The sequence below is a fragment of the Mercenaria mercenaria genome, chromosome 12 (genome assembly GCF_021730395.1).
Source record: "Mercenaria mercenaria strain notata chromosome 12, MADL_Memer_1, whole genome shotgun sequence".
NCBI lineage: Eukaryota > Metazoa > Mollusca > Bivalvia > Venerida > Veneridae > Mercenaria > Mercenaria mercenaria.
Genome location: NC_069372.1, coordinates 71,266,391 through 71,338,479, shown reverse-complemented (window position 1 = coordinate 71,338,479; position 72,089 = coordinate 71,266,391). Strand labels below are relative to the sequence as shown.

Genomic DNA, 72,089 nt, shown 5'->3' with positions numbered 1-72,089 from the left:
GGCCCTTGAATTCTCTAAAAACTGCGAATTTAGCCTTGTCCGCTCTCTAAGTCAAACAGTTTTCATCCAATCTTCATCAAACTTGCTGACAGTGTTCTTGGACATATCTCGGCCAAGTTTGATAACCACCCAAATGGCCCCAGGCACTCTTGGATTATAGCCCTTAAATTACTCGAAATCTGTGAAATTAGCCTTGTCCATTCAAACAGTTTTGATCCGATTGTCAATTTCATCCTACGTGGAACCTCAGAAATACCTTGATTCCTTCTTACTCTTTTTTTTGGTTAATTATAAGGCATACAACATCAACATTATTACCTTTATGATACGCAACTGAATATTTAAACGGGCATATTTTGTGACAGTCTGGCACTCTTGTTAGGATTAACTTCCCTTTGTGATTACTATAAATACATAATAATTCTATTTATAGCCCACGCTCTAATAAACGCCCAGTCCCGACTTTTTGTAAAAAAAACCAGCCTTTTTTTAGAAAAAAATCAAAATTACGATGTTATCTAATAAGCGCCCATCCTTTGAATCTTAGAAAATAATCCTACCTTTTATCAGTTAAACAGCGAGTTTTCTTATTTCCCTTCTAAGGTAAGATCATACATCACTTTTCCTGTCTTTAATTCCAAATATTTTACATGAACAAGGTATTTCGACGCCCCCTCCTTGCACAAACAATAGCACTATCACTGTGTTCGTTTTCAGGTTCTAATATGCATGTCAGTATAATTTCGAAAGGATGATTGTTTTTAACTTTTTATGAACATGATAACCTTTTATGGCTGCTTTAACTGAAACTAACACACATGCCACCATATCATATGTACATGTAATGTGTATTCACCCAGGTAAGCATATGCTAATGCAAAGGCGCATGCTTTTTGTAATAACGTCACGTCTGGCATTTCGAGACAGGGGTCCTGAAAGGGAAATTTAATCAATATTGGATTCAAGGTGCTTTGATCTAAAACAATAGGGTGTTGTTTAAATTTGCTTGAAATTGACAGAATCACAAACAAAAATACTGAATACTATATTCATGACAGAATAAATTAAATTTAATCATGTATTTTGTGATTTTAGCTTGGCCGGTTATAGCACTGATCTAGTACAGCCGTTATCAATTTTGTACGACTATCACATCATTACTTTCTAATAGTCACCGATATGTTCGAAAATAAATATTACATCAAGATTTTGAATGTTTGCTGGTGATTTGTCTCTAATATTCACCCATCCCTAAGTTTTGAGTCGACCGTGTTTCTAATAAACGCCCGGGCTATAAATAGAATTATTACGGTAACTTAACACCATAACACCTGCAGACGAGCAATGGCACCCGTAGGCGGTTCTCTTGTTTCTAGATGAGGTTATTAAATCTCAGTAACAAACAAGGCTATGAAGATTGTTCAAATTTTGCCCCTAGGGTGAAAAGAGGCCCCTTATTTTATTTTGAGAATTCTGTGGAAGTAAATTTGCCGCATAACAACAACCAAAATTATAGGATTGACATTTTGATACTTAGTTCATCTGCAAATACCAGATTAGGATTTTAATCAAGGCATTCCTAAAAATTTCAACATCCTTATAAAAACATCAAGATATAATGAAATTTAGCAGTTTTTTTCAAATTGACTCTTTCACCTGCCAAATATATAGAGCAATTTTACAAGATTCAAAATGAGTACCATTTTATACTTTCTAGTAACTAATAAAATTTAAATCTGGGACCTTTGTTATCAAGTGGTTGACATCCCTTGCTTGAGTAGCCTTTCACCTCTGTAAGCTTAGGCCCAGCTCAGGTTATTATAAGCTTGAGCCCAGCTCAAATTATTTTATGATAAGCTGTCTAGCTGGATGATTGCCATTGTGCAAAATAGTTTAGTGTACATGTACCTTGGTTCTTCTTATAGGCCACCATTTCCTCCTCTGCATCACAATAAAAGCTACACCACAAAAAAAGCTAGAAGGTCACCATATGTCCAACAAAACTAACATACAAATTTCAGACTAACAGCATTGATGAATACAGGCCCAAGTTGTCATACATAGCAGATCAGTGTCATCTTTTGTATTCTCTTTAGCCAATGATAAGGTTTCTACCTGCCATAACATAAGCAAATTAACCTGAAAATTCAGAAAGCAAGAATTTTATTTTTCTGTAAGTGATTTTTTCCCCCAAATATTGTCAGAAACTTGTTTCATCTGCAAATGGTAATATTATATACACATATATATGTGTTTATCAATTTCAGGTCATGACCCTTTATTCGAAGAGCCGGAGTATGAAGAACAGTGGGTGTTTACTCTGGCTCAGCATCTGTTTTCTAAACTGTCAGTTGATGAAGCGTACATGGTTGATTCAGCTCCTAACTTTAGATTACAAGAAGACCTTGGAGTTTGTCCTTGTAAAGAGAAAGACCCATTGATTGGAAAAATAGGAGATACTTCCTTTGGTAGGTTAAGTATTTTCTTCATTTAAATAGGACTAATTTGATAACATGACAGTGTGGTGGGGGGTTATAGGAATGGTCTTCGTTCGTCCTTCTGTCCTTCCGTCCGTCTGTCCGTAACACTTTCGTGTCCGCTCCATATCTCCTAAACCCCTTGAAGGATTTTCATGAAACTTGGGTCAAATGATCACCTCATCAAGACAATTTGCAGAACCCATGAGTCAGCCTTGTCTGCTCAAGGTCAAGGTCACAACTCAAGGTCAAAGGTTTGAGCCTTCCATTTTGTGTTCGCTCTATATCTCCTTAGCCCCTTGAAGGAATTTTATAAAACTTGGTTCAAATGATCACCTCATCAAGACGATGTGAAGAACCCATTAATCAGCCATGCCGGCTCCTGATCAAGGTCACAAGTTAGGGTCAAAGGTTTGAGCCTTCCATTTTGTGTCCGCTCTATATCTCCTAAACCCTTTGAAGGATTTTCATCAAACTTGGGTCAAATGATCACCTTATCAAGGCAATGTGCAGAACTCATGAGTCAGCCATGCCAGCTCAATGTCAAGGTCACAACTGAAGGTCAAAGGTTTGAGCCTTCCATTTTTTGTCTGCTCTGTATCTCTTAATTCCCTTGAAGGATTCATTTGAAACTTGGGTCGAATGATCACCTCATCAAGGCGATGTGCAGAACTCATGAGTCAGCCATGCTGGCTCAAGGTCAAGATCACAGCTCAAGGTCAAAGGTCTGAGCCTTCCATTTTGTGTCCACTCTGTATCTCTTAAACCCCTTGAAGAAATTTTATTAAACTTGGGTCAAATGATCACCTAATCAAAAGATGTGCAGAACTTGAGTCAGCCATGCCGGCTCAAGGTCAAGGTCATAACTTAGGGTCAAAGGTTTGAGCCTTCATTTTGTGTCCACTTTGTATCTCCTAAACCCCTTGAAGGATTTTCATCAAACATGGGTCAAATGATCACCTCATCAAAAGATGTGCAGAACTAATGAGTCAGCCATGTCAACTTGAGGTCAAGGTCACAACTCTGGCTGAAAGGTTTGAGCTCTGTATCTCCTAAACCCCTTTAAGGATTTTTATGAAACTTGGGTCAAATGATCACCTCTTCAAGACATTGTGCAGAATTCATGAGTCAGCCATGTCAGTTCAAGGTCAGGGTCACAGCTAAAGGTCAAAGGTTTACCCTTTCACTATCCATAGCAGTGGCGGGGGATTTGGCTGTCTTTCAGACTGCCTTGTAAAGAATTGATTTCCATACTGATACAGAACTCTGGTTGCCATGGCAACCAAAAGGAAACCCTTTAAAAATCTTCTTGTCCTAAACCACAGTAGCTAGGGCTTTGATATTTAGTATGTGGCAGCATCTAATGGAAACCTTGCCAAAATGATTTTTTGTATAAAATGTTGGTTTAGCTTAAAACTTTGTTATCTGATAAAGGAAACTAGTTCACAGAAAATTTTATAGAGGCCACATTTTTACCTGATTTACATTAAACGTAGTCGGAATGTTTTCTTATTGAATTTGGTGTCAAACAAGTTTCTTTGTCATCAGATATAAGAGTTAGGTCAGGTGAGTGATACAAGTCCTTAATGTATCTCTTGTTAATTACCTTTGTATGGCAAATATCATAAATTATATGTTACATATTTTCATCCTACTCTAAACTCTGTGTTCCTTTTTCAGGTTTGGAGGCCGGATGGCATGGGAAGGCTGACATTATAATGCAACATGTTCCTATCACTGTGATAAGAGAGAGAAAACAATATGTTACATCTGAAGATCTGTCATCATCCTCTGGAGAAGCAAACGAGAGCTTTTCAGAAAAAGACTTAACTCAGCTGAGGGCTCAGACAATTTTATTTTCATTTTTGCAGCATAAACTGAACAAAGATCTGTTGAAAAATTGTTTGATACCTGGGATAGGAATGAATGCAAAGGAATTAGTGATTTTCTTTTATGACTGTGAAAATGATGTGTTGCTGTCTTCGAAGACATTGCAGCTGTTTCGTGGAAAAGAACTCTCTCTTTCAGTTGTTTTGTTTCTCTGGCTTACTCTAAATTACAGACATTTCTGTTCTGGAGTTGCTGAAGGCATGAAAGGTTTTAAATCAACATTTTTCAGTAAGGCTGAAAACTACTTAAAAGATTACTACAGTGATGTAACACTATCTCTGCACATGCCATTTAAAAAACAAGAGACAGAATTTGGTTGGTCAGATAATTATGGAATAGAATTTGCAGTAAGAGAACCTTGTGTAGATTACATTGAACTGCCTAATTAATGAGATCTGATCCAACAAATAACTTGAGTGTATACTCCAAGAAAAGTCATGTTTTAGCTAACATATGTGTAGAAGGACCAGTGAGCTTTGTGTTCTGTCCTAATATTTGCACCATGTTATGGGTTTGGTTGATAAAAAAGAATTCTGGTATAATTGTTTCTTGATTGTCAGCATTATTGTTGTTTAAGGCTTTTGTCAGCTCACAAAAGTTCTGGGTGAGCTATTAGTTTAGTGGATGGTCTGGCATTCGTGGTCAGCATTTCCACTTATACATCTCCTCTGAAAATACTAGCCAGAATTACACCAAACTTGTACATCTTCTCCTTTGAAAATACTAGCCAGAATCACACCAAACTTATACATCTTCTCCTCTGAAAATACTAGCCAGAATTACACCAAACTTATACATCTTCTCCTTTGAAAATACTAGCCAGAATTACACCAAACTTATACATCTTCTCCTCGGAAAATCTTAGCCAGAATTACACCAAACTTATACATCTTCTCCTCGGAAAATACTGGCCAGAATTACACCAAACTTATACATCTTCTCCTCTGAAAATACTAGCCAGAATTACACCAAACTTATACATCTTCTCCTCGGAAAATACTGGCCAGAATTACACCAAACTTATACATCTTCTCCTCGGAAAATACTAGCCAGAATTACACCAAACTTATACATCTTCTCGGAAAATACTGGCCAGAATTACACCAAACTTATACATCTTCTCCTCGGAAAATACTAGCCAGAATACACCAAACTTATACATCTTACTCCTCGGAAAATACTGGCCAGAATTCACAAACTTATAATCTTTCCTCGAAAAATACTGGCCAAATGACACCAAATTATACATCTTCTCCTTTGAAAATACTAGCCAAATCACACCAAACTTATACATCTTTCCTCGGAAATCTTAGCCAAATTACACCAAACTTATACATCTTCTCCTCGAAAATCTTAGCCAGAATTTAAAACCAAACTTATTACATCTTCTCCTCGAAAATATGGCAAATGAATTACACCAAACTTATACATTCTTCTCCTCGGAAAATACTGGCCAGTAATACCCCAAACTTATACATCTTCTCCTCGGAAAATCTTAGCCAGAATTACACCAAACTTATACATCTTTCCTCGGAAAATCTTAGCCAGATTACACCAAACTTATACATCTTCTCCTCGGAAAATATGCCAGAATTACACCAAATTTATACATCTCCTCTTAAAAATACTGGCCAGAATTACACCAAACTTATACATCTCCTATGAAAATACTGGCCAGAATTACACCAAACTTATACATCTCCTATGAAAATACTGGCAAGAATTACACCAAACTTATACATCTTCTCCTCTGAAAATACTGGCCAGAATTACACCAAACTTGTACCTCTTCTCCTCTGAAAATGTTAAATAAATCTTTCTCTTAAACTGCTAGCCAGAACAACACTAAATTTATACATCTTCTCCTCTGAAAATACTAGCCAGAATTACACCAAAATTATACATCTTCTCCTCTGAAAATACTAGCCAGAATTACTTATACATCTCCTCCCTGAAATACTGGCCAGAATCACACCAAACTATACATCTTTCTCGAAAAAACTGGCCGAATTACAACCAAACTTTAATATCTTCCCTTGAAAAAACTGGCCGAATTACACCAACTTATAACTTTTCTCCTCTGAAAAACTGGCCGGAATTTACACCAAACTTATATATCTTCTCCTCTGAAAATACTGGCCAGAATTACACCAAACTTACACATTTTCTCCTCTGAAAAAACTGGCCAGAATCACACCAAACTTATACATTTTCTCCTCTGAAAAAACTGGCCAGAATCACACCAAACTTATACATTTTCTCCTCTGAAAATACTAGCCAGAATTACACCAAACTTATACCTCTTCTCCTCTGAAAATACTAGCCAGAATTACACCAAACTTATACATTTTCTCCTCTGAAAAAACTGGCCGGAATTACACCAAACTTATACATTTTCTCCTCTGAAAAAACTGGCCAGAATTACACCAAACTTATACATCTTCTCCTCTGAAAAAACTGGCCGGAATTACACCAAACTTATACATCTTCTCCTCTGAAAATACTGGCCAGAATTACACCAAACTTACACATTTTCTCCTCTGAAAAAACTGGCCGGAATTACACCAAACTTATACATCTTCTCCTCTGAAAATACTGGCCAGAATTACACCAAACTTACACATTTTCTCCTCTGAAAAAACTGGCCAGAATCACACCAAACTTATACATTTTCTCCTCTGAAAAAACTGGCCAGAATCACACCAAACTTATACATTTTCTCCTCTGAAAATACTAGCCAGAATTACACCAAACTTATACATCTTCTCCTTTGAAAATACTAGCCAGAATTACACCAAACTTATACATTTTCTCCTCTGAAAAAACTGGCCAGAATCACACCAAACTTATACATTTTCTCCTCTGAAAATACTAGCCAGAATTACACCAAACTTATACATCTTCTCCTTTGAAAATACTAGCCAGAATTACACCAAACTTATACATCTTCTCCTTTGAAAATACTAGCCAGAATTACACCAAACTTATACATTTTCTCCTCTGAAAAAACTGGCCAGAATCACACCAAACTTATACATTTTCTCCTCTGAAAATACTAGCCAGAATTACACCAAACTTATACCTCTTCTCCTCTGAAAATACTAGCCAGAATTACACCAAACTTATACATCTTCTCCTCTGAAAAAACTGGCCAGAATCACACCAAACTTATACATTTTCTCCTCTGAAAATACTAGCCAGAATTACACCAAACTTATACATTTTCTCCTCTGAAAATACTAGCCAGAATTACACCAAACTTATACATCTTCTCCTCTGAAAAAACTGGCCAGAATTACACCAAACTTATACATCTTCTCCTCTGAAAAAACTGGCCAGAATCACACCAAACTTATACATTTTCTCCTCTGAAAATACTAGCCAGAATCACACCAAACTTATACATTTTCTCCTCTGAAAAAACTGGCCAGAATCACACCAAACTTATACATTTTCTCCTCTGAAAATACTAGCCAGAATTACACCAAACTTATACCTCTTCTCCTCTGAAAATACTGACCAGAATTACACCAAACTTACACATTTTCTCCTCTGAAAATACTAGCCAGAATTACACCAAACTTGTACCACTTCTCCTCTGAAAATACTGGCCAGAATTTCACCAAACTTGTACCTCTTCTCCTCTGAAGCTACTCGCCAGAATTACACCAAACTTACATTTAACCTATACATCTTCTCCTTTGAAACTGCTTGCAAGAATTACACCTAACCAGTGAATTATAGCATCCCTATATGGTCTTTCCTCATTTCCACTAAATCCATTAAGGTCTACAAGAGAATTTGGAGATTTGCAATTACATAGATCAGAACATTAGCACAAATCATACAGTATTAACAATGTAAAATAATTTTAACAAATGAAATAGATTAGACAGACATTTAAATAAAGTAACAAAATTTCTACTGCACAGGTGAAATTTCATATATTGCAAGTTCAGCATTCTTAAAAGCAAAAGTGATAAATAAGAGCATAACTACTTAATAGCAATATATAGGCTAAGAGCATATTTTCATATTGAAATGGAAAACTTGGGTAATATAAATATGATCTATGGTTGCATGGATAACCCATTAATCCCAAAAGCTTATTTCTAATGGGATCCAGGTCATGATCATCTGAAGGACAAATTACAGCAAGACACATTTGTAAAATTTCTGCCTGATATTCAAGCAGTTCAAAAGAATGTTTTAAAGGTTATTATATGTTATGCTCTGCCTGTCGTTCTATGGGGTTCAAACAAACAATCTGAACAAACTTGAGAGAAAACTTTAGAGAGATTCTGTAGGCCAAGTTTGGGGCAAATCTTTCTAGTGTGTTATGGGAAGTTGATTAAAAAGTTCATCTATATTTAGCTCTGGAGGCCCCTAAAAGGGCTAAGCAGAACCATTTGAAAACATGACTTGCCACAGGAGCTAGCGTGCTCAGCTTCTTTGATACTTGATTATGAAACAGTGTGCATTTAAATAAGCTGGAACTATCACTAGAATGTTTAATGACTCCAATGAGGATGACGATATTGGACAATAATTTAAGTCTGTGTCAGGTGTATTTAGTAATAACAGAGATAGAGTGAAAGTGTATCAATGCATTGAAGGGAAAGGCAACGTTGTTCTTATCTTAATTTCGTCAGCTGGGATTTCTTAAATCATTTAAAGAAGTGAAAGAATTTTCAAAATTGAAGTAAAAATGAGAAAGTTATGAACATTTAAATATTTGGTCAAATTGGCGGCCATGTTGTTTCCATGGCAACAAAAATCAAAATGGCAGATTTACTAAAGTTTTAGGTACACATTTGAACTGTATTTACTTATTTTTGTAAAGTAATTTCTCTACTTTTTCAAGCTACAATGAAAGAATTATTATGTTTTACACCTTACACTAAAAAAACATATGAAAATTAATCTATTTAAAAGGTTATTTGCTAAATAGAGAATTAAGCAGTGTGTAAATGACGTCATAAACATACCATGATCAGCCATTTTCTTAAATTTTAAACTGCAATTTAAAATTTCAATAGTGGTTCGATTTTTAAAATTCTTTCAGTGTTATGAAAGGCTTGAGGATGGCTTTCATATAGATTTAACTTATTGTCAGGCTTACCCTTTAACTTAGTATGAAAAGAACATAATTCATTAAATATTTCTGCATGAGTTATGCACCATGTGTCATATCATGTGACTAATATTGTGGAACAACTATTTTAAGTTTGAATTAAATCCATGTAGTAATAACTGAGGTAGAACAAAAGTGCATCACAACTTCAGCCTGAAACTAGAGCTTGTTTTTCACAAAAACATATCTCTACCATTGGTATAGGAGAAGTAGCACAGACAACATAGAAATTTGACAAACCAAGGGTCATATCTCTACTGAAAATTATTAAAATAGAATATGCCTATGATATACACTACGCTTCACACTGATCGCTTGTGAGGTTTGGTAGATTTCAGCCCAATAGTGTAACTGAAGTAGTGTAAAACAGTGTAAAATACATCAAATCAAGGGCCATAACTCTAAACCATTTTTATACGCCTATTTTGTGATGGTGCATGTGTCTGTCCATTTGTCACATTTTGTGTCCGCATAACATTGTAGTCATTATCAGTATTTACTTTAAACTTGGCATATAGGTAGATGGTGATGAGACAATGTGCAGAGCACTTGAACTAGCTCTAGGTCAAAGGTCAAGGTCACAGATTCAGCTAAAAGGTCAAAACTTTCCATCATATTTTGTGTTGGGAGTATAACTTCATAACCATGCACGTGGCCGAGTGGTTAGAGTCGTTGACTTCAAACCATTTGCCCCTCATCGATGTGGGTTCGAAACCTCATTTGGGGCGTAGAATTCTTCACGTGAGGAAGCCATCCAGCTGGCTTACGGAAGGTCGGTGGTTCTACCCAGGTGCCCGCTCGTGATGAAATAGTGCACGGAGGGGCGCCTGGGGTCTTCCTCCACCATTAAAGCTGGAAAGTCGCCATATGACCTAAAATTGTGTCGGTGCGACGTTAAACCCAACAAAATAAAATAAATAAATCATAACCATGCAAGGTATTTACTTCAAACTTTGCATGTAGGTAGGTGGCAATGTGCAGAGCACATATGCTGAGTCTGTAGATTAAAGTAAAAAAAAATCAGCTTAAAGGTAAAATCTACCCATCATATTTTGTGTCGGAAGCATAACTTATTAACCATTCGTGGTATTTACTTCAAACTTTGGATGTAGGTAAGTGGTAAAGATGTCTAGAATCATCCACCCTCTGTTGTTCCTAAACTTTGCAGTTGCAATACAAATTAGCTTTCATATAGGTTGCCCAGTTTTTATAGCCCAATAGATCAAAATGATTTAGCATAACATAACACTTTTTAACATATCTGTCGTCTGACAAATTAAGCAATATTATCCAAAATTGCATACATCTTTTGGAGGAGTAGATATATAAAGGATATTTTCCACAATCGCTAAACACTGAAGCATTACACTATTTCAAGGGAGTGTTGCAAAATATTTACTTAAAACAAATGTAGCACAGACAGTCCATACAGTCCATTTTTAGCTCACCTGAGCAATGCTCAGGTGAGTTATTGTGATCGCCCGATGTCCAGCATCTGTCTGTAGTCTGTCAACATTTAGCTTGTGTATGCGATAGAGGCTGTAATTTTCAACTGATCTTCATGAAATTTTGTCAGAATGATTACCTTGATGAAATCTAGGCTAAGTTTGAAAATGGGTCATCTGGGGTCAAAAATTAGGTCAAATAAAAGAGGCTGCATTTTTCAACTGATCTTCATGAAATTTTGTCAAAATGATTATTTAGATGAAATCTAGACCATGTTCTAAACTGGGTCATCTGGGGTCAAAAACTAGGTCACTAGGTCAAATCAAAGAAAAACCTTGTGTATGCGATAGAGGCTGTATTTTTCAATTGATCTTCATGAATTTTGGTCGGAATGATTGCCTTGATAAAATCTAGGTCAAGTTCATAGATGGGTCATCCAGAGTCAAAAACTAGGTCACTATGTCAAATCAAAGAAAAACCTTGTGTATGCAATAGAAGCTGCATTTTACACCGGATCGTTGTGAAATTTAGTCAGAATGTTTGTCTATATGAAATCTAGTTGGAGTTTGAATATGGGTTATGCATTTTACACTGGATATTTGTAAAGTTTAGTCAAAATGATTGCCTTGATGAAATTTAGGTCAAGTTAGAATATGGGGTCATCTGTGGTCAAAAACTAGGTCACTAGGTCAAATCAGAGAAAAACCTTGTATGTGCAATAGAGAATGTATTTTTCAATTGATCTTCATGAAATTTGGTCAGAATGATAGCCTTGATGAAGTTAAGGTCAAGTTTGAATATGGATCATCTGGGGTCAAAAACTAGGTCGCTAGGACAAATCAAAGAAAAACGTTTTGTATGCGATAGAGGCTGTATTTTTCATTGAGGTTGATGAAATTTAGTCAGAATGATTGCTTTGATCAAATCTAGGTCAAATTCGAATGTAGGTCATCTTGGCTCAAAAACTAGGTCACTAGGTCAAATTGAAGAAATTACTTGTTTACACTTAAGATACCACAATTTTGGTCCAATCTTAATGAAAATTGGTCAGAATATCTTGGCCCTCTTGTTACTGTATCCTATAATTCAGCCCCATATAATAAGACTGGTTAATTTACATCATTTTTTTGCAAAATGTCCTGTACGACATAGGCATTAAACCACTTATACTTCTCAATTTTCTTGGCTTACATGAATTGTTCTCAGCCATTTTGTATAAAGACAGTTTACTTGTAAACATCATACGAACATAATTATGAAAATGCATTAACTGTCTCTATTTCTTTGTTATAATAAAACCATTTCTCCTGCTGCCACAACTGACCACCATTTTAACAAGAGCTGCCCGTAAGACAGCCAAGCACGACTATTCGAAATATTGTCACAGAAGCAGGAAATTATTACCCAAAATGTTAAATATCAAAAGAGTTTTAAGTTCGAAAGGGGACATAATTTGACCAAAATGCATATCAGAGTTATGGGACTTGATGCTATCAACTAGTTTTATAACCCCGAAGAAACATGTTAAGTTTCAATTCAATATCTGCATTAGTTTTGGAAATAGTAACTTGCATGTAAACTTTAACCAGAATTTTCTAAGTCCAAAAGGGGGCATAATCTGCTCAAAATAGATGTTCAGAGTTATGGAACTTGACCCAGTGAGGTTTGTAATTGACCTTGGAAAAGAATAAATAAGTTTCAAAGCCATATGCCTTTTGGTAATAGCTGTATGTACTGGCACGCAAAACTTTAACCAGAATTTTCTAAGTCCATAAGGGGGCTTAATTTGCCCAAAATACAAGTCAGAGTTATGGGACTTGATTCTATCAACTAGTTTTATAACCCCAAGGACACATGTGAAGTTTCAATTTAATATCTGCATTAGTTTTGGACATAGTAACTTGCATGTAAAACTTAAACCAGGGTTTTCTAAGTCCAAAAGGGGGCATAATTTGGCCAAAATACATGTAAGAGTTATGGGACTTGACCCAGTGAGGTAGGTAATTGATCTAGAAAAAGAAAAAATAAGTTTCCAATCTATATGCCTTTTAGTAATAGCTGTATGTACTTGCACGCAAAACTTTAACCAGAATTTTCTAAGTCCAAAAGGGGGCATAATTTGGCCAAAATGAAGGTCAGAGTTATGGGACTTGGTGCTATCGGCTAGTTTTATAACCCCAAAGACACATGTGAAGTTTCAATTCAATATCTGCATTAGTATTGGAGATAGTAACTTGCATGTAAAACTTTAACCAGGATTTTCTAAGTCCAAAAGGGGGCATAATTTGGCCAAAATACATGTCAGAGTTATGGGACTTGACCCAGTGAGGTAGGTAATTGATCTAGAAAAAGAAAAAATAAATTTCCAATCTATATGCCTTTTAGTAATAGCTGTATGTACTTGCACGCAAAACTTTAACCAGAATTTTCTAAGTCCAAAAAGGGGCATAATTTGGTCAAAATGAAGGTCAGAGTTATGGGGCTTGGTGCTATCAACTAGTTTTATAACCCCGAAGACACGTGAAGTTTCAATTCAATATCTGCATTAGTTTTGGAGATAGTAACTTGCATGTAAAACTTTAACCAGAATTTTCTAAGTCCAAAAGGGGGCATAATTTGCTCAAAATACATGTTAGAGTTATGGAACTTGACCCAGTGAGGTTGGTAATTGACCTAGAAAAAGAATAAATAAGTTTCAAAGCTATATGCCTTTAAATGATAGCTGTATGTACTTGCATGCAAAAACTTAACCAAAGTGTGACGCCGACGCCGACGCCAGGGTGAGTAGAATAGCTAGACTATTCTTCGAATAGTCGAGCTAAAAACTACAACTTTTGTTTTTGTAACATTTACCGGTACATTCAATCTCCATTCTAAACAGTAAGCATGCGCACTTTGATATCAGTCTGTATGTCTAATAGTACCTGAGACTAATGCAAAATCATCTGCAAATAACAGACTATAATTATATTTCAGTAAAAATCAGGTGTTAACTGTATACCTGATTTTATAGAAATATATAGTCTATTATTTGCAGATGATGTTGCATTAGTCTCAGGAACTATTAGAGGTTGAATTACATGTCCAATTTCTTTTCCTATATCTACATCTTGTCAAGGTCTTGCTGCAAGGACTGATAATCTGAGAATGCGATTATATTAAGGAAGACAGCAGTATCATTGCCAGTCAATGACATAAGAAAAACCTTGGGAACAATGGATTGGACAGGTACTTCGGTTAGACAATCACTGTCTTGAATGAAAATATGGCTTCTGCCAGTCAGGAAGAAGAGTGTCCAATTGAGTATTAGAGAAGGGGCTCCATAGACTAAAACAGTGTTTCTACTTTTTATTCTATTTAAAAATGTTCACTGAAGTCCAAAATATTAGGTGAGTTTGTTTGCAAGAGGCAATGTTGCTGACAATGTATGTGAATTTAGTCTCTCTAAACCCATATAAAAGAAATAGAAAGAACATTTTTGGTTATTCAAATATCAGCAGGACAAAAGTTTCTTGTCCCATTGCCCAGTTTGGTTAACCATACACATCTGGAAGAAGTAGAAGAGCTTTTTAGCTTTTTCCATGTTTGACAGTCCCTCATGCTCACTACGGAGCATTGAAAATACTGCCTTACCAACCATGGGTTGTGCAGCTGCAAATAAGAGGACTGTTTACAGTAGATATTAAGAAATGATTGCTCAGATTTAGGCTCAGCTGTGTCACTTACTTCTTGAAGAAGTAGGAAAGTTTTTTTTTCATGTTTCACAGTCCCTCATGCTCACTAACGATCATTGAAAATGCTCCCATACCAACCACAGGGTGTGCAACTGCAATTAAAGTTGACTAAGAATTGTTTATACCAGATAAGAAATGACTGCTCAGTGTTACAGGTGCAGGTCAAAACGTACCTAAATCAAAATGTATTTACATGAGAAAAGTCAGTAATTTGTATCCACATTCAAATATAATATACAATGTATCCTGTTTAGTAGTAATTACTGATTCTATTGTTTAAGGTATCAATTTAACAGTATGGCATTTTTTCAATAGTCACATAAAAGATCAAAATAGAATACTACTTCAAAGCAATAAGAATCGCACATGTTGAAATTTTCATGACATGAAAAAAATCGACACTCCAGTGAAATGCTGTTACCTCATAGAAAACAGCGTATTGATAGTTTTGACGGTTTCATTTTGGGTACATTTTGGTGTGGGTATGTTAATCCTGTTGTTGATGGAATATGGTATTATGAGTCATACGAGGATGTCGGCAGTTATATCTTATTTAGTTTGCCTTGCTGATTGTTTATTAGAAACCTAAATTACTTAATCCCCGTGTCTCACACTCAGTACTTCTCTAACTCCTACTTCCCAAGGACCATCTGACTCTAGAACTCCCTACCAACTTACGTCAAATCTAGCCCCAGTCTCAGTATCTTTAGAGAGAGGCTAGCAGTGGTCAATGTAATTGCATTGCTTCTGTCCTATTTTAACTGTAGCATACTGTCTTTTTTTGTCTTTTTTTTAGGGTCACAGCATAAAAGAACACATTACAATACATTAATATCACAGACATGTCATTCATAAAACATACTTTCTAAAAAGAAATCTCAATTCTTTACATTAAATAGCACAGTATCACAATTTGCATACTTTTAATAAGATAATACCAAAAGTCATTACTAAAAATTACATGTGTTAGGGACCTATGGATAACCCATTAATTTAAGCTAAGAGCTTATTTCCAATGGGGTCCATTTTACACATTAAATGATGTAGGACAAGATTCAAGGGGGTCAAGACTTAGGTGGAAAACGGAATTATTAAAAGTATGCTTAAAAAATAATATCACAGACACAGGTATTCCAACAGAGATCAATAGTATACAAAATCACTGTTACATTCTGCTACTAGATTTTTTATTAGATGCTCTTTGACCCTAGATTTGTACCTCTGAAAACTTTCAATTGTTTTAATGTTACTAGGTAAGGAATTCCAGTCCTTTATACCGCTGTAATAAAAAGTCTGTTTACTTATACTGTTGACACTAGGTACAGTAAAATTACATTCACTAGATCTTGTATTATGTTTTATACTGTCGCACTTTTGTACAAAATTATCATTTAAATAAGGTGGACATTTGTTGTGAAATATTCTATACATGTGACTTAATCTTAGTTGTGTAACTCTATTTCTAACATTCAACATGTTCAATTCAACAAAATCTTCACTTGTAATAGACTCTCTAGGAGAGTAACCTTTAATAAATCTAATAACCTTGTTTTGCATAATCTGTAGCTTGTTTTTTAAACCTTTGTTTAGGCCTTCATACCAGGATGAACAAGAGTAGTCAAAGTGACACTGTATTAACGCCGAGCATAAAATCTTTCTTGTATTAAAGTCTAAGCATCTACCCTGTCTGTATAAAAATTTTAATTTTGTATTGACTTTGGATACAATATTCTGAACAATGGTTTCCCCTGATAAATTGTTGTCAATAAATAAACCTAGGTATTTTACTTGAGCTGAGCCCTTTATTGTATGACCATTACAGCTAATACCTGATTGAGTTTGTTTGCTAAGTTTACGTTTGGGACCAAAAAGAATATATTCAGTTTTCCCTAAATGTAATGATAACTTATTATCTACCAGCCATTCTGAACAACTTCCTAGCACTAGACCAAGTTTAGTTGATATGATTTCAGGGTCCTTATGGCTATACAAAATCGTGCTATCATCAGCATATAAAATCAGTTTACAATCGTTATCAATGCATGCTTGTTACCATGTCATTAACATAACATAAAAAAAGAAGAGGTCCTAGTATACTACCTTGAGGAACTCCGCATGTCACAGCATTTGCATTAGAAAAACTTTTACCTACACTAACAACCTGTTTTCTATTTGACAAGTATGATTTAAACCAAGATATTGATCTGACTCCCATAAGTTCCAGTTTACCAAACAGAATATTATGATCAACTGTGTCAAACGCCTTTTGCTGGTCCAACATGACCATACCAGTAAAGAGACCTTTGGAAGTATTAATTTTAATTGAATCCAACAAATGAATAAGACAGCTATCAGTTGAATATGACTTTCTAAAACCTGACTGAAAATCATACATGATATTATATGACACTAAAAAAGATTCCAATTGAACATATACTGCTCTTTCTAAAATTTTTGATACAATACTTAAAATACTAACGGGCCTATAATTTCCAACATCTAGTGTACTATTTTTCTTGTGCAGTGGTTTAACTCTAGCTTCTTTAAAATCATCAGGAACAACTCCCTCTGATATTGACAGATTTATAATATATGTAATAGGAATTTTTAAAACTCTTAACATTTGTAACATATCATTTCTTTAACAACTGTTTCTCTGACAGCGCCGCTCAGTGATAGTCGGAAATCGACGGTTGGGTGAAAGATGTAGATGTAGATGTAAATGGCAAATTTGGAACATTGAATGTATGGTTTAAGGAGCGGCCTGTGGAGTTTCCACTTTTTCTATTTAAGGTCCTGGTTAAGCGCAAATATGTCTCTTTTTATGGCAGAAGACCGCCATTGACTAGCGTTTCACTCTTATTTTCATAACTTTCATGAAAAGTAGGTGTAGTTTGCCAGAAACAAAGACTGATTCGAATTAGTGACCTTTACCCGGTTGTTCTGCATTTAGTAGTCATATACCTGAAAGTAAGAGTAACCCGCCCTTGCATATTTTACAAATGGCGGCGTCTGTAGCAACGAGGCTCTTACAAAATCAATAAGAAATTTTTGGGGCCGTTGAAGTGTCGACCGATACACCATAATCAAAAGTCATACTGACACGGTTTTCTTTTTCCTGCGGAGTATCGGACATAGTCTTTTCCATCCGGATGTGTTTTTACACATCTTATCCATTAGGATAGATCTTTTTCAGCATTTGTCGGGTCACGGGGTACGAAAAATATTTGCATTCTTGTCAGTGATAAACTGTGTAGCCGTATAACAATTGCTAGTTAGAAATTTTAAATTTGTTATTATTTATTGATATATTTTTGTCTTTGACTTGAAGAAAATAACTGTACAGTTTGTAAGAAAGATTGATTTGGTCATAGACTTAGCCCTCATTTGTCTTAGGCAGTTGTTTCTGTTTCCGGTAACATGCTAAGAAAAGGAAGTGGCTATTCTTACGGTCCCGTAGGAATAGCCTTGCAGGCTATTCTTACGGCTCTCCTGTAAGAATAGTGAAAAGCCCGCAGGTGGTTATTCCTACTGCAGTTTTGTATTGCAATACATCGTACTGAAGTCATTCAACTTATATATTTTCAACCAAAGAAGTATAAAATACACAGAATGGCAACTGGCTGTAATCTCGCGTGAGCTCGTGTCAGAGCGTGATTCGGCATTATCTTACTAAAAACAAACATCGGCGAGCATGGAGTTACAATTTGTACCTTTAAAACTACATTAAAAATACATGTTAGCTTCTAAAACAAAATTAGTTTAATGTGAAATGGTCTTAAGACACGAAGTACACGTTTTTTTGGCCATCGAAAGAAACGTGGTCATACGGTGATAATTATTTTACCGATGAATAATTGCTTTCGCATACAAAATGGCGCGTGGAGAAAGCGCCACTTCCGGTAAACGAGGTCTCGTTTTTTTGTCACGGGAGGTTGGCGAGATTTGCTCTATATGCCTTTCAAGTTGCCAATCTATTTATTTTTATAGCTTTTTGTTTCAACTGATTTCGGAAATGACATGTAATCACATTTGGTCATTTTTGATACAAATCAAGTGTCAGATCTGAATTGATGCAAACATGTCAAGCTGATGTGTGACAAATGTCAAGTATAAAACTAAATTAAAGGGCAATTAACATGTTTAGAGTTGTGAGAGATTTGTACTGTTGTGATAAATTTACAGGTATTATACACGAAACATAGAGCAATAAATCTCTAACTGGTTTAGTTGAAAACACTGTCAATATTTTTTAGTGTTTCAATGTTATAACCTATGTATTTACATCTACATCTGTACAACCAACAATCGTTTTCCGATTTATTTAGAAGACAAATTTCAGTTAAATAAGTATTTTACACTTACGATAAATTCGTTGTATTAAAATTGTTTGTTTACGACCAGATGGAAGTAATAAAATGTGTTATACTATGGGAAATCACTTACCTTTTTTGTCTTCTCTGGATTTCCTTACCGGAAAAGTAAAGAAGTTGGGTACGATGTGTAACACAAAACTGACGTAGGAATAACTACCTGTGGTTATGGGACCGTAAGAATAGCTACTTCCTAAAAAAAATTGGGTTAAGTAGGTCGGTAATTTTTGTGTGAAAAAAGTTGGAAAAAAAATTCTCCAAGGCCATATCAACATTTAAGGTTGGGCCAAACATTTAGGGTAGGCAGTGGCTAGGGTAGTCTAAATAATGAGACCTCGGGTAGACCGGTTTTACATTCTGATATTTTACATTGTCTACTTAAAGGTCTCAACCAGAAACAGTTAAAACTGTGGTAGAAACAGTGATCAGTTGAAATTACAAATTTATCAGTAGTCCCGGAATTTTTTTTAGCCCCAACAGCTTACCTGTTGTTTTAAATCATAAATAGTAAATAAAAAAGTAAGAACAGGACATATTTATCAAGAATTTCTGTTTTAAAAAAATTTAAACCTCTAACGGTTCAATTGTCTTCATGTAATTGCGGTCGAAGGCGTGACCAATGAAAACTCTTCAAGGAGTAATGTGTTTACTTGTATCGGCCATTTTCCAATATGTAGGATACGCTTGTTAAACCTCTGAATTTTTTTAACTGCCATAGTTTGAATTTAAGGAATCTAGATAATATATTCATCACTGGAAAGGAAAAATTAAACGCTTTCTATGTATATAATTCTTTATTTTATCCATTGCTGTATTTTAACGCAATTCTTGCCCAAAAGATTTCATTTTTTAGCTCGACTATTCGAAGAATAGGGGAGCTATCCTACTCGCCCGGGCGTCGGCATTAGCGTGAGCGTGAGCGTCACACAGATGTTAAAGTTTGCGTACCACTCCAAATATTTTCAAAGTCCATTGAGATATTGCTTTCATATTTTGCATACTTGTTTACCATCATGACTCCAGTCTGTTAAAAGGAGGAGGCGACTCTGTCAAGCATTTTAACTGAATTATGGCCCCTTTTTGACTTGGAATAAATGTTAACGTTTGCGTACCACCCCAAATATTTTCAAAGTCCATTGAGATATTGCTTTCATATTTTGCATAGTTGTTTACCATCATGACCCCAGTCTGTAAAAAGGAGGAGCAACTCTATCAAGCATTTTGACTGAATTATGGCCCCTTTTCGACTTAGAATAAATGTTAAAGTTTGTGTACCACCCCAAATATTTTCAAAATCCATTGAGATATTGCTTTCATATTTTGCATACTTGTTAACCATCATGACCTCAGTCTGTAAAAAGGAGGACCTAACTCTATCAAGCATTTTGACTGAATTATGGCCCCTTTTCGACTTAGAATAAATGTCAAAGTTTGCGTACCACCCCAAATATTTTCGAAGTCCATTGAGATATTGCTTTCATATTTTGCATACTTGTTAACCATCATGACCACAGTCTGTAAAAAGGAGGAGGCAACTCTATCAAGCATTTTGACTGAATTATAGCCCCTTTTCGACTTAGAATATGCTTATTGTAATGTTAAAGTTTTACTCATTGCTTATATTATACTATCAAGCACTGAGAATAGTCGAGCGCGCTGTCCACTGACAGCTCTTGTTACCTTTTCTGGTTTGTACTCGGATGGGGGATGTCGGCCAGTCAAAAAAATATAACGATATTCAACTTTTGAATACAATTATTTGGACTATGGCTAGGGGTCCAGTAAGTTGACCTCTAGACAACCCGTACAGGGCTAGATGGAGGTCCGGTAATCAATATGAATACTGATAATACTGGTACTTACAAAGAGGAGATTAAATTTATCTTTAAAGATGGGAGATGATTTCAAATGTGGGCATTTCTACTGAATGTTCCCCGGCCTCGTAGATTGTACACAGGCAGAAGTGTTGAGACTTAGCTTATTTTTTGTCACAGTTACAGTAATATACTGTATAATGTTTGCTTTGTTACTGTTGCAACGGTAATGGTTAACCCAGTCTGTGCATGCTTAACACTTCAGACTTGACTTTTACACATCTAGAGCAGCTACATTTTTAAAGTTTATTAGCTGTTCCATTTGATTTCTGTTTTTGTCTTTTATTTAATTTCAAATACAGTTTCCTTTGTATTTTCAGTTTTTTCTCCTTTATGCTAATTCGAAACGTGAAAATCATGTGGGACTTATAGAAGAATGTTAAAACAAGGTGTGGTCCAAGAGAAAATCTCAGATCTCACTTCCATGAATCAACTGCCACCACTCGGGTAATTTACTTGATTGTATAGGTCAACAAATTAGACACTAGTGTTTTTCTTGTAAAGTTTTAATGAAATGTTCTTATGTCTGGTTCTTAGAATGAACCTTACTTTTTTTATTCAAAGTGATAGTAACTGTTGCTCATTAGAAAACAAATCTTGTCACTGACAGATTACTTTTGCTTCACGTGGGAAGAAAGATAAAAAATGATGCATTACAGTATCACAAAATGTAATTTCCTTGTTTTAGTGTTTAAGCTGGACATTCTCTTGAATTACTGAAATAAAGAACCCGTTAAAAAATTACTTAGAGTAACATAATGAACATAATTATAATCATGCAATTAGATAGTTTTTTTGTTGAATTAATCAGTAAGTACCACTTTTCAGGACGTTGCCGCAATGGTCACGAGTGAACACATTAAACAGAGGGGGATACCCCAAACCATTCACCAAGGACAAGTTATTGGTATGCATGTATATTTATCTTTACTATCATTATGTCTCCCACCACACAGTGGTGTGGGAGACATATTGATTAACTCCAGTCTGTATGTCTGTCTGTCTGTGTGTGTGTGTGCCTGTCACAAAGCTTGTCCGCACTCTTAAGACGAACATTTCTCATCCGATTTTCACCAAACTTGAACAAAAAGGTGTTTTACCATAAAACCTCGGCCAGGTTCAATAACTAGCCAAATCAGTTTAGGCTTATTGGAGTTATGGCCCTTGAACTTCCAAAAATCGGCCTTTTTACTCTTGTCCATACTCTCAGTCGAACATTTCTCATCCGATCTTCACCAAACTTGAACAAAATGTGTTTGACCATGAGACCTCGGCCAAGTTCGATAACTAGCCAAATCGGTCCAGGCATTTTGGAGTTATGGCCCATGAATTACCGCAAGATCAGCCTTTTTATTCTTGTCCGCACTCTAAGTCAAACATTTCTTATCCGATCTTCACCAAACTTGAACAAAATATGTTTGACTATGAGACCTCGGCCAAGTTCAATAACTAGCCAAATCGGTCCAGGCATTTTGGAGTTCCGGCCCTTGAATTACTGAAAAATCAGCGTTTTTACTCTTGTCCGCTCTCCAAGTCGAACATTTCTCATCCGATCTTCAACAAACTTGAACAAAATGTGTTTGACCATAAGACCTCAGCCAAGTTTGATAACTAGCCAAATCCGCCAAGGCACTTTTGAATTATGGCCCTTGAATTACTGATTGGATCCACTCGTCCAGACCATCTAATTGGATCCACTTGTCTAAACCATCTAGAGAAACTAGACATTTTTCATAGGGGCAGTTGTGGGAGACATGATGCGCTTTTCTCAAAAGCATCTCTAGTTTTGTTATAAATTATATCTATATTTTGTTCTAAGAAAGTGAATGTTAATTTTGACAATATAATTATAGACTTACATTTGGGTCAGAGTGGTTTTTATATGCCTGTTTTTAAAAAAAACGGATGTATTATGTAATTGTGTGCACATCTGTCCGTCTGTGCGTCATAATTCGTGTTCGGAGCGTAACTTTATAACCATTAAAGATATTGACTGTAAACTTGGCATATAGGTAGATGGCAATGAGACAATGCACAGAGCTCTTGAATTGGCTCTGTCGGTCAAAGATCAAGGTCACAAATGGAGCTAAAAGCCAGTCAGAACTGTCCGTCATATTTTATGTCTAGAGCATATGTCATAGAGGGCCCTTATCGTTCCAAGGGTGCTGGGGTCATGACTCGGGCTCACAGGTGGTACCAGTTGATTTTTGTAGTCTTGGGGAAATTAGCTGGGTTTGAGCTCCTGTGAAATTCTACCGAGTGTTATAAAAGAAACCTCATTTTGACAGACTTAAAAGCCTCCGTCTTCAGGCTTGACCTTCAAATAATTTTCCACACCACAGATAAAACACAGTGTAACTGTTTTTGATCTTTTAAGTTTTCCTTTCAGTTAATAACAATCAACAAGTTTTTAACACAGTTCCAGTAAATAATCTTATGTCTGCAATGTTAAAGTTCCAACAATTCACGAAAAGCCTGTATTTGAATTACAAAGTAAAGTTAAAAAATGTTCCTTCAAAGTTAAATAGGCTGACTCAAATATAAGTCATTGACATGCCTCTATTTCTGGCAAGAGATGTCAGGAACTTTTAAAACATCTTTACACTTTTGTGTCTAAAACTTTACTCCCCGAATAGCAGCAAAAAACTGCATGATCAAGATTTGCAAATAAAAATAATTAACCAATGAAAAGAAATATACTTCTATCAGTAGCCAATGAAATTTAAGCTTGAAAGGGCCTAGATGACCCTCGCACATCTAAAGCCATAAACTAATACCATTATTTAATATTCAAATTATATCTACATGACAACAAGCTTATCAAAGATACCTGATGATAGCAGACACACCAGTTTATGATAATTGCAATCAGAAGTTCTGGACAGGTAATGCCAGCTAGATGTCACATATCTGCACATAAAAGTGCCAATATCTTATATAGCTTAATGGCTTCACATTTGTTTGCATATTATCTGCATAATAAATCTATAGAAGATCTTCTTAATTTAACCAATAAGTAATCTTTAAAAAATACCCTTATAAAACAAATTTCTGAATTTTAATTTCCTGGATATTTCAACTTAAAAATATGGCCTAAATTTTATTGCTATTACACATAACTTATTAACCATTCAAGGTATTGACTTCAAAGCTGGCATGTAGGTAGTGGTAATAAGACGATGTGCAGAGTTCATGAACCAGGGTGGTAGGTCAAAGGTCAAGGTCACAGCAAGGTCAAATCTGCCCATCATATTTCATGTCCAGAGCATAAATTAAAAAAATACTAAAGGTTTGACTTGAAACTTGGAATATAAGCAGGTGGTGATGAGACGATATTCAGACTGCAACAATCTACATTACAACCCCTCCAACCCAATGATTTACCCACCTCCTTCAAAAAAGCAAAAAAATTGCTTCCGTTCTCCTCTGATATAACCCTCCGTGCGTACTGGTCGGAAACCAGTATCCGGACAGGACCAGTTTCCGGACACATGTAATATCCATTCATTTCATTGTTACTCACGTAATTGTTTCATCTAGATCATTTAGATGTTTGTTCGTCATGTCTACAACAAACCATTTTATTACAAGGCTGTATAATGTTAGGTTTTATGACGACACCTCACCTGTATTTACAAAACAACTTTCTGTCTTAACGGGGCATGAAGATAGCATTGCGCATGCGCAGTAGTTTACACTTGTCGAGGTATCAAGTGGAGAAGAAATAATTAAACTACATATTGATTGTCTGCTGATAACATGTGCTACTTTTAATTTCACGGTAATATTTACATAAAATGCAGGGCTGTCGATTTTTGTACTAATTTTATTCTATATCTATTGGAATTATCAAGAATTCGTGTTAAATGAAATTCGAGTTTTTTATAGTCAGCCTCTGTTTTCTTTCGTAGCTGCTATTGAACGTAGGGTTATGTTTCATGTGCAATTTTGGAGAGATTAATGATAAAGAAATGTGTAAAATAGTTTAATTACTTATTTCGATATCAAAATAACAGCAAAACATCGTCAAAGTATTTGTCCGGCTACTGGTTTACCTTAAGGGGAAAGTAACTTCTTTTTACATATGATCACAACGCGATGCTGATTACAATATCGGATGCAGAAGGAGCTGAAGTTTGTGCAGTGTGGACTTTATTTATGTCAAATATATTTTTAGAAAATAATGGAGCTGAAATATGAAAATGTGTCCGGCTATTGGTTCTCAGCCAGTTTATTGCACATGGCAGAGCTCTAGTTTGACAACTGAAAGTAGTACTATTATCTTTGTAAAGTATGTCTATGTCCTAGGTCAGTATCATTTTCAGGCAGGTTAATTAAACTATGCAATAAACAAAATGGAAGTCTACAATTTTGATAATATATATCCAGTTTCAAAAAAGCAGATATTATATAAAGACAGTTAGTATTAATTTTTCAGGTCATTACCCATTTTCGAGGACCCAGGCATAAATTGTTCTCAGCAATTCAAATGTTTCAGCGGGTATATAGCATAAACTTTAAAATTTTCTGCTTTTCAACCCATAATTATAACGAATCATTCTATTTAATTTCAGCCAGTACCTGACAAGGTAGGAGATGAAGATGACAGATCAATAGACTTGTCAGAATTAAACCCTGCCCAGAGAATTCACCATCTGGAACGTAGTATCATGTTTCTGAAGCAGCAGCATGCTGAGGTGCTCAAATCTCTACATGATGAGATCGATAATCTCAAAAAAGAAAATAAAGGTTAGTAATCTCAAGATAATATAGGTAATGAAGTAATCTCAAGATAATACAGGTAATGAAGTAATCTCAATACAGGTAATGAAGTAATCTCAAGGTAATGCAGGTAATGAAGTAATCTCAAGTTTATACAGGTAATGAAGTAATCTCAATACAGGTAATGAAGTAATCTCAAGTTAATACAGGTAATGAATAATCTTATGATAATACAGGTAATGAAGTAATCTCAAGTTAATACAGGTAATGAAGTAATCTCAAAATAGGTAATGAAATAATCTCAAGATAATACAGGTAATGAAGTGATCTCAAGTTAATACAGGTAATGAAGTAATCTCAAGATAATACAGGTAATGAAGTGATCTCAAGTTAATACAGGTAATGAAGTAATCTCAATACAGGTAAAAAAAAAGAATATAAAGGTTAGTAATCTCAAGATAATACAGGTAATGAAGTAATCTCAAGTTAATACAGGTAATGAAGTAATCTCAATACAGGTAATGAAGTGATTTCAATACAGGTAATGAAGTAATCTCAAGTTAATACAGGTAATGAAGTAATCTTATGATAATACAGGTAATGCAGTAATCTCAAGTTAATACAGGTAATGAAGTAATCTCAAGATAATACAGGTAACGAAGTAATCTCAGGATAATACAAGTAATTATGTAATCTCAAGATAATACAAGTAATTATGTAATCTCAATACAGGTAATGAAGAAATCTTAAGATAGTACAGGTAATGAAATAATCTCAAGATAATACAAGTAATGAAGTAATCTAAAGATAATACAAGTAATTATGTAATCTCAATACAGGTATCTCAAGGTAATAAGGTTACAGTTTATTATATATCTTGCTATAAATAGAAACAAAAAAACCTTCAGAATTGTCATTCCAGCTGCCATTGACAGACTGATAGTAGGGGTGTGTGCCTAATGCACCAGAATCATTATGGACCCAGTTAACTGGAACATCTGCTGGTTACAACTATGTAGCAATGTCAGTATTTTCTGTGAGGTTTCTGATCAATCTTGTACTTGGAATGTCATGAAAGATGAAAAAGCAAAGAAGTTGATAACATATTAGTATGTTGCGAAGATGAAAAATAGAAGATACAGTGATGAAAATGAGTATACAGGGCATTTCATCCTTGTATAAGAGAGGCCTGCATAAGGCTACTTCCCAATCCAAAAATTTACTATTTTTTCCCAACTGTGGCAGAGATATTTCCCAAAATGCAAGGTAAGAGTTCCCAAAATCATGCCAACAGATGGTTAAGATTTTGTTTACATTTAATATTTCCAGAGGAAGCATTTGCCTGGTACTGATTTTTTGTTGCATTATAGCCTAACAGTGCACAGAACCATGTGTGATACATTACAAGTCTAATCCGTTTCCATGGCCTGGATTTTACTCCATGTTTCAGGGGAGATAAATTTAATTTGTCTTTCGATGTTTACTTCCGGTTGATTATTTTTTCCCCAGACTGGACAATTATCGCGCATAAATTTCCCAATTTGAAAGGCTAAGGCCTCTTCCCAATTTCCTGATGAAAAGCCCTGGTATATGTTATAAAATGGTTAATGAATGGCTGGGGTATGCCTTCAGGTTATAATGGCACACTAGTTATGTCTCCACCACACAGTGGTGTGGGAGAAATATTGATTTACTCCTGTCTGTGTGTCAGTTTGTGTGTATGTGTGTGTCTGTCACAAAGCTTGTCTGCACTCTAACTCGAACATTTCTCATCCGATCTTCACCAAACTTGAACAAAATGTGTTTGACCATAAGTCCTTGGCCACGTTCGATAACTAGCCAAATCGGCCCAGGCACTTTAGAATTATGGCCCTTTAATTACCGAAAAATGCTCAGAGCGCATGCGCATTCCTGGAGCAAAAGGACCCCTATACTACTAATTAGTTAGTAGTATAGGGGTCCTTTTGCTCCAGGAATGCGTATGTGCTCTGATTAGTATAGGGGTCCTTTCGCTCCAGGTATGCGCATACGCTCTGAGTAGTATAGGGGTCCTTATGCTCCAGGAATGCGCATACGCTGGGAGTAGTATAGGGGTCCTTTTGCTCCAGGAATGCGCATACGCTCTGAGTAGTATAGGGGTCCTTTTGCTCCAGGAATGCACATACGCTCTGAGTAGTATAGGGGTCCTTTTGCTCCAGGAATGCGTATGTGCTCTGAGTAGTGTAGGGGTCCGTTTGCTCCAGGAATGTGCATTCGCTCTTAGTAAAACAGTATACAATGACAGACTTACTATTCAGATGATTAGGCAGTTGTGGGAGACATAAGCTTTTCTCAAAAGCACCTCAAGTTTCTTAATGATCCTAAGGTTAAAATCCTCCTGCCATTATGGTACTAGGTTTGCCTTAATGGCAAGAAGGCACACCTAAGCCTTTTATTGCCTAACTTCTTGATATTTCAATGGAAATTCTGTTAGACTGATTTACAGTTAAGTAGGTAGACAAGCTTTGCTTATCATTGCATACAATATACTTTCTTTTCTTCCTCTGTGATAGATTTACAGTTTAAGATAGTGATGAGTCAGAAGCAGCAGCAGCAGCAGCAACAACAACAACAACACCATCTAGCTGGAGGAAGTGCAAGCAGTAGAAGGAGTCGTACTGGAAAGGAAAGGCTGATGGAGAAAGGTTGTTTAAATAATAGACTTAAGTTGTCTGTCTGAAAAATAGTTAAATGAGATATAATCATTTGTATGATTTTAGGATTAATATTTTATACTCATCATAGAGTCAGGTTCATGATCAGATAATTCCAGGACATGTTTATTTTTAAGACTGCTCATATTTGCTCCCACGGTCAGTTTAAAGATATTTTACATAATGATTGGAGGTAGCATTTTTTTCTGGAATAGTATATTAAACAAGGGGAGTAACTGAGTAGTAAGAAATTTAACACTGTATGTACATGCCACCACATATTATACCAGTAAGTTGGATTTTCCGATGATGTCATGTCAAAAAAAAAAAATGTTCTGGTATATGTCAAGTGTTTTCAATATTACTGAATAAAAACCAAAGTGAAAAGAAACAAAGATTTCGTTAATGTCACAAGTAAGATTCTTGATTACAACTCGTTTTCAGAATCGTCGTCATTATCAATTCATTCTGGAACATATGCCAACTTTTCAAAGACTCTTGAAAGTTCTTCTAGAGGTTTGTTTATCACAATAGATACGGTTGCTAGGTTATATATCACCATTTGTTGCTAGGCTGCATTATACACACAGTTGCAGAGTATGGAGGCACGGAAATAATAGATATTACCAGTACATCACAATTGACCTTCTGCCATTTGTGCATATTTTCAATTTGTTTTCTCTATAAAAAGTATTAATTTATGTCACGAGAGATGATATATGATGGAATTTATTTAAAAAAAGACAATTTTGTATGGGAATGGGTCATTTGGCAAAAGGTCAACTGTTGCACTTGGCAGGTATATTACCATGGGCTGTCATTGATTGTATCAACAATACTGCACTATTACAATAGTTAACAAATCACTAACTAAACAGAATAAACAGTAACAAGATCTTTCAGGCAAATATTAGGGTAGTTGTTTTGTTGTTTCCTTAATTTGCAGGCCATGTGTATAAAGACTATCTTGCAGATTTTTTTGAAGAATGAATTTCAGTATGGACACTCAACATGATTATTTTGACATCAGTAAATTTTGTAATTCATAGCTAGGGTGCTAAATTTTTCATGTGCTTATAAATATATAATTACATTGGATGTGGGTTGATTGACCTTGACTCTCAGAGTTGTTCGTCTACAGTGCATAACTAATGGTACTGAAACCAGTTTTATGAGATGAGTTTTGAACAGTCTAAACATTGTTTTCATTTCTCAACTGTTTCAGAAGGCAAATCAGTGATTGTGTCTAATACAAAGTAGATTAAATGTAATAAAATTTAGAAAACAGTATACAGTACTCCCATTTTGTGATTTTGATTATAAATTTATTGTGTCATTTACTTGAGTCTCAAGCTTTGGTTCTACTTGCAGAAACAGCTGACATTCTACTAATTCATTTTTAACCAGGAACTTGATAAGTGTTTTGGCCTATATATTATATTGTAGTGACAAACAGATTTATAGTTTTGAACAGTTTTCTTAGCTGCTAGAACTTTGTGCTAGAAAGTATACTGTCAGTATTATACAGATCAGGGATGTTTGTTGCATAATTTTCATGATACATGCATTGTGTATGATTTGTGTTTTCTTGTTCTACATTAAAAGGGCAAGTATATCTTAAAATAATCAAAACATATTTACAGATCTTCTTGAAGTCTGTTATATAATGCTTGTTAAATTAGACTGTTTGAAATTTTTAAAACTTTTATATTTTGTAGCTAATATTTTCTCTTTAAGTAATAGTTGACAGTAGTTCTGTTTTTATTCACCAGTAAGGTGTTATTTGAGTTGTAAAGCAGGTTCCCTAGTGTATCCATGTGCATTTTTGGCCTGCATTATTTTAAGGTGGTCAACCACATTTAATCAACATTTAATGACATTTTTTATACGCCCGTTTGAAAAACGGGACGTATTATGGGAACGCCCCTGGCGGGCGGATGGGCGGGCGGGCAGGCGGGCGGCGTCCACAGACCTTGTCCGGAGCATATCTTCTACATGCATGAAGGGATTTTGATGAAACTTGGCACAGTTGTTCATCATCATGAGACGGAGTGTCATGCGCAAGAAGCAGGTCCCTAGGTCTAAGGTCAAGGTCACACTTAGAGGTCAAAGGTCAAATTCAAGTATGACTTTGTCCGGAGCATATCTTCTTCATGCATAGAGGGATTTTGATGAAAGTTGGCACAATTGTTTATCATCATGAGACGGAGTGTCATGCGCAAGAACCAGGTCCCTAGGTCTAAGGTCAAGGTCACACATAGAGGTCAAAGGATACAAGAATGAAAACTTTGTCCGGAGCATATCTTCTTCATGCATAGAGGGATTTTGATGAAAGTTGGCACAATTGTTCATCATCATGGGACGGAGTGTCGTGCGCAAGAACCAGGTCCCTAGGTCTAAGGTCAAGGTCACACTTAGAGGTCAAAGGATACAAGAATGAAAACTTTGTCCGGAGCATTTCTTCTTCATGCATGGAGGGATTTTGATATAACTTGACACAAATATTCACCACCACAAGACGGAGTGTCATGCGCAAGAACCAGGTCCCTAGGTCTAAGGTCAAGGTCACACTGTCCGAAGCATTTCTTCTTCATGCATAGAGGGATTTTGATGTAACTTGGCACAATTATACACCATCATGAGACGAAGTGTCATGCGCAGTTCCCTTATTTAGAATTACTTCCCTTTGTTGTTACTATAAATAGCTTATATTGTAACTTTTTCATTACTAGACGTAGGGAAAAATCGAGACCACTTTTCTGTAGTACAACATGCATGTTACATCCAATTTTGAGGTGTATTTTGACCAATCTCTACCTGGTAAGGATTTTTGTGTGGACTTACAATTTTTTTTTTGTATTTTTTTTTTTTTTAAGATTAACTTCCCTTAGTTGTTACTATAAATAACTTATATTGTAACTTTTTTTATAATTGACCGTAGGGAAAAACCAAGACCACTTTTCTGTGGTACAACATAGTTGTTACTTTCTAATTTTAGGTGTATTTTAAGGTATCTCTACCTGGTAAGGAGTTTTTTTGTGGACTTAGAAAAACAAAAGAATTACAATGATTACTAAACAACCACAAAATTAAAATTACATCTGCAAATACAGGTGCTAGAGTAAAGAAATTTGCTGTGACGGGCGTATATTGTGACATTCTGGCACTCTTGTTACTTTTTGTATATTCTGGTAGAGAATTATTTAAGGAACAAAAAAGACTGATTACATAGAGTTAGATTCATATTTGAAATGTATATTTTATTATTTTTATAAAATTTTGTAATTACTCCCCTTTAATATGAAAGTATATAAAAAGCTGTGTATTTCTTTTTATTTCGATATAATGTCTAGTTTTACATTTGCATTTGATAAACATATCAACTATTGACACAATCTGAACCAAAACGCAAGTTTTAAAGCTGTGTGTAGCTTCTGAATTCATTTATTTCCAATCTATCTTGGTTGCGCAACCAAGATAGGCAAAGGGAGGTTATTGTCATCACTTGAGCGGTTGTCGGCGTCTGCGTCGGCGTTGCCTGGTTAAGTTTTATGTTTAGGTCAGCTTTTCTCCTAAACTATCAAAGCTATTGCTTTGAAAGTTGGAATACTTGTTCACCATCATAAGCTGAACCTGTATAGCAAGAAACATAACTCCATCTTGCTTTTTGCAAGGTTTATGGCCCCTTTTATACTTAGAAAATATCAGATTTCTTGGTTAAGTTTTATGTTTAGGTCAACTTTTCTCCTAAACTATCAAAGCTATTGCTTTGAAACTTGGAATACTTGTTCACCATTATAAGCACACCCTGTACATCAAGAAACATAACTCCATCTTGCTTTTTGCAAGAATTATTGCCCCTTTTGGACTTAGAAAATCAGTTTTCTTGGTAAAGTTTTATGTTTAGGTCAGCTTTTATCCTAAACTATCAAAGCTATTGCTTTAAAACTTGCAACACTTGTTCACCATCATAAGCTGACCCTGTACAACAAGAAACATAACTCCATCCTGCTTTTTGCAAGATTTATGGCCCCTTTTGTACTTAGAAAATATCAGATTTCTTGGTTAAGTTTTATGTTTAGGTAAATGTTTTCTCTTAAACTATCAAAGCTATTGCTTTGAAACTTGCAACACTTGTTCACCATCATAAGCTGACCCTGTACAGCAAGCGACATAACTGCATCCTGCTTTTTGCAATAATTATTGCCCCTTTTGGACTTAGAAAATCATTTTCTTGGTTGAGTATTATGTTTAAGTCAACTTTTCTCATAAACTATCAAAGCTATTGCTTTAAAACTTGCAACAGTTTTTCACCATCATAAGTGGACACTGTACCTCAAGAAACATAACTCTATCCTGCTTTTTGCAAGAATGATGGCCCTTTTTAGACTTAGAAAATCATGGGTAGGACAATATTTCTATTATACAAAAAAAATCAGATGAGCGTCAGCACCCGCAAGGCGGTGCTCTTGTTCAAACTTGCGTTTCTAATGAATTCCATCTAAATACATAATTTTTAATGCAAATATTTTACAAATATATTACAATATGTCTAATATTTACACATTTCCTTAGGCAAAGTATGTTTATCAAATTTATACTTATGATAAAATAACTCTATCTTGGTTGGGCAACCAGGATAGGAAAATGAAATTTTGAAAATACCTCCAGTGAAAATCTAATTTGTATTAAGTGTTAAGTGAACATAAATGAGTGTAAATGATCAGATGCTAAAGTTTCGAACAAATCCGTTACATGGCCAAAATCTGATTATCCATCGATGAGTCGCAAATGTAAAACTAGACATTGTATCGAATTAAAAAGAAATACCCAGCTTTTCATATACTTTCATATTAAAGGGGAGTAATTACAAAATTTTATAAAAATAATAAAATATACATTTGAAATAGGAATCTAACTCTATGTAATCGGTCTTTTTGTTCCTTAAATAATTCTCTACCAGAATATACAAAAAGTAAAAAATGTTATTAAATGTTGTTTAAATGTGATTGACCACCTTTAAAGGTAGTACATAATTATCTGATTAAATGTCTATTGAATATCTCAACTTTCATCCCTTTAAGTAAACTTGAAGGAGTATCAGCTATATACAGTTGAAACTCCGATCTCAGATTCCAAGGGATCAAGCATTTTACTTCGAGATAATGGAAATTTGACTTGAAATGATATTTTGTGCAAACGTTTTTGGGACAGGACTTGAAAATGGCTTTGAGATAGCTGGAAGTTTGATATAAGTAAGTTTGAGATATCAAGTTTCAGCTATATACCTAGACTACCTAGCCTACCTAGCTACATTTCCTGAGGTTCTAACGGTGAATAAGGATTAGTTTAAAACTAACACAGATTTACACTCTGCCTCCCATTGAACATGATTTGTCATCTGGCAAAGCAAATTAATTCTCAGATGTATATTAATATTTATGCAGCAATATATCTGTACATTCAGTTCCTGCTGGAGCAATCTTCTTCCCAGGTTCCTGTATTATTTACCTTAATTATATGATTATGGTATAAAAAAAACCCATTGGCAATGCTCAGTTCAAAATACACTGTAACCTATTTTAAGATCTATATTATTTAAATTTCATTAAAGGTCAAAGAATTTTTAGCTCATTCTTATTGTTTGGAAAAAAATGACGAGTTATTGTCATCACTGGATCGGCGGCGGCGTTGCCTGGTTAAGTTTTATGTTTAGGTCAGCTTTTCTCCTAAACTATCAAAGCTATTGCTTTGAAACTTGCAACGCTTGTTCACCATCATAAGCTGACCCTGTACATCAAGAAACATAACTCCATCCTGCTTTTTGCAAGAATTATGGCCCCTTTTGGACTTAGAAAATCAGTTTTTCTTGGTTAAGTTTTATGTTTAGGTCAGCTTTTCTCCTAAACTATCAAAGCTATTGCTTTAAACCTTGCAACACTTGTTCACCATCATAAGCTGACCCTGTACAGCAAGAAACATAACTCCATCCTGCTCTTTGCAAGATTTATGGCCCCTTTTGGACTTAGAAAATGTCCAGAACATTGTGGAATGATACAAATTTCACTTGGGTAATGATTACATTTTACTCGGACTTTATCATAGACTCCCTGTGTAAAATCTGAAACTTTTAACTAAAATAAAGGTATTAAATCAATATAGTATTTCAATGAAACTTCAAAGTTTTATTGTTTGTAGCATCATCTGGGGCATCTGCAGTGAAAAATCTTAATTTGATTTCTAAAATACATGTAGTGTGATATTTATTTCTAAAGTCACTATATGTCATTGTAAATATACTTTGTTATACCCAAGTGGAAACTGGCAGGTACTCGAAAATGCAGCTCTCTGATTGGTCAGTTAGAACCCCTAATGTACTGTGATGTCATGATAAAGTTATGAATTGCTTAATGAAACTTGCAACACTTGTTCACCATCATAAGCTGACCCTGTACATCAAGAAACATAACTCCATCCTGCTTTTTGCAATAATTAGTGCCCCTTTTGGACTTAGAAAATCAGTTTTCTTGGTTGAGTATTATGTTTAAGTCAGCTTTTCTCATAAACTATCAAAACTATTGCTTTAAAACTTGCAACAGTTTTTCACCATCATAAGCGCGGACGCTGTACATCAAGAAACATAACTCTATCCTGCTTTTTGCAAGAATGATGGCCCTTTTTAGACTTTGAAAATCATGGGTAGGACAATATTTCTATTATACAAAAAAATCAGATGAGCGTCAGCACCCGCAAGGCGGTGCTCCTGTTTAATTACTTAATAGCTTTATAAAGATGTACTACAAACTACTATTTTCAGTCAAACTAATATTTTAGTACCCATAGTTATGCTAGTAATGGGAGTAGAATGAGAGTAAGAATATGTAATACAGCAACATACTGCTTGCTTGAACATCAGTTGGATGAGCACCAGGACTTACCCAAGCAGTTCAAATGGTGTCCAGCTGTTTCCGTTAAATTTTGATGTTTTTATTGGTCAAAACCTGGGATAACTTGAGCATTTTGCCCGTACCCATGCAACATGACCAGTGTTTTACTGTAGTAAAATGTAGGCTACTTAGAGATTCTTCTATAATTTATCCATGAGTTTTTATGCCTTGAAAACAATGAACTGCAATAAGGTTACTGAATGTGATGGCAAAGTTGCCTTGATATTGTTTTCCTGAGCTAAAATAATGACTTTAAAGTTTTATGTATGTATAAACAAATGAGGAATTACTGGTTTGAGTCGTAAATTTGGCCACCTTTTGCGGTTTTTCATAAATATTTCTTTCTTTATACAATTGATTTGTACAAAATTTCTACCATATATGCTTTAATACAAGCAACATTGATTGTTATCATTAACGGCCATTTACAGTATGGTAAACAATAAAACCACGCTTAAAATAACAGACAAGTTTAGCCTCCATATTTAACCTTCTAGAGGTTGTCAATATTCGGCCACTTCCTAAACATAAAGTTGGTTATATTTTCAACATTGTCTTGGAAATAAATCGATGCTACAGCCAAAATCATTCTTTTCTCAACAGACTGCAATTAATTTTCAGTAGCATACCTCGTGGGAAATATTTGCCAACAGAGAGTTAAAAAGCCCCTGTCATCCTTCTCACACTAACATGACGTAGTTTAATTTTAGCGTCACTGTTTATCACACATTCTGGCATAAAACTGTTGTTCTTGTCACTTTTCGGGGGTGTTTTAACAGGAGAGTAAAGAGATTCTCGCGCTCACATGCTGTTAAAACACATTTTTATATATGCGCATTTCATTGCAAAGCATAATTTATTTTGTTTTAACGCGTTTTATGCTAGTTAATGCATGTTCTTTTCGTGTTATAAAATTAAGATTTGAATTAACCCTTGCCGGGCCTCAGCATAAATGAGCGCGTGCGATGACGTCATGCGACCCGCGAGACAAAATATTTGCTATTAAGAGTACACAACTTAAGGGAAGAACAATTTTTTTCTACTCACCTCAACTTGTTGTTTTTTGCTGACTTTGTTGCTAATGAAAGTGCTTGTGATGACACAAATGTATTCTCAAGCATCTGGCTCGAAAAAAGCTTTGAAGTGGGTGGCCGAATATTTACGACCTGGCCGAATTTACAACTTGAACCAGTACTTTTACAGATATTATGAGTTAAATTACAAAAAGTCAGATGTAGCTGCTAAAGAAGATAGTTTTAAAAAAAATGCAGTCATGTCTTAACTAATTTTGCTGAAATTTAAAATCATTCTAAATTATAATAATATGCATTCACTTGAAAATAGTTACCCCAAGTTGAGAACAAGCCCAGATATGATTTACACATATAATATGATTATTTCTGACTTTACAGAGGACAAGCTGGATGAGTTGAAGATCATATTCCTGGAGGAAGAGATCAAGGAGCTGAAGCATGCACTGAGAGAGGCACGCAATCGTAACTCGTATCTTACTCAGGTTATAGATCAAAATGAAGATATCAAGAAAAAACAGTAAGTAGTGTATAAACTCTTTTGAACCACTATGACGGAATTCAGCAGAAATTCTGTATGATCCTCGGGTATTTTCTTAGATTGTATGTTGCAAAAATATCTTGTCAGATAATATACTGTGAAACCAATAATATTTGTGGGGGACTATTTTATTTTGCAGATTTCACAGTTGAGTTAGTTCACAAAATTAAATCCTATTGGACAAGTAAAATTCCCATTCATTTTATATTCAATGATGAAAATCCATAAATTCATATCCAGATGAAAAAAGCTGTTTTGGACAAACACAAAAAATGTTGTGCCCACAGAATTAACTGATTTCACAGTCTGTTACAGAACTGATAAAAAGCAGTGGAAAGAGTTTGTCAGAAGTTTGGCAATGTCAGATGACTGCTATCCAATTCTTGTTGCTACCCAAAGCTTGATGCTAAAGTATGTTCAGTGTTATATTTACTGCATACTTAAGTTTCAACTCTTAGCTTCTGTTTGCATGTACCTATATACTGCAGCTTAATGAATTAAATGAATAATAGGATTATAAACAAACTTTTATTCATTGCCATAGCAGTGAAGACTGTATGATCTTTATCTTGCTCCAACAAGTTTCTGGCATTTCTATTAGTCAACAGATATCACATACTGACCTGATATAATCCATATAAGGTTATCTTATATAAATCAGGGATCATCTTACAGAGCGATTTGGGCGATATCATCACTGTTAAGTCGGCCACTTCGCGTAATTATCGCCTATGGGTGAAATCCGAATTGCCATGTTTTTCAGACTGTTTTAATCTGTTTACTTAAAGTTGTAACCTTGATGCACACACTTAAGGATGTACGAGTGAATTTTTTCTAACGTTAAGAATTTTTTCATACCCTGTGAGCTTGAAGAACATTAGTTTCTAAAACAAACAAGAGCAGAAAAAACATAGGTCACCGAACTCGTTTTAATTTTATAGGGTATTTTCTTCACCCACTGTTTACGCATTTCTGAAATTTTGTAAAAATGAAAAAAAGTTGGTACTTTATAAAACATATAATATCCTACTTAATCTTATAGGGATTTCAGGTTTTACAGGTTAATATGAATATACGGTAATGTTAGTATTATATAAGCATAACTGTCACTAACAAATCTCTTTAAGTTTTACATGTTGACATAATTACCCCACCCACTTTATTTTCAGTGGAAAAAACGTATTTAGATCTACAAAAAAAATTCTGATGTTAAGATTTTCAAAATATTTTGCAGCATTAATGACACACAAAAATGCTTCAAAATGGAAAAAAAAAAAAGTTGGGGTCACCATGCATCTAAGAGATTTATTAAGAAAAAACTGTTACAAAGTGGTGAATTTTGATATTTTTTGTTCTTTTGTTTTAATTTATATTTTCTAGAAAATATAAAGTGCTATCTTGAAAACTTTTATTAGCTTGACTATTCGAAGAATAGTCTAGCTATTCTACTCACCCTGGCGTCGGTGTCGACGTCGGCGTCACACCTTGGTTAAGTTTTTGCATGCAAGTACATACAGCTATCATTTAAAGGCATATAGCTTTGAAACTTATTTATTCTTTTTCTAGGTCAATTACCAACCTCACTGGGTCAAGTTCCATAACTCTAACACGTATTTTGAGCAAATTATGCCCCCTAATGGACTTAGAAAATTCTGGTTAAAGTTTTACATGCAAGTTACTATCTCCAAAACTAATGCAGATATTGAATTGAAACTTCACATGTGTCTTCGGGGTTATAAAACTAGTTGATAGCACCAAGTCCCATAACTCTGACCTTCATTTTGGCCAAATTATGCCCCCTTTTGGACTTAGAAAATTCTGGTTAAAGTTTTGCGTACAAGTACATATAGCTATTACTAAAAGGCATATAGATTTGAAACTTATTTTTTCTTTTTCTAGATCAATTACCTACCTCACTGGGTCAAGTCCCATAACTCTGACATGTATTTTGGCCAAATTATGCCCCCTTTTGGACTTAGAAAATCCTGGTTAAAGTTTTACATGCAAGTAACTATCTCCAAAACTACTACAGATATTAAATTGAAACTTCACATGTGTCTTCGGGGTTATAAAACTAGTTGATAGCACTAAGTCCCATAACTCTGACTTGTATTTTGGGCAAATTATGCCCCCTTTTGGACTTAGAAAATCCTGGTTAAAGTTTTGTGTGCAAGTACATACAGCTATTACCAAAAGGCATATAGCTTTGAAACTTATTTATTCTTTTTCTAGGTCAATTACCAACCTCACTGGGTCAAGTTCCGTAACTCTGACATGTATTTTGAGCAAATTATGCCCCCTTTTGGACTTAGAAAATTCTGGTTAAAGTTTTACATGCAAGTTAATATCCCCAAAACTAATGCAGATATTGAATTGAAACTTAACATGTTTCTTCGGGGTTATAAAACTAGTTGATAGCATCAAGTCCCATAACTCTGATATGTCCCCTTTTGAACTTAAAACTCTTTTGATATTTAACGTTTTGGGTAATAATTTCTAGCTTCTGTGACAATATTTCGAATAGTCGAGCTTGACTGTCTTACGGACAGCTCTTGTTTTATTTATAGCTTAACATTATATGTACCAGTCAGAAAAATATCAAAACCAAACCTGATCTACTTTAATAGATATTTGAAATTACCTACCCCTACCCCATTGTAAATCTTACGTCAGTTTTAGGCAAATGCCAGCCAAAAATATGAGTGAAAATTTTTTTTCGCATAAAGCATAATATATTTGGTTAAATGGTACATTATTAGCCATATTTTAATTATTTAGCATTAATTTTTGGCAAAACTTTTGTAAGAAAGTAATATTCGAAGAAACATTTTTCAAAATGGCGGATATCCTGAAAAAAACGCTCGTACATCCTTAAGATGTAAATGATCGATAAATCCATGGTTAACTCTGCCTACTCGCCTGTCAAACTTAAATTAATCATAGCGTTTATTAATATCCCCATGTAGTTTATCAATAATGTAAGCCGCTGCCATTTTGAAAAATTTTCAATCTGCGTGTAAAAAGCTGATTAACTTAACGAGTGCAGACTTGAACATTCTTCAGCATGATCTTATGCATCAATTTATATGTTATTTCTTGATTTTATTATCAAATTACTTCAAAATTTATTTGAAATATGGCCAATTTCTATAAATGAATTGCCCTGGCACTGTGGATGAAAACCGATTCCGCGAAAGTCTGAACTGACGTACAAAATATTGTAAAAAGATCGCCAATATCTACAAGTTTGGTATTGCTTTCGAAAAGATTAATATAAATCAGTTAAATGTTTAGATCTGAACAAGTTGATGCAAGAATCGGGCATTATTAAAGCAAGAGAGTCATAACATGTATGTAAATTTTCACGGCATTTCGATCGTGCTCCTGATAGATTTATGAGTTTCGGACACGTGAATTTCTGATAAAAATTTAAAGGCGACTTTTTCCATAGCGCAGTTTGTACTTTACTTAGAAATTCATGATGATAATGATAATGTAATGTTCAATTTCCTTTTGTTTATGTCAAATAGATATTAATATTCTTTGTATGAAATGTTATATTTAAAAGAAAATGGCACCAAATATTTACTGAATTTAGAAAAAAAAGTGCTTGGAATACCTCAGGCACTTCTTACAAGTTATAGCAAGACCCATCGAAAGTGGATGTATAGGCGTGAAACAAGAAATACTCTGCCGAATCTTCTCCTTAAATTCCTCCACTTCTCCCTAAATTGTTTGGAGTGAGAAGTTACTTCTCCCTAATATTTTGACCTAGGATGATCCCTGTAAATGATTTAATTTAATGAGACAGCTGCCACAATTTGGCATAGTCAGTGCATTGCTGAAAAATTGAAACTAAGTGTAGTTGGAGAAATGAAATTGTTACACAGTTTGTTGATGACTGGATACGTGATATATGATATCTTGATAAACGTATCATATTTTATATTTGAAGACAACACACAATAGATACAATGAAGTATCAGCTGTCTCAGGGGAATGCTGCCAATCTAGCGGAACAAATCACCTCCGGACAAAGTCTGTTCAACCTTCCTGGAGGTCGACAACCAACGCTAGCGGAATGCGAGGCAATCATTCGTAGATTGCAACAGATCAATGAACAGCAGCAACATGAGGTATTGTTTAAATGGTTCATTTCTAGCTCACCAGAGCAGCAACATGAGGTATTGTTTAAATGGTTTTCTTCTAGCTTACCGGAGCAGCAACATGAGGTATTGTTTAAATGGTTCATTTCTAGCTCACCGGAGCAGCAACATGAGATATTGTTTAAATGGTTCATTTCTAGCTCACCGGAGCAGCAACATGAGGTATTGTTTAAATGATTCATTTCTAGCTCACCGGAGCACAGCAGCAACATGAGGTATTGTTTAAATGGTTCTTTTGTAGCTCACCGAAGCAGCAACGTGAGGTATTGTTTAAATGGTTCATTTCTAGCTCACCGGAGCAGCAACATGAGGTATTGTTTAAATGGTTCATTTCTAACTCAACGGAGCAGCAACATGAGGTATTGTTTAAATGGTTCATTTCTAACTCAACGGAGCAGCAACATGAGGTATTGTTTAAATGGTTCATTTCTAGCTCACCTGAGCACAGCAGCAACATGAGGTATTGTTTAAATGGTTCTTTTGTAGCTCACCGAAGCAGCAACGTGAGGTATTGTTTAAATGGTTCTTTTGTAGCTCACCGAAGCAGCAACGTGAGGTATTGTTTAAATGGTTCTTTTGTAGCTCACCGAAGCAGCAACGTGAGGTATTGTTTAAATGGTTCATTTCTAGCTCACCTGAGCACAGCAGCAACATGAGGTATTGTTTAAATGGTTCTTTTGTAGCTCACCGAAGCAGCAACGTGAGGTATTATTTAAATGGTTCTTTTGTAGCTCACTGAAGCAGCAACGTGAGGTATTGTTTAAATGGTTCTTTTGTACGCACGAAGCAGCAAGTGAGGTATTGTTTAAATGTTTCTTTGTACTCACCGAAGCAGCACGTGAGTAATTGTTTAAATGGTACTTTTGTAGCTCACGAAGCAGCAACGTGAGGTTTGTTTAAATGGTTCTTTGTAGCTCACCGAAGCAGCAACGTGAGTATTGTTTAAATGGTTCATTTCTACTCAACGGAGCAGCATAATGTAGGTATTTGGGTTTAAATGGTTCATTTCTAACTCAACGGTAGCAGCAACAGTAGGTATTGTTAAATGGTTCATTTCTAGCTCACCTGAGCACAGCAGCAACATGAGGTATTGTTTAAATGGTTCTTTGTTAGCTCACCGAAGCACAACGTGAGATGTAAATTTGTTAAATGGTTCTTTTGTAAGCTCACCGAAGCAGCAAACGTGAGGTATTGTTTAAATGTTGACTTTTTGTAGCTCACCGAAGCAGCAACGTGAGTAATTGTTTAAATGGTTCTTTGTATCACCGAAGCAGCACGTGAAACTTGATTTAAATGGTTCTTTTGTAGCTCACCGAAGCAGCAACGTGAGGTATTGTTTAAATGGTTCTTTTGTAGCTCACCGAAGCAGCAACATGAGGTATTGTTTAAATGATTCATTTCTAGCTCACCTGAGCACAGCAGCAACATGAGGTATTGTTTAAATGGTTCTTTTGTAGCTCACCGAAGCAGCAACGTGAGGTATTGTTTAAATGGTTCATTTCTAGCTCACCGGAGCAGCAACATGAGGTATTGTTTAAATGGTTCGTTTCTAGCTCACCGGAGCACAGCAGCAACATGAGGTATTGTTTAAATGGTTCATTTCTAGCTCACCGGAGCAGCAACATGAGGTATTGTTTAAATGGTTCATTTCTAGTTCACCGGAGCAGCAACATGAGGTATTGTTTAAATGGTTCATTTCTAGCTTACTGGAGCAGCAACATAAGGTATTGTTTAAATGGTTTATTTCTAGCTCACTGGAGCACAGCAGCAACATGAGGTATTGTTTAAATGGTTCATTTCTAGCTCACCGGCACACAGCAGCAACATGAGGTATTGTTTAAATGGTTCATTTCTAGCTCACCGGAGCACAGCAGCAACATGAAGTATTGTTTAAATGGTTCATTTCTAGCTTAACGGAGCACAAAGTGCTCATTGTGAGTGATTGGGATCACCCTGTGTCCATTGTATGTTGTCATATGTCATCAACAATTCCACTGTTAACACTTTACAGGTCACAATTTTTGCCCCATCTTAATGAAATTTGATCAGTAAAATCTCAGACAGTTTGTTTTTGGGTCATCTTGGGTCAGAAAATAGGTCACCTAGCCAGTTAATAGCAAAACATTGTTTACACTCAAGAGGCAACATTTTCCACCTCAAGTGTATGAGACTTTGTCCGAATGTTGGTCTCTATAAAATGTAAGTTAATTTAAACTTAGGTTACCTTAGCTCAAAAACTAGGTCACTAGGTTAAATCATAGAAAAACCTTGTTAACTCTCTAGAGGCCTAACTTTCTGTTTGATCTTCCTGAAGTTTTGTCCAAATGTTAGTCTTGATTAAATCTAGGTCAGTTTCAAAATCTGGTTACCAGAGTACTTGAACAAATCATAGAAAAACATTGTTCACAGACCACACATACTGCTTGATTGTCACAAAACTCTTGTCAGAAAGTTTTTCATTTTGAAATCTAAGTCAGGTTTAAAATGGATTACCTGAGATCTTAAACTAGGTTAGTATGTCAGATCATAGGAAAACCTTGTTGACCATATTTTCTACTTGATCATCAGATATCTTTGTCGGAATGTTTGTCTCTATTTAATCTTGGTCAAGTTCAAACTCCAGTTACTTGATCAAATACGAGGACACAAGGTCAGATCATAGAAAAACCTTATTAACACTAGAGGCCACATTTTCTTCTTGATCTTCATGAAACTTTGTCAGTTTTTGACACAGAACATATATATCTGTTTATTTAGTATGAAATAATTGCAAACTGGTCCTACTTTCTTATCATTTCTACTTTTCCATATGATGACTCTTTCCTAATCTCCTTTTACAACTTCTGTTATGTTGACATTATCATAGTTGTTTTTGTGTTTTATCACAATTCAAACTGAAGACTTCTCAGTTAGACAGTGTAAAATCTCTCTGTTGTGTTATAAATGAAAATATTGATTAAATATTTTGAACAAATCTGTTGTGTCTTCTGTTTATAGCTGGATAATTTAAAATCTGATCTCCGTGATGTGTTATATTCACATAAATGGACACCAGATGCCTACTTACTTGCCAAGGCTTATGTAGCTGAGGAGGAACACAAGGATGAAGATAAAGACAAATCCCTGCCAAAACTTCATATGAAAAACCAGTCAAGAAAACTGTAAGTGTACATCTGCAATGGGGTATCAGGGGTATGTGTGTCTTTAGCTGAAATTGGCCACACGGTTCTCTATCAAAATAAAAATGCAAGGGGAAGAAACATGTATAAAGGATATTGGATAGAACAGGGGTGTGGAAATCCCAATATTTTCACTTGTCCACGGACAAATGAGACTTAAAAATCTACTTGTCTGCAGTCTAAACTTACTTGCCCGGATTTTCAACATTTAAGCATGCGTGAAATTAATAGTAATTCTTTGTTTTGGACAGTAATCTACAGGTAGTAACAAAAGCAAACATAATAAAGTGTATTACTGTAACTGTTTCAAAAAATAAGCTTCCAACACTTTTGCTTGCGTTCGTCAACAGAAATGTCTGGAAGACTGTTCATCATGTTATGCGGAGCTGCATTAGGACACATGAAACTTTGGAGCTCTTTGTGCTTTGACAGATGATTTTGTCAGCAGACAAAGTTATAATGACGAATTTGTCCAAAACTTTGTGATAATTGATTTACGATTCCGGTTTCTATTCGCCGAGTTACCATTGCAAAATCACGCGAGACCGAGACAGGGAACCAATCAGAACGCAGAAAAAGAGATGCTAAATTTAGACACAGTATGGTTTTTCCAAAACTGCAGCAATGGAGAGGCCCTAGGCCGGTGATACATTTGTTTCCTTTGTCAAATTCATTAATAAACTCCATAAACTTGAAGCAATGTTCAGTGTTTCAAAATTATTCTTTCCTTTTCTCATTTCAAACCAGAAAATTTGCATTTGTCCGCCGTCAAAAAGTCCCCGAGTTAATAATTCTACACCCCTGTAGAATCTTCCATTGACAATAAATTACTAAAGCCATGCAGAGGTTTTAAATGCAAATACATCCCTAAAGAATGAACTTTTTCCAATGGAATATTATAGCTTTTGTAGTCAACTTTCAGAAGAAAATTGACAGTATGATTGTCCACCCTAGGCACCTCTTTGTTGATTCTGTTTAATTAAAAACACTATAAATGGTAAAAGTTTTTGGTTTGTTAAACTCAGGCAGAAGGGTTTTTGTGCCCAGGCACTTAGAGTTGCCCATCTCCATCTGTCCTCTGGGCTTCCGTTTGTCCGTCCAGAGTTACATTGTTCATATCTCAAAAAGTATTTCAACCAGAGTCATCAAACCTCACAGGATTGTTATTCAGCACAGGAAGCAGTGCACCAGGGCTTTTAGTTTGGATATCACGCAGTCAGACCAGAGTTATGGCCCTTGACTTAATAAAAAATATGCATAGAAAAACCTAAGTTTGTGTCGCATGTATCTCAAAAAGTATTTGAACTAGTATTATGAAACGGTACAGGAATATATTATTCAGCATGTGAAGTTGTGCATCAAGGTTTTTGTTATCACTCAGTCAGACCAGAGTTATGGCCCTTGACTTAGTAAAAAATATGCTTAAAAGGCACAAAAGTTGTGTCGCACATATCTCAAAAAGTATATGACACATGGTTATGAAACATTATAGGAATATTATTTCACTCAGCCAGATTGGAGTTATGGTCCTTGACTTAGTGAAAAATACACATAAAGCACTTTTGTTGCATATATCTTAAAACAATTTCACCTTTAGTCATGAAACCATGTAGGAATATTATCCAGCATGTGAATTTGTGAGGCACCTGTGTCCTGTGGACATACATCTAGTTTTTGATGGTTTAATTATTTTTTTTGCTTTATTTTTGTGAAATTGCCAAACTATAGGGTATCTTTTGTGCATATGAAGGCTCTGCATGTATACATTTAGTCATTGACATTATTTACAGACAGTTTTAGGATAAACTTTAATATCCTGTAAACTTGTATTGCATTGTTTTGGATTTATAGTATTTGCCTCCGGTAATTTCAGCCAGTCACACATACCCCTTTGGAATTATAACGGTTACTGTATATTCAGAATAAATTTTATCCTAGGTACTAGGGCACTCAAGTGTGAAATATGGAATAGTACTGAAAACTTTAGACTAGATTTTTTTTTTCTGTTCTTTCTTTTTTGTTTTATGTAATCAGAGAAACATTCCAGTTTTTTTCAGCATGTCTATTCAAAAATTTTAATATACAATGTAGTAGAGCTTTTGTTTTCATGTTTTATTACATCATCTGCCTCCGCACCATGAAAGTTTTGCATGTAAGCAGGTTTCTAAAAACAACTTAGCTAAATAATCTCAAATTCTACAAAAGTCTTCAGCTTGCACCATGACATGACCTCTGCAAGTTACATTACTGTAGCTTTTATTTTGTCAAAGTTATGCCCCTTTTTCACTTAGAATATTTGGTTAGAAAACTGCCTTGATAGCCTAGTAGTAAAGTGTCCGCTTTGAGTGCGGAAGTTCGTGGGTTCAATCCCCAGCCATGTCATATCAAAGACGTGAAAAATGGTACCAGTGGCTCAATTGCTTGGCGCTCGGCATTAAAAGGGAAACTGGCCTCTTCTCTCATACCCTTGAGGCAATGAATTTTATTAGAAATGAGGTGTTTAGAGTGATTAATATAAGTTGTAGAACTTGTTTCACAATCAACCTGAAATAAATAAGTGTAAACTAGAAAATTTGGTTATAGTTTTGCATGTTGGTAGATATTTTCAGATTCTACACAAGTTGTTGGCATTATGAGGTGATATCAAACGGCAAGTTACTCTTGCTTTTAATACTTCAAAATAAAGCCCTTTCTTAACACTGAATTTTTGTAAACATTTTACATGTACCCATATTTCTTAGAAACTGCCTGTCTGAATGCATTCAACTTTATCACAAGCCTTCAGCGTAAGATGATCTCAGAGCAGGCTTCAGAACTCATGCTTATATTTTGGCAAATGTATGCCCCTTTCTAACTTAGTTTTTTAAGGGTCCTCCGTGGCTGAGTGGTTAAGGTTGCTGACTTCAAATCACTTTAAATATAACTGTTACATTATTGTGAGTTAAAGCTGCACGTTATATTTTATTTGAATAAGAATGTGTAACTTCATTCTGCAAACTGCCCCATAATTAAATTGTCTGCTATTGGGCAATACACTGCTTTGTGTAAAATCACATTCAGGATATATGTTTACAAATAGGGTATCATCAATTGGCCACACCTCCTGAGGAAGTTCAAATTTTCTGCTGACAGGTTTAAACTTCTTTTCTTGAAGTCACATTTGCAAAAAAAATATAGTATAAGATTTTTTAGATAAACTGCTGTAAAAATTAACATTGTACAAAATATGTGTTTGTGGTAGAAAATTGTGTTGACTGGAGGTAAAAGCATAAATTCTTTACCCACAGGAACAAATTGTGTGTGGAAATGTACATGTAGTTTTATTGAAATAACTAAATACATATATTTAAACAGGACAACAATTGACATAGAATCTCAAATAATTGAGTAAGTTTTATATTTCTATGCAACTGTATTTTTATACCTTTCTACACAATAGGATAGCATGCACAGACATTTCTTTGACTCCCAGACATAATTTTAGCAAAAATACTGTATTATGCATGTGCTTCAGTGTATTTTGGACATAATGAAGTGGCGTGATATTATTTACTGCAGTTTTGTGTAGTTTGAAAAACAAGATTAAAACCAGTTATACTATTTATTATAATTATTAGTTTGAAAACAAATTATTATTTGGCAGTAGTAAACTAATAGATATAAGGTAACTATGACAGTCAGAACTGTTTGTTGATCTCTATCTGGCATACATTGTTAATCTTGGCACAGAAGTTTTAATTCAAAGATATTGTTACAGTTTAAGGTTGTTGACCCATAGTGGCAACCAGTCTGTTATTTCAGTTAATTTCGCTTTCTGGACAGGTCATACCAAAGATATGAAAACTGTTACCAGTATATACCTTGCTTGGCACACGGATTTAAAACAGAAACTGGCATCTCTTCTGTAATATCTGCATGGCAATGAATACCATCAGGAATCATGTGTTGAGAGCATTGAATATAAATTGTAGTACTTGTTTCACAATTGACCTAAAATAAATGAGAATAAACTGTTGCATTTCTGGGTAGTTGAATTATTGCATCACATGACTTCCATACCAGCCAGCAAATGAAGAGAACTGGACAGATATTGCTGGTTGGCATTATGGGTCCGAAGCCTTCAATAAATTATTAGAGACAATTTTACTAATAGCACCAAGTTTTTTAATCCCCCGCCATGGCGGAGGGGTTATAGGAATGGTCTGCGTCCGTCCGTCCTTCCGTCTGTAACAAAATTGTGTCCGGTCCATATCTCCTAAACCCCTTGAAGGATTTTCATGAAACTTGGGTCAAATGATCACCTCATCAAGACGATGTGCAGAACCCATGAGTCAGCCTTGTCAGTTCAAGGTCAAGGTCACAACTCAAGGTCAAAGGTTTGAGCCTGTCATTTTGTGTCCACTCTATATCAAGACGATGTGCAGAACCCATGAGTCAGCCATGCCGGCTCAAGGTCAAGGTCACAACTTAGGGTCAAAGGTTTTGAGCCTTCCATTTTGTGTCCGCTTTGTATCTTCTAAACTCCTTGAAGGATTTTCATGAAACTTGGGTCAAATGATCACCTCATCAAGACGATGTGCAGAACCCATGGGTCAGCCTTGTCGGCTCAAGGTCAAGGTCACAACTCAAGGTCAAAGGTTTGAGCCTTCCATTTTCTGTCCGCTCTATATCTCCTAAACCCCTTGAAGGAATTTTATCAAACTTGGGTCAAATGATCACCTCATCTAGTCAATGTGCAGAACCCATGAGTCAGTCATGCCAGCTCAAGGTCAAGGTCACAACTTAGGGTCAAAGTTTTGAGCCTTCCATTTCGTGTCCACTCTATATCTCCTAAACCCCTTGAAGGAATTTTATAAAACTTGGGTAAAATGATTACCTCATCAAAACGATGTGCAGAAATTATGAGTCAACCATGCCAGCTCGAAGTCAAGGTCACAACTAAGGGTCGAAGGTTTGAGCCTTCCATTTTGTGTCCACTCTGTATCTCCTAAACCCCTTGAAGGATTTTCATCAAACTTGGGTCAAATGATCACCTCATCAAGAACTCATGAGTCAGCCATGTCAACTCAAGGTCAAGGTCACAACTGAAGGTCAAAGGTTTCAGCTCTGTATCTCCTAAACCCCTTGAAGTATTTTCATGAAACTTGGGTCAAATGATCACCTCATCAAGACGTTGTGCAGAATTCATGAGTCAGCCATGTCAGTTCAAGGTCAAGGTCACAGCTAAAATCAAATGTTTACCCTTTCACTATCCATAGCAGTGGCGGGGGATTTAGCTGTCTTTCAGACTGGCTTGTCCTTTTGAAAACACTTGTGAGGTTTTGTATTTTATCCAGTTAGTAATGATTTTAGTATTTCTATCATGTCAAAATAGTATTAATTATTTCACTTATTCTGCATAACTAGTTTTATAGTTAATTCTTCCTGTATGGGTAAATGTTTTCTATATGGTGAAGGTTTATCAAAAGGTAGTAAATGGGGTAGGTTCATTTTTAACTCAACTATTCTAAGAGTAAATAAAACTATTGCACCCACCCATTTGCACAGGTCCATAACAGTTTGTTTTTTACTTTTTCACAAAGTTACACTTATTTTTGGTCTTTTGGTATTCATTGATTTAACTTCCTATTGACAGGTCTTTATGAAAAGTGGAGCATTGTTGTCCCGAGATAGCTCTTGTTAATAATTTGAAATCATAAACATTGTATTTGAAATGTTTATCCACTTAAGTAACACATTGATCAGAGTTAAGGCTATGAAATATGGTAGTGGCTAAAGGAAGGCTCGACTGTGATGGAAGCACCTTAACTGGATTTTTGTGCATGTAATAGGCAATGTTACATTTGATACCTTCAGAGAATTTGGCTCACCATCTTTCATGTTAATGACTGGAATGAGTCATTATTTATTGAAGTGGATAAATTATGTAAATATATTACAGACTTGACTCTACAGTCATAATCCAAGACATGAAATATCATCTGTTTGATTTGTTTGCTAATTCAGTTTTAGCAAGACAGTTTTTTATTGGTACCCAGGTGCACATCAGAGGTTTTGCATGTAAGCAGGTTTCTCAGAATCTAATGGACTGTATATAAATGATTTTAAACAACACAACTGTTTGGCTTCATGAAATGATCTCACAAAGCATGGTCAATAACTTTGGCTTACATCTTAACAAACTATTCTAGTCTAATATATCTATGAAAGGTTTGCATATATGCTGCCAATTATTAGACATTATACTGTTAAGAAAAACTATGATGTTTTTAAAGTTAAAAAGTTGCGTCAAACTTACCAGCAACAAATCACCATAATGCTTTTCAGCTTTGACACAAGTTTTGAGCATCCTGGAACAATTGTCTCTCATAGTCAGGTTACACAACTCTGACTTGCATTTTACCAAAATTATGCTTCTGTTTATGATTTAAATATAGAATTTTCCTTCCCAGTCTGTAAGTTCAGTTACACTGTAAGATTTTTAAGTCACTGTCAGCTGTACAGTTAATGTTGATGTTATAATTTTTTGATTTCCATCTTCATGCCTTTCATATACTATTATAGTAGAACATAAGACTTTGTGGAATATAATCCACATTTCATTTTTGCTGGGAAATGAAAGAAAGAGAAAATATCTTGATTGTCAGAACCAGTCTTGAGAAATATTTTTTCTGGCTGCTGGAAAAGCTTTGTTAATGATTGATCACTTAAAGAACATTGCATAGTTCAAGTGTCTACTGGAATTTCCTGCGGGGCTTTTTGTTGCCTTTATGGTTTTGAATACACTTGTTAGGTGTAAACATTTGTTGATTCTAGTCAGAGAAAATATTAGTCAATGCAGAACATAATTCTAAAAGCTAACTTCAGATTAGTTGAACCGCAGCAATTTTTTGTATTTCGTGTAATATGATGTTTTAACTGCTACAATCTCAATTTCGTTTATCTCTGTCCCTTCAAGTTCATTTTTTATCCAGGTTTGAAGAACATGACCATCCAAAAGTATTTTATATTGAAAGAAGAAGGAAAATACGGATATTTAACACTTTTCAGTGTATTCTAGTTTCACTGATATCTGTAGAAGTCTGCATAATTGATAAAACTACTAGTATGCGCGTTAACTGTCTAATATAAGCTTAAAATGTATATGTCGCGGGGCTCGTGTTGCCATGGTAACGCGTTTTCTCTCATTTTTAAACAACTATGTATAAAAATGGACTTTTCGACAGCTTCAGTGCCATTCTGTTAATGACCAACATGGAATATTTGGGTAATATTATTAGCAAAATACCAAGCATTTTACATGGTACCCTACTTTTCTCAAAGTTTAAAGTAACCATGGCAACAGAGATGTTTAAAATAGCTTATATCTTGCTTTTTGTCATAATTTCTTATAAAAAATATTGAATAAAATTATCTTTCTCGTTAATGTACCTTTAAAACATATTATTTGTAACGTAAGTTATATTTTCGTGTTATTTGCATTCATTTAAACAAATTTCACAGCTTAAAATACTAACAGCAGTACCCTTCGTCTGGCATTTTCATGAAAAAATCGTTCAGCATGCTGCTATTATTCTCATGGATATTGTTAAAAATGAAAATAAAAAGCCAAAGCCGTGTTCCTTATATAGACCAGTGACAACGCTTTTGAATTTTACATTTAGATATACAGGTCACGGGCTTCGTTTCCATGGTAACATCAATTCAATTCAAGAAACCACAATTTTCTACTGAACTTTGAACAATTTTAGAGCTTAGTTATAGTAAATAAGTAACAAATTATCAACAGAAACTGAAAAATAGGTATTACAAATCAAACTGCAAGTTTTTTATTTGAAAATGGCCGTAACAAGTAACCTTTCACCCAACTATATTCCAACTAACATTGGTTACCATCATCCATTTTCTTACATTTCGCATAACATTTCAATATAGCTACATAAAAGAAGCCAAATATTGATTATTATTCAGAGCAAAAGACTCATAAAAAATATTTCAGCAAATAATGGCTGTTTGAAAATAGTTCAAATAAAGAAAATGCACAAAATTACGTATTTTCAAAATAAATGCTATAATTTTTGCGCGGTAACTGACACGTAACGTCATGACGTCATTTTAAGGCAACATTGTTTTGAAGCGTTTCTGCGGCAATTTATTCATTATTTCTGCATTATTAAACCATAAAGCATCGGATAGGAGACAGGTTCATGATTAGTTTTCAGAAGAATGGATATACAAATACATTTAGTTTGTTGTAAACGTCGTCGTAAATCGGCACGTTAGCTTCCGGTTGGACATGCGCACATACAAATATTAAGGTAACCTACCTCCTTAAGTGAAGCTTTTCATAAGTTGTGTCTGTTTCAATAGTTACAGTAGCACATGGATAAGCAAAATGTTATATAACAGGTAAGAGTGGACCCAGTGGAAAATTTAAGCTTGAGCTTGAGGGCAGAACCTTTAAAAGACCTCAGGAAATAATACGTAAAATTTAACAAATTGCTTATTCCTTTAACAAATACCAAGTCTTGCTCTAATACATTTCAGGTTTTTAATTATATATAGAATTGGTGCAAACATGTATGACATTGAATATAACTTTACATATATAACTTGCAGATAATGACTATACATCCACTATATTTGTATATTTACAGCCCTGAAATAGCTTACATCCAGAGAGATATGGTGAATTTGCCTGCCCTTAAACAGACAGTCAGTAACAAGGCGGTAGAGAGGAAGAAACGGACACAGATATTACAGAAAGCCAGATTGAAAAAGGAGGTCATGCCTTAAGTCATGACTTAACACAAACCTGTTCTTAGTCATTTTTTTCTTTAAAAAAGTTCAATATTTTTTTGTTTGGGCGATACTGTAGAACGTGAGATTCAGTGATAAGGAGATACCTCAAATCATGAATTCACTCATAGTTTTAGTCACCTTTTCTCTCTAACTCGTCAGGTGTGAAGTCTGATTGCTCTGGAAAATATATGAAGTTTCTATTACACTTGAGAACTGTAGCTGATGAAGCAAAATTGTTCATGGAGAGAAGTTTGAAGAAAACACTTCAAGAGTAATAATGTAAAACTAGTGCAAGTAATATATCTAATATATGAATATGTAATTGAATTATAATTATTATAAAGGTGAAAGTATAAAGGTACATGTATTATTTTAGGGGTATTATGTTTGAAAGTTAGCGATATAAAACAAATGGAGAGGATTGTTCAAGCCTGCTTTTTTCTGTGGTAATCTTACAGATTTTAATGTCTTTAAATTTTGTATTAAAGTTTAATTTGTTATGCATTTCTATGTTGGTCAGGTCAGTGTTTTCTCTTAGTTAACAAATCTGATACTTCAGTAGTCTTCAGTGTAACTGACATGTCAAAATGGCTCTACTGTAATTAAGTATGATGTGCAAATACTGACATAACCATTATTTTAATAAATTATTATATTTGTTTAAATAGATTGAAGAATTACTTCTTGTGAAACTTCAGAAACTATATTTCTTTTGTTATGGTCCTACAATAGTGTACAATAATGTTAAATTATCAAAGCTGCATACCTGCAGATTTATGTCAAATTTCAAAATTAAATAAAAAGGCTTTCTTTGGTTTGTAATTGCAGTAGAAAGTAATTTTAAAGTGGTTCTATGAGTGTTGGTAAACAGCCAGTTAGTAAATAAAATAAACAAGAAATAAAACAAGAAAATAAAAATGAACAAGTTAGTCATGCTTTTGAAATTTTTGACATAAAATATAAGGAATTTATCTGTAATTATATCTACATAAATGACACTGGTTTATCACTTTCAGTATCTCATGTCAGTTGCTATCCTTTTTTTAAATTCTTTGAAATTTTGATGTTTTTCTGGAGGCATGTCCCTTTAATTGTACTTTCAATCTTAGACAAGTTTTTATGGCTCAAAATAAAGGTTTGTGCACAAATTATAGATTAAAGATCACTTAATGAAAGTTTGAGGGATCACAGTTACAACTTTTGACCATATGTTGAAAATTTGAGATTATGCTGTAAAGTTTTGAAAACACAAACATCAGTAAGTGAGTGTAAACTATTAGAATAAATCTCATAAATGCTGCAAGCTTTTTAAATACACCTTTTACATAGGTTTGAAATTAGCATGCACTAAGGTTTTGATATTTTCACCATCTTTTACTATGGATTTAATTGAAGATGCATTTATTCTTTTCACTAATAACTTTATTTGTGCAAGATGTTTTTTTTTTAGTGCACTTGTTCTATGACCTTCAATCATTTGTCTTAATCACTATTTAAAGTTCTATATAAAATTGTTTAAAAGGGACTAATCTTTGACAAGGAAGACTTTTTGCTTATGGGAATCAGATATTTTTATCTTTAAAAAGATTGTAGTTTGTGGTAAGATTGGGTATTTTTCAAATATAGTGTTCAACATTTCTCATAATGTGACACATGTTGTTCTATACATACTCCATTACAGTTCTGTTCAAAAAGAAAACATATGATATAAGTGGAATAGTTTTTTGTTAACAATTGTTCTATATTTCTTTTAATATTTTTATGTACTCACGTAAACAACAAAATTTGTAATGAAAGGCATCACTGTCGTTGATTTGAAGAAATACAAAAAAACCTATTACATTCATATAAATTCCTGATAGAAATCCATATTTTACAGTTGTTGTTTTTTAAATAAGATTTTGCAGTAACACCCCATCCCCTCTTTGAAGTCTTGAAAAATAATTAGCTGAGCATTTCTTTCGGGGTGTTCGCTGAAAATGGTTAAAGTATCATTATGCAGAAGGTGCTTTGTATATACAAACTACCCCAACAGTAGAGCATATTTTAGGAATCATTATTTAGCCAGATATTATGTGTGCAATTATTATTAATTATCTTTTTTATACTAAAACAGAAATATAGTTTTTAGATGTAGATGTTGAATTGCTAGTTGAAGATTGTTTAAATTGTTTATGCATGGTATTTGATATATAAAAGACAGAAATATGCACAAAGGCTTGTAAACATGTCTGCCTTTGTTAATTATATAAATAGACAGAAAATCTGTATTAAGCAAGCAACCAATGAAATGATGACACTAACTGCTTAGGGCAGGTGGTTGCTTTAGCTAAATTGTAACTGGAACAATGTCAGTTTAGGAAAGTACAAAATAAATCACAAACTTTTCTTCTGTATGAAGCAAGGCAAATGTAGCATTTTTCAAACTGATCAGTAGTATAGCATCGTCAGCAAGATCCATGCATTTCTAGTATTTTTATTAAATTTGTAAAAGCTAGTATAGTGTGGATTGTCTACTCAAAAATAGAGACGTCACAGAATAGGTAAAGTGAAGTGACTACATGAATATAGCTTGTAACTTTTTACTGGATTATTGCAAAGAACAGCTTATTACCTTTGTTTCGCTCTACATATTAGTTTGCCATGAACTGACTATGATTGTAAGACCAGTCTTGGAACACAACTTTGCCATTGGTGAATTTTAAGAATGTGCTCAGAAATAACCAGTCAGGTACTGGAGTTTCTGACTGGTCTCCTAACTTTGTAACCTCGCCTGTGGACGCTTTGCTTGCTTTATAATCAGACCAGTCTGATACTATTAATGCTTATATTTCTGTATGTGTGATTCATGTAAAACTTGAAGGTTTGGTTGTTTGTAAAATGCTTTTCACAGAAGTTGCATGTTGTGTTTGGATGTATGTAACTTGATGGATGGTTGTGCTTATCTTGCAGGTGTGACATTTAGCGTATATAAATCATGCATCATTTACATCTTATAAGCTTTGATATAAAATGATAAAATGTTGACAGAGGACCAAACGAAAGTTCTTACAATATACAGCTTTCAGTTCATTTACCAAATTTGTAACTAAGTTTCTTGTGAATTCGCTCGTTATTTTGTGAAGTCCGGATAAAGTTATACTACATTCTACAGACATCTCTAGATTATTTAATTAAGAAGTTATGGACAATTTATTTTCATGGGCCAAACTATAATTTTTATAACTATATATTCAAATGTTCATTATAAGGAAGACTATCCAGATGTGTTTTTGGCTTATGGAAATTTTAAATTATTTTTCCAAATTTTATTTTTTTTTAAAAATTACATGACAGTGTGTGCATGTTTGTAAGCTAACAAAGAAATGCTGAGTTATGAAACAAAATGTCAAAATTTTGAAATTATATGGTCCAAAATGGCTGGAACCTTGTGAAAAAATCCCTGTCAGATTTGTCTCTTTGAAGATTAATTAAAAACTGATCATGTTTTTCAAATTTTACCACCCTTAACAGTTCTTAAGAATGATCTATAATGTCAGTGCGGAGAACAGGTTTGTACTGGTACAGAATCCAAGAACACTGGTTAGGTTAACTGCCCGCCATTTCATAACTGAAATACTGTTGAGAAAAGGCGTTAAAACCAAAACAAACAAATTGTTGGGGCCGATAAGTATTCTTGCAGACAAATCAGATTTGACAATATAGTGTGCACATTGCCTCTAGATATAAAGAAAGCAAATTATTTCAAGTGATTAGTTGTATCGTTTGATTTTATGTTTCTCTCTTTTTTTTTTCTCATTATCTGATTCCAAACTTAAGATAACATGTACTTGTGCTACACTTTGTTTTTTAGCTCGACTATTCGAAGAATAGTCTAGCTATTCTACTCACCCTGGCGTCGGCGTCACACCTTGGTTAAGTTTTTGCATGCAAGTACATACAGCTATCATTTAAAGGCATATAGCTTTGAAACTTATTTATTCTTTTTCTAGGTCAATTACCAACCTCACTGGGTCAAGTTCCATAACTCTAACATGTATTTTGAGCAAATTATGCCCCCTTTTGGACTTGGTTAAAGTTTTACATGCAAGTTACTATCTCCAAAACTAATGCAGATATTGAATTGAAACTTCACATGTGTCTTCGGGGTTATAAAACTAGTTGATAGCACCAAGTCCCATAACTCTGACCTTCATTTTGGCCAAATTATGCCCCCTTTTGTACTTAGAAAATTTTGGTTAAAGTTTTGCGTGCAAGTACATACAGCTATTACTAAAAGGCATATAGATTTGAAACTTATTTTTTCTTTTTCTAGATCAATTACCTACCTCACTGGGTCAAGTCCCGTAACTCTGACATGTATTTTGGCCAAATTATGCCCCCTTTTGTACTTAGAAAATTTTGGTTAAAGTTTTGCGTGCAAGTACATACAGCTATTACTAAAAGGCATATAGATTTGAAACTTATTTTTTCTTTTTCTAGATCAATTACCTACCTCACTGGGTCAAGTCCCGTAACTCTGACATGTATTTTGGCCAAATTATGCCCCCTTTTGGACTTAGAAAATTCTGGTTAAAGTTTTGCGTGCAAGTACATACAGCTCTTACTAAAAGGCATATTGATTTGAAACTTATTTTTTCTTTTTCTAGATCAATAACCTACCTCACTGGGCCAAGTCCCATAACTCTGACATGTATTTTGAGCAAATTATGCCCCCTTTTGGACTTAGAAAATTCTGGTTAAAGTTTTGCGTGCAAGTACATACAGCTGTTACTAAAAGGCATATTGATTTGAAACTTATTTTTTCTTTTTCTAGATCAATAACCTACCTCACTGGGCCAAGTCCCATAACTCTGACATGTATTTTGAGCAAATTATGCCCCCTTTTGGACTTAGAAAATCCTGGTTAAAGTTTTACATGCAAGTTACTATCTCCAAAACTAATGCAGATATTAAATTGAAACTTCACATGTGTCTTCGGGGTTATAAAACTAGTTGATAGAATCAAGTCCCATAACTCTGACCTGTATTTTGGGCAAATTATGCCCCCTTTTGGACTTAGAAAATCCTGGTTAAAGTTTTGCGTGCAAGTACATACAGCTATTACCAAAAGGCATATAGCTTTGAAACTTATTTATTCTTTTTCTAGGTCAGTTACCAACCTCACTGGGTCAAGTTCCATAACTCTTAACATGTATTTTGAGCAAATTATTCCCCCTTTTAGACTTAGAAAATCCTGGTTAAAGTTTTACATGCAAGTTACTATCTCCAAAACTAATGCAGATATGGAATTGAAACTTACCATGTTTCTTCGGGGTTATTAAACTAGTTGATAGCATCAAGTCCCATAACTCTGATATGCATTTTGGTCAAATTATGTCCCGTTTCGAACTTAAAACTCTTTTGATATTTAACATTTTGGGTAATAATTTCCTGCTTCTGTGACAATATTTCGAATAGTCGAGCTTGGCTGTCTTACGGACAGCTCTTGTTTAACATACCTGTGAGTTTACACTTTATTTTTGTTTTAAACCCGGAGTTACCAGATCTTGTGCATTTCACCATTTCCTTAATGTTATTTTACTATGATCATCACTTTAATGATTTTGTAATAAAATTTGATCTCTGTAGTACCTTTTTTCTTTTTAGTCCAATTTCTATTTTTTATATGCAACAAGAAAATGTAGAGCCCCAGTCCCCTACAACTGCTCCTTCAGTATTATACCCACAAAGGGAGCCGTGTAGTACTTTGCATCTTTTGTCATCCTAATGGTTTTCTTGTCCAGTTATTATCCCCCGCCGATAAAATCGGGACAGGGGTATTGAAATGGCGTTGTCAGTCCTTCAGTGTGTCCATCCGCAGCCATTTCTCAGTAACTAGCAGGTAGAATTTCATGAAACTTTAAATGAACATGAACCAACATACTGTGATGATGCCTGTCAAGTTTTTTTTTATTGGTCAATTTCCCTTGGAGTTATAGCCCATTATTTACTGAACAAGAGGACCATGATGGTCCTGAATCGCTCACCAATCCCCACATGACCCAGTGTTCAACTGAGTATGATGTCGTTATTTCTATTATTTGACATAGTGACCTAGTTTTTGAGAACATGTGACCTAGATATCATCAAGATAAAAAATTCTGACCAATTTTCATGAAGATCCATTGAAAAATATGGCCTCTAGAGAGGTCACAAGGTTTTTCTATTATTTGACCTAATGACCTAGTTTTTGAAGGCACCTGGCCCACTTTTAAACTTGATCTAGATATCATCAAGGTGAACATTCTCACCAATTTTCATGAAGATCTCGTGAAAAATATGGCCTCTAGAGAGGTCACAAGGTTTTTCTATTTTTCGACCTACTGACCTAGTTTTTGACCGCACATGACCCAGTTACGAACCTGACCTAGATATCATCAAGCTGAACATTCTCACCAATTTTCATGAAGATCCATTGAGAAATATGGCCTCTAAAGACGTCACAAGGTTTTTTTCTATTTTTAGACCTACTGACCTAGTTTTTGACCCCACGTGACCCAGTTTCAAGTCTGATTTAAATATCATCAAGATGAACATTCTGACCAATATTCATGAAGATCTCATGAAAAATATGGCCTCTAGAGAGGTCACAAGGTCTTTCTATTTTTAGATCTACTGACCTAGTTTTTAACCCCACGTGACCCAGTTTCGAACTTGACCTAGATATCTTCAAGGTAAACACTCTGACCAATTTTCATGAAGATCCATCGAAAAATATCGCCTCTAGAGAGGTCATTAGGTTTTCCTATTTTTAGACCTACTGACCTAGTTTTTGACCGCACGTGACCCAGTTTCGAACTTGACCTAGATATCATCAAGGTGAACATTCTGACCAATTTTCATGAAGATCCATTGAGAAATATGGCCTCTAGAGAGGTCACAAGGTTTTTCTATTTTTAGCTCACCTGTCACAAAGTGACAAGGTGAGCTTTTGTGATTGCGCGGTGTCCGTCGTCCGTGCGTCCGTCCGTAAACTTTTGCTTGTGACCACTCTAGAGGTCACATTTTTCATGGGATCTTTATGAAAGTTGGTCAGAATGTTCATCTTGATGATATCTAGGTCAGGTTCGAAACTGGGTCACGTGCCGTCAAAAACTAGGTCAGTAGGTCTAAAAATAGAAAAACCTTGTGACCTCTCTAGAGGCCATAATTTTCAATGGATCTTCATGAAAATTGGTCAGAATGTTCATCTTGATGATATCTAGGTCAAGTTCGAAACTGGGTCACGTGCGGTCAAAAACTAGGTCAGTAGGTCTAAAAATAGAAAAACCTTGTGACCTCTCTAGAGGCCATATATTTCACAAGATCTTCATGAAAGTTGGTCAGAACGTTCACCTTGATGATATCTAGGTCAAGTTCGAAACTGGGTCACGTGCCTTCAAAAACTAGGTCAGTAGGTCAAATAATAGAAAAACCTTGTGACCTCTCTAAAGGCCATATTTTTCATGGGATCTGTATGAAAGTTGGTCTGAATGTTCATCTTGATGATTTCTAGGTCAAGTTCGAAACTGGGTCAGGTGCCATCAAAAACTAGGTCAGTAGGTCTAAAAATAGAAAAACCTTGTGACCTTTCTAGAGGCCATATATTTCACAAGATCTTCATGAAAATTGGTCAGAACGTTCACCTTGATGATATCTAGGTCAAGTTCGAAACTGGGTCACGTGCCATCAAAAACTAGGTCAATAGGTCTAAAAATAGAAAAACCTTGTGACCTTTCTAGAGGCCATATATTCAATCTTCATGAAATGGCGATCTTCCCTGATGAATAGTCAGTTCGATGGTCCCTGCATCAAATGTCAGTAGTCAAATAATAAAAACCTTGACTCTTAAGCATATTTATGGATCTGTAAGTTGTCTGAATGGTCTCCTGAATATCTAGGTCGAGTTCGAATGGTCGTGCGGTCAAAAACACAGTAGGTCTTGAATAGAAACTTTACCTCTCTAGAGGCATATATTCAGAATCTCATGAAATTTGTCATTTTGTTCACTTGATGAATCAATCAGTTCGAAATGGTCACTGCCATCATAAACTGGTCATAGGTCAAATAGAGAAACCTTGTGCCGAATAGAGCATATTTTCATGGATTTAGAAAGTTGGTCTGAATGTTCACTTGATGATATCTAGGTCAATTTGAAGTGGTCATGTGCCGTCAAAACTAGTCAGTAGGTCAATATAAAAAACCTTGTGACCTCTCTAAGGCCATATTTTCAATGTCTTCATGAAGTTGGGCTGAATGTTCATCTTGATGATATCTAGGTCAAATGAAAGGGTTATGTGCGGTCAAAAACTAGGTCATGGGCTAAAATAGAAAACCTGTGACCTCTCTAGAGGCGATACTTGTGAATGGATATTCATAAAAATTGGTCAGAATGTTCACCTTGATGATATCTAGTCAAGTTCGAAAGTGGGTCACGTGCTTCAAAAGTGGTCAGAGGTCAATAATGAAAAATGTTGGACCTCTCTAAAGGCCATATTTTTCATGGATCTTATGAAGTTTGTCTGAATTTTATCTTGATGATATCTAGGTCAAGTTTGAAACTGGGTCAACTGCGATCAAAAACTAGGTCAGTAGGTCTTGAAATAGAAAACCTTGTGACCTCTCTAGAGGCCATACCCTTGAATGGATCTTCATGAAAATTGGTCAGAATGTTCACCTTGATGATATCTAGGTCAAGTTTGAAACTGGGTCACGTGCCTTAAAAAACTAGGTCAGTAGGTCAAATAATAGAAAAACCTTGTGACCTCTCTAGAGACCATATTTTTCAATGGATCTTCATGAAAATTGGTCAGAATTTTTATCTTTATAATATCTAGGTCAAGTTCAAAACTGGGTCACATGAGCTCAAAAACTAGGTCACTATGTCAAATAATAGAAAAAACGACGTCATACTCAAAACTGGATCATGTGGGAAGAGGTGAGCGATTCAGGACCATCATGGTCCTCTTGTTAGATCTACTGACCTAGATTTTGACCCCACATGACCCAGTTTTGAACTTGACCTAGATATCATCAAGGTGCACATTCTGATCAATATTCATGAAGATCTCATGAAAAATGTGGCCTCTAGAGAGGTCACAAGGTTTTTCTATTTTTAGATCTACTGACCTAGTTTTTAACCCCACGTGACCCAGTTTCGAACTTGACCTAGATATCATCAAGATGAACATTCTGACCAATTTTCATGAAGATCCATTGAGAAATATGGCCTCTAGAGAGGTCACAAGGTTTTTCTATTTTTAGACCTAATGACCTAGTTTTTGACCCTACGTGACCCAGTTTCGAACTTGACCTAAATATCATCAAGGTAAACATTCTGACCAATATTCATGAAGATCTCATGAAAAATATGGCCTCTAGAGAGGTCACAAGGTTTTTCTATTTTTAAATCTACTGACCTAGTTTTTAATCCCACGTGACCCAGTTTCAAACTTGACCTAGATATCATCAAGATGAACATTCTCACCAATTTTCATGAAGATCCATTGAGAAATATGGCCTCTAGAGAGGTCACAAGGTTTTTCTTTTTTTAGACCTACTGACCTAGTTTTTGACCCCACGTGACCCAGTTTCGAACTTGACCTAGATATCATCAAGGTGAACATTCTGACCAATTTTCATGAAGATCTTGTGAAATATATGGCCTCTAGAGAGGTCACAAGGTTTTTCTATTTTTAGACCTACTGACCTAGATTTTGACGGCACGTGACCCAGTTTCGAACTTGACCTAGATATCATCAAGATGAACATTCTGACCAACTTTCATAAAGATCCCATGAAAAATGTGACCTCTAGAGTGGTCACAAGCAAAAGTTTATTGACGCACGGACGGACGACGGACACCGCGCGATCACAAAAGCTCACCTTGTCACTTTGTGACAGGTGAGCTAAAAATGCCCAAAAATGTCCATCCGCAGCCATTTCAGTAACTACAGGTAGAATTTCATGAAATTTGAAATAAAGATGAACCAACATACTGTGATGATGCCCGTCAAGTTTTTTTTTTTGGATTCAGTTTCCCTTGGAGTTATTGCCCTTTGTTAAAAAATCCACAGATTTGTACATAACAAACCAACCAATTGGTAGAATTTCATTAAATTTCTTTCATTCTTTTCCATGAACATTTATTATAAACATGTGAAGTTGTGTACCAACACCTGGTCACCACCTTGCCTTGGTCACCCCCCACCCCAAAAAAAAAAATAATTTTTAAAAAAAAAATTTCAAATCTTCCATGAATATTTTATCAACATGCAAAGTTGTACCATTCTCCCACCTCACTCTCCACTCAGTCATGCTCACCAACCCAATCATGCATCCGCCGCCCCGTTTTTTTTTGTTTTTTTTTCATTTTTAATTTTCCATCAATAGTTATAATCAACATGTGAAGTTTTGTACTTCACACAGTCACCCCCGCTGCCCCCCACGCACCCACCCCCAAAAAAGCATTTTCTGTTAAAATGATTTTGACAAATGAAATTATTTGCTTCTTTGTAACATCCTTAACTTTTTGCTGGGTATATTTTTTGCCATTCCTCACCACAAACCCTTTCGGCGGGGGATACCAATTCATTGAATTTGCTTGTTGTCTCTGGACCACGACGTGAGGGGTTATGAAAATAACTTTCAATGAAATGGCTGAGACTTGTGTCCATAATTCCAGTCTTAGTTCATGACAATTTTGAAATGCTTTACATAATTTAGCACAAGTTGGTTGTTTGAAAAGAGATGTTTTCATTTAATACACTATACTGGTTTTTATGCCCGCAGGCATATAGCAACCGTCTTCGGTTTGTCAATCCGTACGAACCAGATTGCCTATATCCCACATTAGGCCTAAAAAAAAATTTTTTGTTTCCGGTAACATGCTCAAAAAAATTAGGGTAGGTAGGTCGGAAAAAAATTTTTTTTGGGATTTTTTTTTAATAAGGGAGGCTTTTCGGAAATTATTTTTGTGTCAAAAAATGAATGGAAATAAGGGGGTTATGCCTTTAGAGCATCAGTAAGTTTATTTCTAACATCATTGGCTGTGTTTAAAGCATAAAAAGTGCAGTTGAAAAAAATATTCTCCAAGGCCATAAAAACATTTAGGGTCGGGCCGAAAATTTAGGGTAGGTCGGGATACCGGAAACAAACAGTTTTTTTTTTACGCCTTAATGACCCTATTTAGTTCATACTCTCACTGAAAAATCCTAGTGACAAGACCTACAAACTGACCTATATATAAATGACCTTTACCCTCAAATGACCTTCACCTTCAAACTTAATATTTTTGGTCCTACAGCCCACATAAAAGACCCAATTTCGTTCATACTTGCACTCAACAATGACCTTGACATTCAGTCTTTAAGCCTTAATAAGCAACAGCCACATAGAAGACCCAATTTACTTCAGAATCACACTCAACAAACGTTATGGCAAGACCTACAAACTGACCCATATATAGATGACCTTGACCGTTATCCGTCCATATAAACCACATTGCCTACAACCCACATTAATGACCCGATTTAGTGCACTGGCACTCTATCTTTGTGGCAAGACCTACAAAATGAACTATATATAAATGACCTTGACCCTTTACTTCTGCATCAAAATAAGTCTGAATCATCTTGGCATGAACGCCTCATACTTAAAAGTTTCCATCCCATGTACACTGTGGTCAACTGAACTGAAATATACAACAAGAGGGTCAAGATGGCCCTAGGTCGCTCACCTGAGAAACACACCATAACAGTGTAAACATGTTTGACCTAGTGATTTCATGAAAAAAAAAATTCTGACCAATTATTAAAATTGGAGCAAAAACAAGTATTTTCTTTGATTTGACCTAGTGACCTAGTTTTTGACCCCAGATGACCCATATTTGAACTTGACCTAGATTTTATTAAGGCTATCATTCTGACCAAATTTCATGAAGATCAGTTGAAAAATACAGCCTCTATCACATACACAAGGTTTTTCTTTGATTTAACCTAGTGACCTACTTTTTGGCTACAGATGACCCATATTCAAATTCTACCTAGATTTCATCAAGGCAATTATTCTGACTTACTTTCAGGAAGATCAATTGAAAACAAGAGGACCATGATGGTCCTGAATCGCTCACCTGTCCCCAAATGACCAAGTTTTGAACTGAGTATGACGTCGTTTTTTTCTATTATTTGACATAGCGACCTAGTTTTTGAGCTCATGTGACCCAGTTTTAAACTTGACCTAGATATCATCAAGATAGAAATTCTGACCAATTTTCATGAAGATCCTTTGAAAAATATGGCCTCTAGAGTAGTCACAAGGTTTTTCTATTATTTGACCTAATGACCTAGTTTTTGAAGGCACGTAACCCAGTTTTGAACTTGACCTAGATATCATCAAGGTGAACATTCTCACCAATTTTCATGAAGGTATCATGAAAAATATAGCCTCTAGAGAGGTCACAAGGTTTTTCTATTTTTATACCTACTGACCTAGTTTTTGACCGCAGTTGACCCAGCTTCGAATTCGATCTAGATATCATCAAGATGAACATTCAGACCAACTTTCATACAGATCCTATGAAAAATATGGCCTCTAGAGAGGTCAGAAGGTTTTCTTATTATTTGACCTACTGACCTAGTTTTTGAAAGCACATGACCCAGTTTCAAACTTGACCTAGATATCATCAAGGTGAACATTCTGACTAACTTTCATGAAGATCCATTGAAAAGTATGGCCTCTAAAGAGGTCACAAGGCTTTTCTATTTTTAGATCTAGACCTACTGACCTAGTTTTGGACCGCAAATGACCCAGTTTCGAACTTGGCCTAGATATCATCAAGATGAACATTCAGACCAACTTTCATAAAGATCCCATGAAAAATGTGACCTCTAGAGTGGTCACAAGAAAAAGTTTACGGACGGATGCATGCACGGACAACGGACGCTGAGCGATCACAAAAGCTCACCTTGTCACTTTGTGACATGTGAGCTAAAAACAGCCTCTATCGCATACACATGGTTTTTCTTTGATTTGATCTAGTGACCTACTTTTTGATCCCAGATGACCAATAATCAAACTCAACCTAGATTTTATCAAGGCAATCATTCTGACCAAATTTCATAAAGATCAATTGAAAACTACAGCCTCTATCGCATACGCAAGGTTTTTCTTAGATTTGACCTAGTGACCTAATTTTTTACCCAAGATGACCCATATTCAAACTTGACCTAAAATTCATCAAGGCAATCATTCTGACTTAATTACATGAAAATCAATTGAAAAATATAGCCTCTATCCCATACACAAAGTTTTTTTTTGATTTGACCTAATGACCTACTTTTTGACCCCAGATGACCCATATTCGAACTTGACCTAGATTTCATCAAGGCAATCATTCTGACCAAAATTCATGAAGATTAATTGAAAAATACAGCCTCTATCGCATACACAAGGTTTTTCTTTGATTTGACCTAGTGACCTAGTTTTTTACCCCAGATGACCCATTTTTGAACTCGACCTAGATTTCATCAAGGTTATCATTCTGACCAAATTTCATGAAGATCAGTTGAAAAATACAGCCTCTATCGCATACACAAGCTAAATGTTGACGGACAGACAGACGACAGACACCGGACATTGAGTGATCAGAAATTTCTCAGGTGAGCTAAAAATTTGACTGATATTAACCAAACATGTTCTGAAACATTTTTAAATGGACCTTTCTCAGTCATAAAACGGTTCACTCCTTTACACACAAGGGTCGCCAAACTTAAAAGGAATGAGCATGAAAACTGGGATCAGGGGAGTGGGTATAAGATGTTTGGCGTGTATGAAGTAAAGTAAGAAATAATACTTTTATTAAGCACAGGATTATTTTTATTTGTTTGAGAGAGCAGCTGAAGTTGAGTTTGGGTTTGTTGGGATGAGGCACAAATTACAAATAATATGTCCTTGTTCACTATGTTTCCTTTTTGTTTAATCATATATATATATATTCATTTGAATTTCCGTTTCTCAGCAAGACGTTTTTCTTTCCCCCTTTTTTTGTCATCACCACCCGGTCGCTTTCCAAATGAATTACGGATGTTTGTACAGGAAAATAAATGGTGATGATAATAACATTAACTCTGATAAAATACGTTTTATCTTGACTAGCTTAAGGTACATGTTCTTACTGTAACAACTGCATCGATAATAAGTCATGGTCAATTGCACACCTGTTAATCATGGTTTTGTGAAATAATTTTAAAGCATCTACCGGTTCAAAGCTTTTTTTAATCTTTTTTTTGCGAGGTAATTCAGAACATTTTTTTGTTAAAATTTGGTAAAGTTACAACATAGAAAGCACTCGTTGATTGAACAAGTATTAAACGAGGTCACCTCGTCCTATCCTGTCTTTAGCGGAATTTTACACCCTTGCTGTCGGGTGGGTGTGACTGAGCCTAAGTTTTCAATGAGCAAGCAAACCTGAACTACACAAGTAAATCAACAGAAGTCTGAGTAGTTTTATAACCCCGAAGGCACATATGAAGTTTCAATTTAATATCTGCATTTGTTCTGTAGATAGTAACTTGCATGCAAAACTTTAACCAGAATTTTCTAAGTCCATAAGGGGGCATAATTTGCCCAAAATATATGTCAGCGTTATGGAACTTGACCCAGTGAGGTTGTTAATTGATCTAGAAAAATAAGTTTCAAATCTATATGCTTTTAAGTAATAACTGTATGTACTTATACACAAAACTTTAACTAGGATTTTCTAAGTCCAAAAGGGAGCATAATTTGGCCAAAATTCATGTCAGAGTTATGGGACTTGATGCTATCAACTAGTTTTATAACCCCAAAGACACGTGGTTTCAATTCAATATCTGCATTAGTTTTGGTGATACCGTATAGCGGGTTAATTCTGCGGGTTTTTATTTCTGCTAAATCTGCGGGTTGAGCCCGTCACGCAGAAATGTTTTGATGCAGAAATAAACTTTGATATTTCGCTTATTATAATGACTCGTTATCTTTATCTCATGAGTTTTTCATCTGCTGTCAAGTTATTCACACCGTTTCCATTGGAGTTGGTTGCTTTTGTTATTGTATCAATTTATTGTCCACGAATGACTGGTTACTGTTTCGTGCGTGTAATCTTTCCAAGTGTATATCACAAAACACTCTAGGTTTATAAAAAGTTAAACAAACTAATTAATGTGTGTTGTAACTGAATGGACTGTGAACGGACTATGTACTGGATTTTGCATTTGTATATATTTGTAAAAAAATTGTAAATTTTTCTACCAGCAGTGTTACACTGTCTTTCAAAATGAATTACCAGTACTAGACATACAGTATTTATTTTTAACTCTGATTTTTGATCATGCACAGTAATGAAAAGAAATCAGATTTAAACATAAATCGGCTGCGCCAGCTTCACTGCCTTAGATTCCGATAATGCCACCAAGACAACGAGAACGATATGCATTCGAGTCATTAGTTATGACGTATTAAATGCGGTAGATATTTCCCATGCACAGAATTTACTTCCAGTTTATACAAACCGCAAAAATTAATTCCTGCTTTTCTCAAAGGTCGCAGAAATAAACAAGAGGGCCAAAATGGCCCTAGTTCGCTCACCTGTGTAACACGCCCTAACAGTGTAAACATGTTTTACCTAGTGATTTCATGGAGACAAATATTCTGACCAAATTTCATTAAGATTGAACCAAAAAACGTGGCCTCTTGAGTGTAAAGAAGCATTTTCTTTGATTTGACAAAGTTACCTAGTTTTTTACCCCACATGACCCAGATGCGAACTTATCCAAATTTCATGAAAACAAACATTCTGACAAAGTTTCGGGAAGATTGGAGCAAAAACGTGGTCTCTAGAGTGTATACAAGCTTTTCTTATGATCTGACCTAGTGACCTAGTTTTTGACCCCACGTGACCCAGGTTTAAAATCGTCCAAGACTTCATGATAAACATTCTGACCAAATTTTATGAAAAGACACCAAGGTGTAATGTAACCACACAATCAAAGCAGGTTAAGTTTAACAATTTATTTATTAGACCAACGTTTTGGCTTTTACAGAGCCTGCATCATTTTATGAAGATAGAATCCAAAATGTGCCCCCAAGGGTGTAAACAAGCTTATTCTTTGATTTGACCTGGTGACCTCTAGTTTTTGACCCCACAAGACCCAGATAAAAATTCATGCAATATTTCATGCAGACAAACATTCTGACCAAGTTTCATGCACATCAAATGAACAAGAGTTGATTTGACCTGATGACCTAGTTTCCGACCCCATATGACCAAGTTTCAAACTTGGCCTAGAAATCATCAAGATAAACATTCTGATTAAGTTTCAAGAAGATAGGGTCATAAATGTGGCCTATAGGTTGTTAACAAGCTTTTCCTTTGATTTGACCCGATAACCTAGTTTTTGACCAGACATGACCAAGTTTCGATCCAGGCCTAGAGGTCATCAAGATAACCATTCTGTGCAAGTTTGTATCAAATCAAAGCATAAATGAAACCTCTATATGGCTTAAAGGGCCAAAATAGGAAATTTTGCCCCATTCAGGAGCAGCAACTCTAGAACCCATGATGGAATCTAGCCGGTTTTTGAAAGGAACCGAGATCTTATTGTGACTTAAGTTTTGTTTAAGTGTGGTTAAAATCAAATATAAAATGTCACTTCTATTGTGTTCACAAGGTAAAAATGAACAAATTTTGGCTCTTTCAGGGGTAAATCAGGGGCCGTAACTCCGGATCTTATGACTGGATCTGACAGTATCATCATGGAATCCAAGATTTATTGTTGTTGAAGATATTTTGCAGTTTGTATCTAATTGAACCGTAAATGAAGTCTCTATATGGCTGCAAAAGCCAAAATAGCAAATGTTGGCCCTTTAAAGGGCCATAACTCTGCAACCCATGATGGGATCTGGCCAGTTTTTGAAAGGAACCAAGATATTATGCAAATACAAGTTGTGTGCAAGTTTGATTAAAGTTGATTGCAAAATGTGGTCCCTATTGTATTTACAAGCCAAAAATAGCAAATTTTGGCCCTTTAAAGGGCCATAACTCTGCAACCCATGACAGATCTGGCCAGTTTTCGAAAGGAACCGAGATATTATGCCAATACAACTTGTGTGCAAGTTTTATTAAAGCTGAGGCCAGAGTCTTTTAATAACTTGGGTTACGGGAGATTTTCTAAAAATGAGCAGTAGGAGGGAATAAAAATAAAAACAAGAGCCATGTTAGACATGGCCAATCCCCCCGCCGGGCATATTATAATTGAAGGCTAAAGTTCCTGGCAAGTTAGTGTCTGAAAGTATTCATTTTCGGAGAAGCTTTGAAAAACCGTTTAGTTGTGGTCCACATCAGGGGTTTTAAAGATGTGGAAGAAAGAATTATTCAGTGGTGAGGTGGTTTACTGCTAAATTTTATTAATTTTCATGAACAGTATAGCTGTATGATGTTTTTCTATATGGCTACTGTAAAAAGAAGGAATGGAAAGCTAACAGGGAACAAGAGTGCCAGAATGTCACAATATATGCCCGTCACAGCAAATTTCTTTACTCTAGCAGCTGTATTTGCAAATGGAATTTTAATTTTGTGGTTGTTTAGTAATCATTGTAAGTCTTTTGTTTTTCTAAGTCCAAAAAAGAACTCCTTACCAGGTAGAGATGTCTTAAAATACACCTAAAATTGGAAAGTAACATCCAGGTTGTACCACAGAATAGTGGTCTTGTTTTTTTCCTGTGGTCAATTATAAAAATGTTACAACATAAGTTATTTATAGTAACAACTAAGGGAAGTTAATCTTAAAAAAAAAAAAAAAAAAAAAAAAAAAAAAAAAAAAAAAAAAAAAAAATTGTAAGTCCTCACAAAAATCTTTACCAGGTAGAGACTGGTCAAAATACACCTCAAAATTGGATGTAGCATGCATGTTGTACTACTGAAAAGTTGTCTCGATTTTTCCCTACGACTAGTAATGAAAAAGTTACAATAAAAGCTATCTAAAGTAACAACAAAGGGAAGTAATTCTAAAGAAAGTAACTGTGCATGACACTTCGTCTCATGATGGTGTATAATTGTGCCAAGTTACATCAAAATCCCTCCATGCATGAAGAAGAAATGCTTCGGACAAAGTCATTCTTGTATCTGATATTTGGCCTCTAAGTATGACCTTGACCTTAGACCTAGGGACCTGGTTCTTGCGCATGACACTCCATCTCGTGGTGGTGAACATTTGTGCCAAGATATATAAAAATCCCTCAATGCATGAAAAAGATATGCTGCGGACAAATTTTTTTAAGAAAATATGATAAAGGGGAATAACTCAAAAAGTAGGCAAGGTAGAGTTATTGTTCTTGCACACTGCACTTCCTCCCAATGTGTTCTATCAGTGTATGAAGTTTGAAGAAAATCCCTCCAGTACTTTTGGAGTTATGCTCCGGACAAAATTTTTAAAGAAAATATGATAAAAGGGAATAACTCAAAAAAATAGGCAGGTTAGAGTTATTGTTCTTGCACACTGCACTTCCTCCCAATGTGTTCTGTCAGTGTATGAAATTTGAAGAAAATCACTCCAGTACTTTTGGAGTTATGCTCCGACAAAATTTTTTAAGAAAATATGATAAAGGGGATTAACTCAAAAAATAGGCAAGGTAGAGTTATTGTTCTTGCACACTGCACTTCCTCCCAATGTGTTCTATCAGTGTATGAAGTTTGAAGAAAATCCCTCCAGTACTTCTGGAGTTATGCTCCGGACAAAATTTTTTAAGAAAATATGATAAAGGGGAATAACTCAAAAAATAGGCAAGGTAGAGTTATTGTTCTTGCACACTGCACTTCCTCCCAATGTGTTCTATCAGTGTATGAAGTTTGAAGAAAATCCCTCCAGTACTTTTGGAGTTATGCTCCGGACAAAGATCGTTGCGGACGCACGGAGAGCATTTCTAATATCCCCTTCGCCTTTTGCGCGGGGATAAGTAAAGTAGGAAAATGTTAGCATCGGAAAAAAACAAAAACAAATAAAATGAAAAAAAAAAAAACACAATTTT

At 35.2% G+C, this 72,089-nt stretch overlaps 2 protein-coding genes across 4 annotated transcripts in view; both read left to right on the top strand.

Annotated features, from left to right (window-relative positions):
• The window catches only part of LOC123534740 (uncharacterized), an 11,531-nt gene extending 6,616 nt beyond the window's left edge, over nucleotides 1–4,915 (top strand). The window contains exons 2-3 of the mRNA XM_045317133.2: nucleotides 2,268–2,468; nucleotides 4,158–4,915. Of these exons, the coding sequence (XP_045173068.2) occupies nucleotides 2,268–2,468; nucleotides 4,158–4,756 (800 nt within the window). The 3' untranslated portion in view covers nucleotides 4,757–4,915. The remainder of the gene's footprint in view (nucleotides 1–2,267; nucleotides 2,469–4,157) is intronic.
• Nucleotides 4,916–17,664: 12,749 nt separating this feature from the next.
• On the top strand, nucleotides 17,665–58,639 carry LOC123533470 (coiled-coil domain-containing protein 74A-like). 3 transcript variants are annotated; one of them, XM_053520310.1, is made up of 11 exons: nucleotides 17,665–17,895; nucleotides 21,249–21,375; nucleotides 21,757–21,835; nucleotides 25,503–25,677; nucleotides 28,203–28,334; nucleotides 28,788–28,859; nucleotides 36,703–36,841; nucleotides 40,818–40,998; nucleotides 44,026–44,189; nucleotides 47,562–47,594; nucleotides 52,865–58,639. In XM_053520310.1, the coding sequence occupies exons 2-11, from the start codon at nucleotides 21,305–21,307 to the stop codon at nucleotides 53,001–53,003; spliced, it is 1,185 nt and encodes a 394-aa protein (XP_053376285.1). In that variant the 5' UTR covers nucleotides 17,665–17,895; nucleotides 21,249–21,304; the 3' UTR covers nucleotides 53,004–58,639. The 3 variants fall into 3 exon arrangements, with proteins under 3 accessions (XP_053376285.1, XP_053376287.1, XP_053376286.1); XM_053520312.1 differs by lacking the exon at nucleotides 28,788–28,859 and having other exon boundaries at nucleotides 17,667–17,895; XM_053520311.1 differs by lacking the exon at nucleotides 47,562–47,594 and having other exon boundaries at nucleotides 17,668–17,895.
• The last annotated feature ends 13,450 nt before the right edge of the window (nucleotides 58,640–72,089 follow it).

Bases quoted from the DNA above. Each gene is read 5' to 3' on its own strand.
- LOC123533470 (XM_053520310.1), top strand. From the start codon at position 21,305: ATGTTAAAACAAGGTGTGGTCCAAGAGAAAATCTCAGATCTCACTTCC. The intron at 28,335-28,787 runs GTTGTTTAAATA...ACTCGTTTTCAG, and splicing joins GGAAAGGCTGATGGAGAAAG to AATCGTCGTCATTATCAATT. The intron at 28,860-36,702 runs GTTTGTTTATCA...CTGACTTTACAG, and splicing joins TCTTGAAAGTTCTTCTAGAG to AGGACAAGCTGGATGAGTTG.